The sequence below is a fragment of the Lactuca virosa genome, chromosome 1 (genome assembly GCF_052849685.1).
Source record: "Lactuca virosa cultivar CGN04683 chromosome 1, Lactuca_virosa_CGN04683_v6, whole genome shotgun sequence".
Classification (NCBI taxonomy): domain Eukaryota; kingdom Viridiplantae; phylum Streptophyta; class Magnoliopsida; order Asterales; family Asteraceae; genus Lactuca; species Lactuca virosa.
The window spans coordinates 176,578,856-176,650,944 of NC_136426.1; the positions used below are offsets into that span (position 1 = coordinate 176,578,856).

Here is a 72,089-nt window from a genome sequence, read left to right on the forward strand (position 1 = left end):
AGTGGTGTGGTTTGTGCTATGGTGTGCCACCTTACCCTGGTAAACACCGTCTGCGATATGAGGTGCCGATAAGCCAAGCTAGGTATCACCGAGCCAAACACACACACACATACACACACACACACACACACTCTCTCTCTCTCTCTCTCTCTCTCTCTTTCTCTCTCTCTCTCTCTCTCTCTCTCTCTCTCTCTCTTTTTCTTTCCCCCTATTTTCTCTCTATTGGAGAATATCGAATAAAGTTGATATCATATAAGGTTAGGGCGTATTTCGCAAAACTAGCTGGTAGAGGGTAGCGGTTAGCAGGTAGCTGGTAGTTGGTAGCGTTTTGTTAAACGGTATGTGAGATAGCTTTTAGATTTGGAACATTTTGTTTAAACTAAACGCTAAAAGCTTGTTGTACCAAACAAGGTTTTTTGTTCAAAATGGAGCGTTTAGTCAAACGTTGGAAGCTAGAAGCTCTCAAACGCTCCATGTTGGTAATTTTAGTATTGTCAACATATTTTAGTGTAATTGTTATTATTGTTGAGACAGGCCAAGTTTAGTTCTCTATCTGAGATCGGAGGCAATACCAAACAATGTTTTTTGTTTAAAACAGAGTGTTTTGTCAAACGCTAGAAGCTAGAAGCTCACAAACGCTGTGTGTTGGTAATTTTAGTATTATCAACATATTTTGGTGTAATTGTTATTATTGTCGAGACACGCCGAGTTTAGTTCACTATCCGAGACTGGAGGTGCGGGGTGTACACTCGGAATGTTAAAGTTGACTCGGAGATACGGGGGTCCGGGGGTAAAACCCCTAGGTACAGGGTTCCAAGGGGTATAGCCCTAGCGAGGTCCAATGGGTATAGCCCCTGGTGGTGGTTCCCGCCAAAAATCTACTTATGACATCATGGTGATGTAGGCTTCGGTTATGTCCTAAAACTACCCCTTTTTTGGCGCCAATTTGGTGTAACCAACACTTAACCACTTTTCCCTCCTTTTATAAATGCAAGGTAATTATTGCAGGAAAAAGGTTGATCATTCACATATACGAAATTGATCATTATCAATTTGTCTGTCTCTCAAGAACACATAACATCACAAGGTATTATGTGTTTAAGATTTGGGTTATGCATGTAATCCAAATCAGATTTCTTGGATTATCCCACTTTTGAATTCGTGTAAGGGACGAATTACAAATTTTGGAAAGTGAAGTAATCACGATCCAAGCAATATGCAAGTATTATTGTTTATTCTGAAATCCTCATATGTAACACTCCGTACCAAACATGTCTTTAGTGGAAGAAATCTCATTAATAATTTATAATAAAATAATATGCATAAAATAAGAGAAAATGGGACATACCTCAAATACAGTAAATAAAATACTTATATATATAAGTTATATATAACTTCTACATTCGAAGAAAGTACTTATATGTAGAACTGACAATGGAACGAGTTTGGAGCGGATCGACCTTGATCGAAGTCCATTAAGAAATAATAAAATGCTGATCCAAACCTGATCCGTAACCCACAAGGTTTTGACTAATTAAACGCATACCTTTATTCACCGGATCAACGGATTTTCAATCCTTTTACCCGACCCATTTACAATATTAAGATTGGACTATAATTATGCATTACAAGTCAACACATATAATTTTAGAATTTTAGAAAATAACATGATTAAGGAATGTTGATTGCAGAAAACCCTTCTACAAAACGAGATATATTGAGGCATTATGTTCTTGTTCTTGGTTATCGATTGTGACTGTAATACTAATTTCACATATTTATATGTATTGGGAGATAAATGTGATTTAATTGTAAATAATAAATGTATAACTTATAAATAATAAATTTATATTTTAAAATTTTAAAATGGACGGGTCATAAACGGATCGGATCGATAGTGATCCATACCCAACCCTTTTAATAAGAAGGTTAAAAGGTACATGTCGTTAACCGTAAATGAATCATACAATATGATCCAAACTCATTAACTTAGAGTTTGGAGCAAATAAAAATCAAAACCCGTTCCCTTAATTACGTTGTGCAAGCAGAACGAAAAGTAAAATGAGACTTTTCACAAGGCCACAACCGGTAATATGTATATATAAAATGAACTAGGTTATAATCCGTGGAAACCACGGTCAGTATATTTAAAATTTTAATATAAATAAAAAAATAATAAATGTAAAAAAAAATAATAATAAATGTCAAAAAAAAATCAAGATATTGTCGATTGTAAGTAATTACGACTTAATTTGTTAAACAAAATAAACATAACAATGTTATTAGGATATGATTTTGTATTTTTAAAATTTGAATTGAATTTGATTTGTTAAAAAAATAATAATAAAAATAATAGAAAAATGACGGTAGTAGATTTAAACAAGAAAAAATAGAACAAAAATCAGGGAACAGATTACAGACCTGCGTCTCTTCAGAGGGAAAAGGTAGAATAATATCGAATTACCAGAAAATTAAAGGAAAAATGGGTGAAGAAGGCAAGCCAACGTCATCACTCCCGGACACTCAGTTCTTCGGGCTCCTCTCTAATCTCCTCCAACAGGTTAAAGCATCCCAGATTTATCTACCGATTTTGTTTTTCCTTTTCCTCGAACGATTCTGAAGTTCCCCATATTTCGTATGTTAAAATTAATGATCTTTTGTTAATTTATTCCATTCTAATGAATTCAATTAAATGGGAATTTTGTAGGCATTCAGTTTTCTTTAATTTTGCCACTTTTGTAGAATATACGAATTCGAACCATCAAATTATTGGATTTTGATCAACTCTATGATGAGGGTATTTGATGTAGCTGTGAAAAGATGGAGGGATTAATGGGATTTTGGTCGTATGAGTCTGGATTTGATCTAATATGCTTGTTGTAGATTAGGTTGTGTTTGGGATCATGTAGTCTAGATTTACCGATTTTTTGTTAGGGTTTCGATCGACTCACACAATTTGAAACTCATACTAAGTTTAACATAATTTGCATTCCAATTTCTTTGATGGATTTACAAAACAAACAATGTGCACATATTTTTAATCGAATTAACAAGTGCCCTTGTGAAAATTGTATAGGTGGAATCATTGACTAACCAAGAAGAAGTTGAATTGCGTGCCAAAATTGAAGCCCTTGGATTAGAAGTTACCAAAGTTCCTTCAAACTCTACAAAAATTCTTGACGAGGTAGATTCATTTTTCATATTCAAATTCATTTCTTAACGAAATTGAAATGATGTTCTTGATGAATTATCAGCTAGAACTTGCTTCAGAGTTGGATAAATTATCTGCAAAGTTAGACAATGTTGATGAGATGATATCATCAGCCATGGCTGCTGATCCACAAGTGATGTCATTGTTGAGTGATACTGCTGATGTATGGATGCCTGTTATCACTGCGACTTCTGATGAAAGGCAGATTTTTGCAGCATCTGTTGAAGATATTGATAAAGTGGAGGAAAAGGGTTCTAATTAATTGGTTTTGTTTTTTCTTTTGGATTTGGAATGATAATTTGTTTGGGATATAATTATATTTATTGAACTGAAATAGGGGAAAATAAGTGGAGATGTTATGGGTTTTGGTTACATTTTTAAACTCACACTTGCTTTTTGTTTCTAAGTAAAACTGTTTGTTTTTACCTGACAGATACTTATGTGTTTCTATATATACGTTTTGAATGAGTAGAAATTAAGAAAATGGTTAAATGTACATTTATGTAATAACCAAAGACTATATTTTTATTTTATAAATAGAAAAAAAAATGGCTTTTTTATGCCAATTATGCAACGAAATTTCATTTTATGGCCACAAAATGCAATATTTTGCTGAGGTTGCATAACTCATGTAAATTGCAGAAATACTTATATAACTAAAAGTTGTCACATAAATTTGTAAAAGAATGAAAAAATTGTATAAATACATAAATAACAGGGCGTTTGGGATTGCTTATAACTCCAAAAGTGTTTATTGATTTATAGCAATATGAAAATAAGTTTTTAGAAAAATGTTTGGATTAGTTTTTGTGGTTGTAAAAGCCTATACGTCGATAAGTTGTTTTATAAAAAATAATTGGATTAGCTTATACATGTAAAATGACAAAAAAAGACATGCTTACGTATTTATAACCATTTACTACTTTACATATAATATTTAAGATTTTACAGTTTTTTTGGACAAAAATTATAATTTTTTATAAAAATATATAATATAAATTTCTTTTGCAAAATTTATAATTTTTTTATTAAATCATGATAATATTAAAATTTCGTTCATATAAAAATAAAATAATAGAAGCTATGAAAACAAGGGGGTAGAGTGTATACTTTTGGGGTATATTGGTTATCTTAATTTTAATAAGCCAAAAGCTCTTACAACATCAACTCATCCTTATTTATCAAAAAGTGTTTAGTTGTTCCGAAAGTCATTTTAAAAAGTCCTTATTTGATACCAAAATATTTTTTAGACTTATTAGATTTTTTGAAAAACCAATAAGTCAATAAATTATTTCAAAAAACAACCTCAAACACCGTCTAAAAACCGTCACATAAATTAGTAAAAGAAGAAAACTGTCACAAAATTTGACAAAATGAAAAAAAAAAAAAAGTTGTTTCATAAATAACAAATAAAAAGTAGCACATTTATGTATTCGGTTGTAAAAAAAATAAAACATTGTTGCATAAATAGTATGTTCAACGTAGAGAAATTCATCAAAATAGACACTTTCATAAATACATATAACTTTTTTGAGTTTTGAGTTTCAAAATTAATGGTCCTCACTAAAGGCTAATATCAGAATTTTCATTGATTTTTTAAACCTAGCTGGGAACTCTCTCAATCACAAACTTCGATTTTGAAAGTTTACAAAATTTTCTACTTTTATGATTTTAGTTAGGGTTTAGGTCATTTTTTGTCACTTAACTTTTGATTTTGTGCTCATTTGGTCACTTAACTCTTTTTAAGTTTTAAAAAGTCATCAAACTTTTGACTTTGTGCTCATTTAGTCACTTAACTTTTGGTTTGGTCACATTTAGTCACTTAACTTTTAGATTTGTGCTCATTTAGTCACCTAACTTTTAAAATTGTGCTCATTTAGTCACTAAACTTTTGAAAAAATTTAAAAGTTTAGTGACTAAATTAACACAATTTTAAAAGTTAGGTGACTAAATGTGACCAAACCAAAAGTTAAGTGACTAAATGAGTACAAAACCAAAAGTTTGAAGACCTTTTAAAACTTAAAAAGAGTTAAGCGATCAAATGAGTACAAAATCAAAAGTTAAGTGACCAAAAATGACCTAAACCCTTTTAGTTATTCAGATTACAAAGTTCAAAACTCATGAACATATTTGAAATTGTAGGGGATAGTCCGAAACGACTTATGTCAAAAAAAAAAAAAATAGTTTCAAAATCCGCAGTGTATTTTGTAACCTGACAAGTTTCAAACTTGGTGCTCATTCTGCCAATCTACAAAAAAGAAGGTCAAATTGTTTTGTATTTAAGAAAAGTGATCATTTTGGTTTCATTTATAACGAGTTCCAATTACGATATTGCATTTTTTGGTTCTAGTTTGAAACCAAAATCGTATTTCAACAAAAAATCATTTTATTGTATAAATTTTTTTTAAACAAAATTATTACATAAATAGTTAATCTTGAACCAGAAGTTTCTTTCACATCATTTGTTAATCAGATTTACAAGAAAACCACAAAAATTATAACCAAAACCTCTTTATATTTTTGCAATATTTGCTTGCATCATCACATCTTTCATAAAATCCATAACGATTTAATCTTATACTTCCACTTCCTTGTGTACACACAAGGCAAAACTGGAAATACATGTGGATAAAATTGTAAATTTACTACATCAAAGTAAGTGTGCCACGTAACCATACAATAGTACTCAAATACACAAACTATCCGCATGCTTTGTAAAGTGTATCTCCAAATAACCAGACTAGTATCAAATCTTTTCGTATATCGTATCTACAACAATTCTTATTATTTGGATTTATTTATTAAAAAAAAAATGAAATGAAAACTTTTTTTGGTTTAAAATCTCGAAAGATTTTTTTTCACTTCTTGCACTTGTTTTCAAGCCATTCCATTGTAACACTCTTTGGCCTCTCCAATGGCAACCCAAGAGCTCTATCCCATATCAACTATAAAAAAAATTAAAAGAAAATCATAAGTCTATTTTCAGTAACAAGTACATGAAGGGCATTCCCGTCTTTTTACCCCCTTTTTGGTGGATCAAAAGTTTCAATTTTTGTCCGTTTGACATATGGACAAGCTTTCTAGGGGTGTATTTGATAATGAGAATGAGGAGGGCATTTACGTCTTTTGTTCTAAACTGGGACTAAATGAAGTATAATTTAAGGTAGTGAGGTAACCTGAGAACAGATTCCAATTGCCCTTGAGACACCAAAAAGAACAGTGTAGTATCTGAAAATGTTTAATAACCAAAAAGTATATAAACATGTAATTAATTTCATATAATTGTAGGTTGCTATTTCTTGCATTTAGTATAAAAAAGAAAAGTAGAAGAAGTTGAATAATATTCTTCACCTTGCTTCTGTTAAACCATAGTAGTTAAGCAACACCCCACTATGAGCATCAACATTGGGCCATGGGTTCTTCACCTGTATATAAATGAATAATTCTAAATCAAATTTCATTATTAAAGTTTTTTTTTTACTTTTTTTCTTTAAAAAAAAAAAGTAACTCACCTTGCCAAGTTCAGTTAGAATTGGTGGAACCACATCAAAAAGTTTGGAAACCTGTAAAAGTTTAATTTAAAAAAAAAAAAAGTCAGATAGATCATGATCCAGTTGATATGATATGATATAAAAAATAATTATTATAATAAATAGATTATAAGTTTATTATTAAATGCTGACCAATTGAAATAAAGGATCATTAGGCAAATGTTTCAATGCAAATTCACGTTGACACATGTATCTGGGATCTGTTTTTCGAAGAACACCATGTCCAAATCCAGGAACAACCTACATTTTAATTTTAAGTATAAATTAAATTTAAATAACCAAAAGGAGAATAAATTAAACAATGTAAATTAAATTAAATAAAGAAATTGTATTACCTTGCCACTGTTGAGGGTTTTCCAGATGTAGTCTTTCAATTGGTCAGTGGTTACATTCTCTCCACATTCAGCCACCACAGACTTTATCCATAGCAAAACTTCCTACACAAAATAAATAAATAAATAAATAAATATCTTATTACTCTTCACAATAAATAAATAAATAAAAGATACCTGATTGGCCAAACCATGAAGGGGTCCAGCTAGACCATTCAATGCTGCAGCAAATGAAAGATAAGGATCCGAGAGAGCACTTGAAACCTAAATAATAATCAAAACTAATTATTGTTAAACAACAATTTTATAAAAATAATAAAAAAACAAATGTACATATGGAATTTAAAAATCAAAATCCATGAAAGCATATATTTGTTGAATGCTTACAAGATGACCAGTATGAGCACTGACATTTCCACCTTCATGATCACTACAATAATTTATATATATATTTCATTAAAGGAAAGATTTAAACAATATTATTAAATAAAAATAAATTGAATTTTGACACAATCTCTCACCTATGAATAGTAACATAAAGCCTCATAAGTTCTTGCATTTCAGGTCCATCAAATCCAAGCATATGTGCAAAATTTCCACCATAATCCAAAGTGTCATCTACAGGTATCCTTTCTCCACCTTTGTAAATCCTTTAAAAAAAAAGTCAAAGAGTCAAACTTAAAAGCTACATAAGAAAATTTCAATACATAAAATAAAACCATCAGTCCAGCTGTTAAGATTAAGTGCTTAACCTATTAGAGTAAATTACACGAATGGTCCCTATGGTTAGGGGTAATTTGCACGCTTGGTCTCTAACTTATTTTTTTAACTCGGAAGGTCCCTGCTGTTTGTTTTTGTTACACGCTTGGTCCCTGTCTTACCTAAAAAGACTATTAAATAGGGAAAAATGGTGGGGTAGGTAAGGTAAGGTGAGGGGTGGGGTGGGGTTGGGGGTGTGTTTATTTAAATAAATTAAAAAATCAAGGGCAAAATAGTCTTTTTAGGTAAGACAGAGACCAAGTGTGTAACAAAAACAACCAGTAGGGACCTTCCGAGTTAAAAAAATAAGTTAGGGACCAAACGCGCAAATTACCCTAAACTATAGGGACCATTCGTATAATTTACTCAACCTATTATACCAATTAATTAAAAAATGAAGAAAAAAAAAACTTATTTAACTATATATTATAATATGGATATACCTGCGATAGACATATGCAGCTACAGCTGGAACTTGAGCAATTAATGAAAGAGAGTCTTCAAATGTAGGCTCCCAGTATCTATAATAAAAGCAGGATAATATTTATTTACATTAAATAATTAATAAGTTATTTCAATTTTCAACTAGATAAATACTCCAAATAAACTCACTTGGATTTATGGATACCCTTTTCATATGCTTTTGAAAATTCACTTTGTACCTAAGACAATAATTAGTAGTTAGTTACATTTTGAGGTATAACTGAAATGTAACTTGAGGTTTATATATAACACTAGAATTATTATTATTATTATTATTATTATTATTATATAAATAATTGAACCATAATTTTCCAATCTCCAAAAAGTATAATTTTATAAAAACCTGAAGAGCCATAACACCAGTTGTAAACTGAGTCATTGGATGAGCTGTTACAGGTAGGGCATCGATTGTTTTATACACATGATCTGCAACATTAAATGGATTTTAGCAATAGTTAGAAAAAATTTAATATACTTAATAGAAAAGATAAATTATGTAGAAATCAGAAATTAAACTACATATAATAGAAATACACTATCTTAAAGAAAATAATGAAAAACAAAAAGTATATGAACTGAAAAAACAGAAAACCTGGAATAGTTGCACGACTTCGAAGTTCCTTGGATAAAGCATCCACTTGTTCTTTAGTTGGAACCTTAAAAGTAACAAAAAAATAAATAAATAAATAACACAATTATTATAAAATTATTTGTTTATTATTATACTTTCATTTCTTCCTATTACAGCATATTGTAATTTGAAAAATATATCAAGTTATAGCAATATCATTCAATTAAAAAGCAATCTTATTCTTCATTGCTATAATTAAGAAGATTTTTTTGAAGTACATTACTTATTTGTTTATTCTCTTCTAAATAATTTTGTTCTTCAGGTAAAATTATGGAAAAGCTAATTTTCAATGTGGGTGTCAATATTTTGTAAAGATTTATGAAGTAAATAGGTTGAGAATAGCAATGTGGAAGAAGGGTAATATTTTAATGTTATAAGTTAATTATTTTCTTAATAACAAAAAAAACCAATATAAAGATAATGTTTTTATTTTTTTTTAATATAGTAAATATGATCAAACTAAGTATTTGGATATATTTTATAAGGATATATATGTAATTTGAAAGTTTTACAATGATAAAAAAAATTGGAAGTATAATGTTGTAGGAGAATAAAAGGAAAGTATGATGCTATAGAAAACAAATAAGAAAAAGTACATTACTATTTCTTGCATTTAGCCATATATAAATGAATAAAAAAAACATAATAAACAATTAAAAAATTAAAAAATGGAAAAAGGTTGTCTACCTTTCCTGTCAAAAGAAGCCATAGAAGACCCTCAGGCAATGGTTCTCCACCAGGCTTTGCTGCTGGCAATACTTTCTGACATTCAGGTATAGAGAGACCCCTGAATCGAATTCCCTGATTTATCAAAAGAAAAAAATAATTTTCTTTAAATTAAAAAAAAACAAATATTTTCTCATGATAAAATTGAAGTGAATAATACCTCATCTGGATCAAGTAAGGATGTTTCCCATAGTAAACCTGTCATTCCTCTCATCCCACCAAGTACCTTTATAATTTTATCACATGAGAAAGTAGATATTCACAAAAAGAACTTATCAAGAAAATGAAAAATAAAACGAAGTTAGAAGAAAAGAAAAGAAAAGAAAGATGAAATTTTGTACCATATCAACAGTGATGTTACCAAGTTGAACTTTTCCATATTCTGATTTAATCTTTTTTAGGCGCTCCTGTTACAAGATTAAAACAATACAAGTTAAAAAGATAATGAAAGAAAAAGATTCTTTATAAAGAACATGACAATGTAACCATAAATGTAGAAAATTATACCTGTTGTTCTGGAATCAATTCCTTAAGTTGAGCATGAAGGTCCTACATGGATATAAAAATTACTATATTCAGGTTTCGAATCCAAATTCTCAATCAAGAATTAATAAATCATGTACTATGTATCTCCTGTGCTTATTAAACAAGCTTGTTCTCTTTGTTCTTGATGAAATAGCATTAGTTTGACTTTTGTGGTCAATTTAAGTTCATATTAGTTTATAATTTGAAGAATAGTATGATAATCAACACTTACAAGGTCAGATGAGGTCTGGATTTGTAGCCACCTTACTGAATTGGTCAGACTAGGCTGTTGAACCTGTTAAGAAAAAAACACAATCGGATCATGATCCATGTTGACCATAAAAATGATGCTTAATGGAGTGCATAGAGACAATGATTCACTAAATTAATGTTAATACTCTTCTAAAAAGAAAGGGTACATGTTGACCTTGAAAAAGCAGAGAGGTCGTTCATGGTGGATTCTATATTGTTTGGATATTAACTAAATTGGACATCATATTAAGTACTAGTTACTAGTTGAAATTCGTTGATCGTAACAACAGTATAAATTTTTTGATTGTTAAGCTTGCGTAAAATGTAGGTCATTTTTTAACACTTTAGGTAAGTATAGGCATCCATTATCTTATAAAAATTACCTACTAATCAAGAACACCTACAGGAACGAAGAAAAAAAAAAGTCAAAAAACAACTTACAACACGATTTCTCAGCTTAGAAAGAAGCGAAACACTTCTGTAGAACACCATCGTTGAACAACAAGCTCCACTGCAGAATCAGCAAAAATAGTCTTTCAATCGGAAGAAAAGGCAGATCTAACAGCTCAAAAGCATACAAAATCAATCAATTCTTATGCGGTTTTGTCGGACGATTGTGAAATACAATAACGAAATTCGATTTGGACTTCTGGTGATGATTGATTAAAACGACTTATTGTGTAAGAGAGAAAAGTTGAGTTCCTACCTTTAGATTCGAAAAGGAAATGATGAAAGGGTGCAAACAATGGTGGTGATGAAAAGAGGATACTGGAAAAAGTTTTGGGGAGAGATGGATCGGCGGTGCGTTGTTGAATAAGTAACAAACAAAAAAAGGTTTAAAATACGAAAAACATAAGCCGTCACGGTAGACTTGTCAATTCCATTATGCCACATTTCCACCAATATTTTTGGAGTTCAAGAATGGAAATATTATGGAAGATGATTTGCTAATAAGTTTTTTTTTATGGTAAAAAAAAACATTATTAATTTCTTTTTGATTAATATATCATAAAACTTATTAATGGTAAAAAAACACTATTAGAATAGGATTCATAACTTGTTGATTTGATATTTTTTAGATGGTAAATATATGGTATATAATGTCTTAAATCTTCTATTATAATAAAATATTATAATAAAAGAGTAATTTTTTTGTCCTAGTGACATCTTCTTAGCTTATAAATTTACAAAGTAAACTTCTGAATTTACCCTTCTAGATTTTAAAATAAGTGTTTACGATCGGTTTATTTGAATTCAAGAACTAATTTCTGTCTTTCTCTCCAAGCTTCTTGAACTCTCTAAAGTAAAACCTATCGTCTCCCATCATCGTCGGAACCATCCTCGCTACCACCATCGTCGACCTCCCTCGCATGCACCACCACATCATCCTTCGTCACCACCATTGCACACATACTTTAAGAAACCCTAGATCTGGACTTATTCACCGCTCCACCTTTTATTGCAGATTCGTCTAATCTTTGACAAACCCGTTTTGATTTTGCATCTTCAAATGAAGAAGAATCGGTAAATTGGTAAGCATGTTTCTGTCATTTTTTTATTTTTCTTTTGATTTATCAAATATTCTTTTCTGAATTTCTCAAGTTCGAGCTTTTGTATATTGATTACCTAGAAACCATCACCCGCTCTCTATTTATGTATATGTGTTTGTGCTTATAGGTCCTGAAATCGGATTGTACAAAAGCCATCCCCCATCATCAAGGAATTTTGGAGGTTTATCCCACCGATGCGGATGAGGGTTAAACCTTGGTACGCCTCTATGGTAGATAGTAATATATTTTCACTTCAAATTTTATAAACAGACGTTTGTATTAAATTCTATTGTAAAGTGAAAATGAGGTGTTACAAAATGGAGGATAAACAAGTATGTATTATGAGAGGCAAAACATGTCTTTAACAACATCTTTGAAGTACAAGATTCTATAAGGAGTTATGTTGTAGATATTGAAGATATTTTGGGTTATTTTCTATTTCCGCTCATAGTGAACCAGTAGATCTTTTGTAACATCCCAAAATCAGTGATAAAATTTTCATTTTTGAAATAATCAAAAACATACATCAAGTGTCTCAAAATCATTATAATATAAATGTATCAAAACATCATAGTAAAATAATCATTAATGCGGAAATCATATGGGGATGATGTGCGATCACGTCGGGTCCTTCCCTTTCGAACTGGAAGTACCTGAAAATGTTAAACCACAAAACCATAAGCAAAAGCTTAGTGAGTTCCCCAAAATACCACATATCATACAAATCAGTGGGCCCAACCCTAGGTATGTTTCAACCCAATACACATCTATGGTCCCAACCCTAGGTATGTTTCAACCCAATACACATATATGGGCCCAGCCATGGGGTATATCTCAACCCATCATACAATAGTGGGCCCAGCCCTGGGGTATATTCCAACCCATCATACAATAATTGTAACATCCAAAAATATGGTCCCAAAATTTTTTGATTTAATATTAGATAAAATAGTCATTCTCCATATCATCCAAACATTGAAATAAACCAATCTATCAGTTGTCATAAATCAGAGTAAAACATAATAACAAAATCTCAATTGTGTGTGCGATGCAGTCACCCCGAGCCCTTCCCTCTGGAACTAGAAGTACCTGAAACATAAACTGAAAACTGTAAGCACAAAGCTTAGTGAGTTCCCCCAAAATACCACATACCAATCATACAATAAACAAATAGTGGGCCCCGCCCGGCTTCAGACCCCGTCCGACATTGGGCCCCGCCCGGCATCGAGTTGGGCTCGGTAAAACGGGCCCCGCCCAACATACAATAACATATATCAAATAAACACATACACATGCAATAATTACAAAGATACATAGAATACAAATATCAATCGGGCCCCACCCGGCATCGGGCCGTGACCCGGAAAAACATATAAACACAGCACATGCAAGAGTCACGGAGACAACTAGCATACTAACAACATAATGTAAACATGGGCCAGCCTTGGTGCCTTCGACCCACTAAACCCGGTAAGGAAACTCACCTCGAATGCTGAAAGATAACTGGATAAATCCTCAGCCCCGGAAACAGCTCTACTCAACCCCTAAAAAAAAGCAATCCCTTAGATACCGATCAATATTTCAAAACTCCTAAGAGGTCAAACTTTTTCAAATTCAACACTCCGAGTTGACTCAACTCGTCGAGTTATCCTTCAACTCGCCGAGTTTCCATGAATCACAAAATCACGATATTTCAAATCAACTTGTCGAGTTTCCTTATAACTCGTCGAGTTCCTCCTTTTTCAACAAAATCGGTACAATCCCAAACCAACTCGCCGAGTTCCCTTATGAACTCATCGAGTTCATCAGTCTGCCAACCCACTTAATGCATAAAGCCACTATTCTTCAAACCGAAGCCCTATATTCCAGATCTAGACTGATATTACGTCTAGAAGGGTAAAGTTTCCAAATTTACCCATGAAGAACCACTCCAAAGGCATTAAGCTTAAACCCTAATCCAAAAATGCTTAAGACTTAATCCAAATACCATCATATCTTCAAGATAGAGCTCATGAACATAGATTTGGACCTTAAAGGCTAAAAGGTCACGTAAAGTCTTCAACTTTACTCACATGCATGGCCAAATGAAGTTTAAAAGGCCAAAACAAGGGCTTAAAAGATGCATGGAGCTCTTAGGGCCATAAAGTTGGCACCTTTATGATGGGTTTCGAGCAATACATCATTCCTATGGTGTACATGCAAACCCTAATAGCTATTGGATCTAGTTTGTCTAATGAACATGCAATTGAATATCCAAAGCTATAAACCCTAGATCTAATAAACTATAACTAGAATTAGGGTTTAGTAATTACCTTTGATTGTTATATAGTAATAACAATCAATTCCTTGCTTTGATTGGCTTCAGAAAGCTTAGTGCCTCAAGTGTTGCACCTCTAATGGAGTCACAAACACCACTAAGCAATTGGATGAAGGAGAGAAGAAAGGGGAGGCACCAAAAATGGCTGGAAACCCTAATCCAAGTGTTAGCCACGTTTTTGGTGCCCAAGGGTTCCTTATATACTTAGGCCGTTAGGGTTATCCAACAAGGAAACCCTAATTTGACTGCTTAAGCCCTAAGCAGCCCATGGGCCCCTTCTGGAACATGCCTTAGACGATTTCTAATGGGCTTCCCCATAGAATTCGTCCAACCTATTATTCCAAGGTGATCCATAGCCCAATTGCAATTATCCTATAATTACAATTCCAGTCCCCTAAGTTTAATTAATCTCTTTTAGCCACAGAATTAATTCTTTATTAATTCTTGACTAATATTAATTAAACAATATGATTTCTCCTTTAATATATTATTCTTATAATGTATTAATAAATCATAATTAAACCTTTCTCTCCTTAATTCATCCTACATATTGCTATGGTGAAGGCAACCCAAAAGGACCATGCTCATAATCGGGTCAAGTACATACCAAAATAGTTATGGACTTAGACACTAATCCAACAGTCTCCCACTTGGATAAGTCTAATAACTATTATGCATTACTTCAGAACCTGCTCAGCAATCGTAGCTTTCAAAAGCCGCTGTCAACTCTGATCTTATTAGATACGCGTGTCCTTTAGATAAGGGATTATATATTCCTCCATTCTCAAGATATCGTATAGACACAAGACATGAATTTGATCATTCTCTCTATACTGTTTCCACACTTCCGATTTATGACGATTGACAACAGACTACAATTGAACACATCAACTTAGTCCCGGCTTGGCCAAGCGCTTAGGGTGTCATCACTAAATCATCGAGAGGCCCACATATATCGCTTTTATCCCACTTTGGGTAAAAGGAATGGATAAACTTCGACTCAAATGCTCGCTTGCATTTACTGATCGAATCACACACAAAAATAAGTTTTATAACACCAAGTTACTGGTGTGTTTTCTTATTATCAAAGTGCAACCGACCAACAAATAACAACTCACACGTCTCGGTTTCAAGAATATACAATGTTATCGTCTCACAATTACTCATGACAAAAACCATGAAGTGATTCAAGTGAGCGTGGGTTTGATCCAATACTCTAATCTTATTAAAGCACTCATGAACTCTGCAGCAAACTTGTGCTATGTCTAAACACTTAGACAATCTACAGATAGATTCATGACAGTCTTCCTTCATACCTACTTCCAACGTATGACCGACTGTGGAGGTTCGAATAACTCAGTTATCCTGGAAGTCAAAACATGCAAAATGAAACACAACGATAATACTTAATCCTATATGGCCCCAAAACTTTTGAGCGTAAATAAAACACTTTTATTTAAACACCATATTGATTACTCATTATTCATTGCTTACTGTTTCAGAAAATCAACTTATTACCCGAATTATAACCACAATTGTCCCATGCTCCAAGCATGCACACTTTGGTTTCCTATGATCCTTACTTTGTGAAATAGATCAATTGAAAAACATTTCCAATGAAACTCATTTCACAATTCCCAATCCTTATCATTAGCGTAAGAATACAAAATTCTTGCCACTTTTAGAATATGTCAGATTCTAACATTTTATGCAACGATCCTTTCGTGAAGTCACAACACAAAAGTCACAAAGACTCGGCCAATGAAATCACAAGGTACTCTATCAGAAATTGTTACAAAACAATTATATAGATGTGATGTCTCTCACTCAAAGTACATTCCTTTGAACATCCTTCTCGCATAAAAGTTTCTAATCTAGACATATTTCTTAATATCCAACTCCCATTAATGGAAACATTTCCATATTTGCCATATGAAAACTCATTCTTAATAGAATCTTATCTATTCATAATAATGTCAATATAGTCCATCCAGTACTATACTTCCAACTACTCACAAGAAACAATTCATTGGCGAATCTTAGATTGTCCTTTGATAGTTGTTTAATTATTTTAGTCAAATCCAGTTCTAGTCCCTTTTCCCTCTTAATGCCCTAGGCATTTGGAAAATTTAAGAATGGTCAAATATTATAGCATTTGCAATCGATCCTATACCCTAAGCGTATGGGACACGATGCATAATGTCTTACATAAAGATATGATACTTTATCAATCTTTTGCCATAATATTTTTATGTGTCACGTTCTCACAATTCGAACTATGAAGAGGGATGTCGTAATCATAATCGAAATTTGAGAACACACTATGTAGCCTTTGACTAAATTTATTAAAATTTCTCAATCTAAGCTTTAGATATTGAAATGAAGTATAATATTCTCTCCCTTAATTATAGCAAAACAACTTTTCAACCCCTACAGCTTTGCAAAGTTAATCATTGTTTTCTATAATTAATATTGCTAACTCGCAATACTTGAAATAATAATCATGCTCCCACTAACACGATGATTATTACAATACAAGCATAACACTTATGCTCCCACTAGCTTTGACATATATCTAGAAAACATCTGAACTTCCAGAAAACAATGCTTATTGAATTCCTTAAGTTCATATTTCTAAATACTTGATGCTTTGATAAGCCTTTATCCAAGCTTCTTAAACTCATACACCTTTGCCTTAGAAAGCTCATATGTGTGTCTAGACAAATTCAGAACTAAGTCCCAATTGTTCAGACTAATTGTCAAATCTCACAATTCGAACTATGAAGAGGGATGTCGTAATCATAATCGAATTTGAGAATACAATTTTCACAATTGCTATCTTATTATTATCTCTCTTAGTGAAAGCATTTTCTCACAATCATTTTCATGAAGGAGGGAAACCTTATGTCACTTAGATTTTATGGTGTATGTGTTCCTATCCATGTGGATTTGCCAAAACGAAGGTTTGTGACAAATTCAAAAACATATGGACTGAACTTTTTCAATCTTGATTTATTGCCTCATGGTAACACGAATGCCCACCATGTCTTCCAAGTAGTTTAGCAACTCACCCTTACATATCAATGTACCTTCTTGCCTTTATGCATATAAATGAAAACTCATAGAACTCAGAAGCATAACTAACTCAACTGGAATGGCGCAGAAAACAAAATTGTCATCCACGATAGGTTACAAACCTCAAGTCGTGCGCTAGTTATGATCAATTAGGTTTATTCTTGATTTATTCTTGAACCTTTTCAAGACCATTAAGACTCTCACTGACTCCTTGACATATAAGGTTCTCTTGTCAAGAAACATTTCTTGACAAACAAATATTCAAGAGTTAGTGTAGCTTCTTATCAAGCTTAACACTTCACACAATTGGTCTCAGTTGGTCTTTGACTTATCCAAGACATCACAACTTACCAATTTCAAATGTGCAAGAATATGAAAACTTTTCCAAACTCCACATTTGATGAGTGTCATAAACCTTCTTAAGACTTGTCACTCAAGTCACAATCTTAGACTCTAAGACTTGATATTGGAACGAAGTATGATTGACTTCTTGATTTAACCATTTCTACAATTCTCGATTCCTCTTCTTAGACATGCAATTGCACTAAGACTCACTTAGAGGATCAATCGAGACATGGTTCTTAATCATTAAGACCTATCATAAAACACAATAAAAGTTACTCTCCCTTCTTCTTAGAATAGAGAAACTTTTATCTTTCTGCCTACTAGATTCTTCTTATTCGTTCTGCTATTGATTGAAACTCTTTCAATCAACTCAAAATTATACTCAATCTTATAAGTATAACCATATTTACTAAACTTTAGTAAATCATGACGAATATCTTTATTACTCTTGTGATGGACTTGATCGACGCACAACCTCGTGTACTCGATCTCTTAGTCCTTCACTTGACACTTTGTCAAGGAATTAGTCTAATTTTTTTCAAATATGAAGTTTCTCATTCATCACACAATGCAGGTTGCATGATTCCAAGTTTCTGTCCAATTGAAACTTGGGTGATGAGAAACTCTCCCTATTTGGTAAATTCTCGATATTTCCACAAATAACACAATTAAGAATCAAATCCATTATTTCTAATAGAAGAAACATTCAAACATCAATTTTTCATACATGTCATTGCAAGGATAAATAAATAAGACAAAAACAAATTTTATTTTATTGCGGAAAAATTTGTCCTTACAGTGTAATTCAACTGAAAAACTATGCTATTACATATTTCTTATCAATCTATCCTAACTCTAGAGTAGCAGCTCAAAAAATCTGATCTTCAAATCCATGCGATCGAAATCCACTTCTTTATGATCAGATTCAACACGCTTCTTCCTTAAGCTTCCTCTATTTTCTTTGATCCTGCAAAACATCAAAATGTAATCTTATCACATCATGTATTAAGAATCAAAAATAGGAACTTACAGAGTTAGATAATGGATTTTACCTGAAGTAGAGCCATACGTCTTGACTCTCCCATCTCTTAGATCTCTCAGGTAAATAGGGCAGCTTCGTCTCCAATGCCCCTTCTCTTGGCAGTAAAAGCAAATGGACTCCTTTGGTACATAACAAGGGACAATCTCAGCCTTTTCTGGACTTCCAATGTAGCTAGTGTCCAATGAAGCATGGGAGTTTGATTGACCAATCAAGTTTGCTTGACCAGTTCGCCAAATCATCACTGATTCAGCAACAATAAGCAAATAGGTCAAATCAATGAGGGTCACGTCGTGAACCATCGCATAGTACTCTCTTATGAACTCACTATACGAATCAGGAAGTGACTGAAGAACCCAATCAACAGCCAACATCTCTGAGATATCGACACCCAACATCCTTAACCTATCAACGCGTTACTTCATCTCTAAGACGTGTGCACACACAGGTTTCCCATCTTCGTGCTTACTTGCCAATAGGGATTGAGTGAGCTTGAACTTTTCAAGCCTTTGAACTTGTGGGTCAGGGAGAACAATTGGAGGAGGTGGAGGAAGTGAAGCATGACTCTCATTTCCTTGATCGTATCTTGGAACATCATCTTCATTTGGAAAACTTGTTCCAATGGATTTGGGAAGACCATTGTAAGATTTAGACATCTACAAAACGGGAGAAAATTCAAGTTAGTTGATAAGGATCCTTGATGCAACACCCAAATGAAACATCAAGGCTAGGATCCAACACCTTATTTCTTTCTCAGTGCTTTCTTTAGGCTCCTGGCTGCTCATGACTGGTATATGGATCTCTCTATGTAGTGGTCGGCCTTCTAGAAGCTTCGCCAGAAGCGACTAGTCGCTTCCCGAATCTACAACCTAGAAGAGGGATGTCGTAATCTAGTTGCAGAATATTTGAAGGTAGGTAAATGACGATTTACCAATTTCCACCATGAAAAACGAAAAAGAAGTTTAAGTTTTAAATGAATTGAAACTCCTAGATCTTTTGAGATTCATTGAACTTTTCAATGGCGTGTTTAATCTCGAGTATGCCCTTCAAATTTGCGACTGGGATGCCGAGGATCACAAACAAGGTGTGAATAACCATACGAATCTACGTGGTGCACTCAATGATACTATCACCTAATCAATGTACTGGTTAGCCACACACGCTCCATTGACCTATGATAAACATCGAGCCACCCTTCGCCACCAATGTCAATCCCAAATTAGTGTGCCGGTTAAGCACACATGCTCCACTAACGTTTGACAAGGGTACGAAGTGTAATTCCATGGATTAGCATACAATTTCACATTTTGCCTAAAGTAACTAGAGTTTGGGAATTTGTAAAAGCAAGTAGTTACTTTGTACTTCATTATACTTATAATGGAAGGTTTCGTCCTATCCTACCCGTTCGGCTAACGACCCTCCATTAGTCAAGAGTGCGGTGGGTAAGAGTGGATACCCATTCAATCGCCATTTTATAGGCAACTTCCTTAAACACCCCTTATAGACCAGCTTCGTGAATGAGACCTACTAACGGTAAGACTGACTGTTTACTTATACATATATAATATTAGACTTTTAATGTCATATATACATAGTGTAGGGTGTATTTTAAACTTTTTTTTTTAAAATACTAGGTGGTCTAATTTAATTAATTATACTTTTAATTTAATTAAATGTAAACCAAAACTTTATGGATTTATTAACTCTCTTTTAATTATACACTTTAATTAATTAACAAACCATAAGGGTGTAATTTGAACTTTTCAAAATGCGAGGGTTTTAGAATTTAACATTTCAAAATCAAACTTTTAATCAACTTTTAAATTCCAAAACTTGAGGGCAAGTTTTGAAACTTTTCAAAACATTTGGGATTAGAATTTAAATATTTCAAAATTAACTTTTAATCAAAAAATTTAAATTCCAAAACTTGAGGGTAAGTTTTGAAACTTTTCAAAACATTAGGGTTTAACTATTTAAATTTCAAAAACAAAACATTTAAGTTTAAATTTAAACTATAAAACCTAAAGGGGAAAATTGAAACTTTTTCACAAGATAATTCAAATCTAAATTACAAATAATCAATCTTTATCTAATAAAACAATAGATTATCTAAATTTTGACAATTATCTTCTATTTTGGCAAGGATAATCACCCAATATCAATAAAAATCAGATCTTATGAATTAAAAACGTTTATGGTAAGTATCCCAAGCCAAAACAGCAAGAAAATCGCCAAAAAAACGCTGCCAGATCCATGGACTCGCCGAGTCAGGGACTGGACTCGCCGAGTCGGCCTGACTCGCCGAGTCGAGCAATACATCATTCCTATGGTGTACATGCAAACCCTAATAGCTATTGGATCTAGTTTGCCTAATGAACATGCAATTGAATATCCAAAGCTATAAACCCTAGATCTAATAAACTATAACTGGAATTAGGGTTTAGTAATTACCTTTGATTGGCTTCAGAAAGCTTAGTGCCTCAAGTGTTGCACCTCTAATGGAGTCACAAACACCACTAAGCAATTGGATGAAGGAGAGAAGAGAGGGGAGGCACCAAAAACGGCTGGAAACCCTAATCCAAGTGTTAGCCACGTTTTTGGTGCCCAAGGGTTCCTTATATACTTAGGCTGTTAGGGTTATCCAACAAGGAAACCCTAATTTGACTGCTTAAGCCCTAAGCAGCCCATGGGCCCCTTCTGAAACATGCCTTGGACGATTTCTAATGGGCTTCCCCATAGAATTCGTCCAACCTATTATTCCAAGGTGGTCCATAGCCCAATTGCAATTATCCTATAATTACAATTCCAGTCCCCTAAGTATAATTAATCTCTTTTAGCCACAAAATTAATTCTTTATTAATTCTTGACTAATATTAATTAAACAATATGATTTCCCCTTTAATATATTATTCTTATAATATATTAATAAATCATAATTAAACCTTTCTCTCTTTAATTCATCCTACATATTGTTATGGTGAAGGCAACCCAAAAGGACCATGCTCATAATCGGGTCAAGTACATACCAAAATAGTTATGGACTTAGACACTAATCCAACACTTTATGCCATGAAAGCTCCTTGAGACCCTGGATCTAAAAGGGTTTGTCTATATGGGACGTCAAACTCCCAAAGACCACTTCACTTGGGCAAAACATGCCAAAAAACACTAAGATGAAGATCTAAGCAACCACAAAGCAAGGTTGAGACTTCTTACCAGAAAGATGTCGAAAATGAAGCAAGGATTCTGGATCTAGCAGCTCCTTCTTGTATCTCGAAGCTCTCCTTTCTTCCAATGGCTTCAAACACACACAACACACTCAACAATGGCTCACAATCACTCAAAGATGCTTTAGGGTTTAGGAAAATGGAGGCTGGGAATGGGGCCAACTTATAGAGCTTAAGTTGTTTAAATAAGGTGCAAAACCCCGAAATTAGGGTTTCATTTCTTCCAGACAACTCGTCGAGTTGAGGCCTCCCAACTCGCCGAGTTGGCCACTGAAAACACACGGTCCAGACATTTCTACACGACGAGTTGGGGCTACCAAATCGTCAAGTAGCTCTATAAAATTGAACAATTAAGGAGTTAAAATACATACCAGGAACCAAGCGTTACAATTCTCCTCCACTTGCCTCAGACTTCGTCCTCGAAGTCCACCTCCTCAAACAATCCTGGATAATGCTCCCTTATTTCCTCCTCAGGCTCCCAAGTCCACTCCGACCCCTTGCGGTGCTGCCACTGCACCTTCACAAGCTCCACCACCTTGTTCCTCAAGGTTTTCATCTTCCGATCTAATATTGTCACCGACCTCTCGACATAGTTCAGGCGGTCATTAAGGAGTTAAAATACATACCAGGAACCAGGCGTTACAATTCTCCCCCACTTGTCTCAGACTTCGTCCTCGAAGTCCACCTCCTCAAACAATCCTGGATAATGCTCCCTCATTTCCTCCTCGGGCTCCCAAGTCCACTCCGACCCATTGCGGTGCGACCACTGCACCTTCACAAGCTCCACCACCTTGGTCCTCAAGGTTTTCATCTTCCAATCTAATATTGTCACCGACCTCTCGACATAGTTCAGGCGGTCATCCACCTAAATATCCTCCAAGGGTACAACTGCATAATTACCCACCAAACACTTCTGCAACTGAGAGACATGGAAAGTGCTATGAATCTGGCTGAGCTCGGCTGGAAGATCCAAACGATACGCGACTCAGCCCACACGACCCAAAACCTTGAACGGACCGATGTACCTGGGGTCCAGCTTGCCCCGCTTCCTAAACCGGATGACACCTTTCTAAGGCGACACCTTCAGGAGAACCATATCTCCCACCCGGAACTCCAAATCTGCCCGGCGCTTGTCGGCATAGCTCTTCTGCCAACTCTGAGTTGTCTGGAGTCTGCTCCGGACTTGCTGAATCATCTCAGTAGTCTTTAGTACCACCCCGGTACTCCCCATGACTCGCTGACCGACCTCGCCCCAACAAATTGGGGTCCTACACTTCCTCCCGTAGATCATCTCAAAAGGAGGTCGATCAATGTTGGCGTGGTAGCTGTTGTTATACAAAAATTCCGCTAACAGAAGATACGTATCCCAACTCCCACCAAAATCTAATACGCACGCACGCAACATATCCTCAAGAGTCTGAATCGTCCGTTCACTCTACCCATCGGTCTGCAGATGAAAATTTGTACTGAAGTGGAGACGAGTACCCATCTCGTCATGAAACCGTTTCCAAAATTTGGAAGTAAATCGAACATCTCGGTCCGAAACCACTGATATCGGCACCCCATGACGTGCCACCACCTCCGGACATAAATCTCGACTAACTTCTTTGCAGAAATACTCTCCTGGATCGGAATAAAATGTGCGCTCTTGGTTAATCGATCCACGATGACCCAAATAGAATTCACTCCGCGCGCTGTCCTAGGGAGCTTCGTGATAAAATCTATCGTGATGTCTTCCCATTTCCATACGGGAATCTCCAACGGCTGCATCTTGTCGTGAGGTCGCTGATGCTCGGCCTTGACTTTCCTACAAGTCAAGCACCGCTCCACAAACCCGCTATATCCCGCTTCATGCAGGGCCACCAATATTCAGGGCGAAGATCCCTATACATCTCCGTCGCCCTGGAGGAAATGAGGAGGCGAAGATCCCTATAGCTCTGATACCAACTTGTAACATCCAAAAATATGGTCCCAAAATTTTTTGATTTAATATTTGTAACATCCCAAATTCAAGGCCAAAAATTTCATTTTTAAATAAGTTATTATAAAACCATAAGTATAAAAACATTTGTAATAACATCTCATGTCAAAACCAAAGTATCAGTAATCGAAACATGTTATCATGAAATAATATCAGAGTGTAATCCCAAAGATCTCATGTGCGGAAAACATGGTGTGATGTGCTGCGATCGAGCCGGCTCCTTTCCTTTGAAAACGAAGTACCTGAAATCAAAACTAAAACCGTAAGCACGAAGCTTAGTGAGTTCCCCCATCATACCACATACCATACAATCACATATTATCAGGCATATCTGGGTGCCCGACCTACCCCTTCGGTATCTTTCAACCGGTAACCGGGAGCTTGCCTCCCCTTCGGTATCCTTCAACCGGTAACCGGGGACTATTTCACCCCTAGCACTACCACATAAAAGCATAGCATAAACACATAAATCACATACTGCCTAGCATATCTGGGTGCTGGCCTACCCCTTCGGTCCTGTCGACCGGTAACTGGGACTATTTCACCCCTACTGCTACCACATAATATCATATCGCATATATCATAATCTGTCTAGCATAGTTGGGTACTAATCTACCCCTTCGGTCCTATCGACCGGTAACCGGGGACTATTTCACCCCCTACTATCACTATCACATAACATCATATCATACTAGCACATAAACATAACATGTAGTAGCAAACATAGACAATTATCACAAAGACAATCATCTAACAACTCCTACTGGTGGGTCGGCATTGTGGCCGTAGACCCACCCCTACTGGAAGGTAACTCACCTCACACTGTTGAAGCCCAGTAGACACAATCCCAGCTGCTGGTTGACAGATTATCGAACTGTCAATATCAAACATCACCCAATTAATAATTGGGTCCCAACACAAAAATCATAAGTCCATGCTTGGGGTAAAAGACTACTTTACCCCCATATTAGCTTGATTCAAGCTCAAGGCCCAATCCAAAGGCCCAAAGGTCAATCTGTGAATCAAGGCCCAATATATGGCCTAATTTTCCAAATTGGGCACAAACATTTACATGGTCTCACTCTAAGGCCCAACCATTTATTACAGTCCAACCTTTGACATTCTACTAGCCCAATATCATATAATCATTAAGGCCCAAACTATGGCCCATCTATGGCCCAATTTTCCAAATTGGGCCTAACTCCTCATATGGGCCTTACCTCCAAGCCCATTAATTACTCTAGTCTATTTGCTTGATCTTGGATGGCCCCTTAATAACTCAATCATCAAGGCCCAATAGAAAGGCCCAATACTAAACCCAAGTGAAATTAGGGTTTCACATAAAATGACGATTAGGGTTAAGTGTTTCTCACTTAACCCATTAAGGACTTAATCCATTAAGTCCATCACTCTTCTAAATAACTCATATGATGTGAATGGGCTTAATACACACTTCCATTCCAATGGCCCAAATGTGGGTCCCAATAAGTCCAAGCCCATAAATCCAATATTAGGGTTTTATAAACCCTAATTAGGGTTTCCAACCCCATCTTAGCCCAATAGGCCCAATAGCTAGGTCTTTTGATCAATTAAGGTTCATTAGGCCCATTAGTGACATGTTTGGGCTTTTAGGTCCATTAGGGTTTCATTGGGCCCACTAGGGTTTATTAGGCCTATTAGGCTTCATTGGGCCCATTAGGGTTTTAGCCCTTTTGTCCAAACATCCAAACGAGTCACAATCCAAACAAGGCACACCACCACCCGACACGGCGGCCGGTGGCGGCAGCCACCACCTCACGGTGGTGGTTTTGACTTTCTTTCCATTATTCCATTTTTGTTACAATTTACAATGTCAAATTCCAAAATAAACACACACACACATAACCACCTTGTGATGGCCGGCGGTGGTAGATGGTGGCAGTGACTTTCTTGGCAAAAAAAAAAAAAAAACGCCGCATTCATGAACTAACACTCACACCACAAGAACTAGAAGCTGCAACACCCTTGAACCCACGTGAAACACGAACTCGAGTTGAACACAAAACGCACCCACCAACAGTACACCCACAGCCACCCACACACGGTGGCAGTGGCCTGAGACGCAGCAAACGAAGACGGAAGAAGGGGCAGCGACACGAGCTGTAGCGGCAACAGTGGACAGAAGCGGCGGTTAACGATGGTTGAGGCCGACGGCGGATGACGCGACAAATGGATAGGGTGGCAGTCGATCGGAAAGAAGCAGTTGGAGTTGACGTCGGAACCGCAGCAGCAAGCATCGGAACGAACAACCACCGTTCACCGACGATGGCGATAGGACAGTAGCAGCGGCGGCGAGACATTCGCGATCCTCGCCGGCGATTGGAGCGGCGACGGTGTTGGACGGTTGACAGGTCTCATCGGTGGCAATGCCTTCGACCACGGACGACATCCACTTTCGCAACCACGGCTGACCGGCAGAACGGACAGGGTGGCGACCGGTGACGAAGAAGGAGGGTAGCGGCCGGTTGGGGGAAAGGATGGCGGTTGTGATGTTTTGTTAGGGTTAGGGTATGATAACTGGTGGGGTTAGGGTTATATACACCGATCCTTAAGATTTATCCCATAATCACATAATTGGTCCCTCCTTCTAATACTCTTTCCAATTAAAGTCCAACATTTACCATTTGTACCCTGCCTCCTGAAACCTTTACAAATTAAGTCCAAATTTAACAAAACAACCCCTCCCTCAACAAATCCTTTTTATATTTGGTCCAGAATTTACTCTTTAGCCCTCAACATTCCAAATTCTTTTCAATTTAAGTTCAATGATCAAACTTCAGCCATGTTAACTACCCCATAATCCCTGCCTTCATAAATATTCACGAAACCAATCCGAAACTTACACTTTTAACCCCCGACTTCTAAAATTGTGACAATTAGCTCTTCGAGACCATCCTTTGATATATAATTATTTATTTTAGGGCTACTATTCGTTCATTAATTTATTTATTTATCTAATAAATAAACGGAGTGTTACAATATTAGATAAAATAGTAATTCTCCATATCATCTAAACATTGAAATAAACCAATGTATTAGTTGTCATAAATCAGAGTAAAACATAATAACAAAATCCCAATAGTGTGTGCGATGTAGTCACCCCGAGCCCTTCCCTCTGGAACCAGAAGTACCTGAAACATAAACTGAAAACTATAAGCACAAAGCTTAGTGAGTTCCCCCAAAATACCACATACCAATCATACAATAAACAAATAGTGGGCCCCGCCCGGCATCGGGCTGGGCTCGGTAAAACGGGTCCCACCCAACATACAATAAAATATATCAAATAAACACATACACATGCAATAATCACAAAGATACATAGCATACAAATATCCATCCCCCTCGGCATCGGGCTATGACCCGGAAAAACATATAAACACAACACATGCAAGAGTCACAGAGACAACTAGCATACTAACAACATAATGTAAACATGGGTTGGCCTTGGTGCCTTCGACCCACTAAACCCAGTAAGGAAACTCACCTCGAATGCTGAAAGATAACTCGATAAATCCCCAGCCCCGGAAACAGCTCTACTCAACCCCTAAAAAGAAGCAATCCCTTAGATATCGATAAATATTTCAAAACTCCTAAAAGGTCAAACTTGGTCAAAGTTAACGCTCCGAGTTGACTCAACTCGTCGAGTTATCCTTCAACTCGCCGAGTTTCCATGAATCACAAAATCGCGATATTTTGAATTAACTCGTCGAGTTTACCTATAACTTGTCGAGTTCCTCCTTTTTCAATAGAATCGGGACAATCCCAAACCAACTCTCCGAGTTCCCTTATGAACTTGTCGAGTTCATCAATCTGCCAACCCACTTAATGCATTAAGTCACTATTCTTCAAACCGAATCCCTATATTCCAAATCTAGACTGATATTACGTCTAGAAGGGTAAAGTTTCCAAATTTACCCATGAAGAACCACTCCAAAGGCATTAAGCTTAAACCCTGATCCAAAAAGGCTTAAGACTTAATCCAAAGACCATCATATCTTCAAGATAGAGCTCATGAACATAGATTTGGACCTTAAAGGCTAAAAGGTCACGTAAAGTCTTCAACTTTACTCACATGCATGGCCAAATGAAGTTTAAAAGGCCAAAACAAGGGCTTGGAAGATGCATGGAGTTCTTAGGGCCATAAAGTTGGCACCTTTATGCCATGAAAGCTCCTTGAGACCCTGGATCTGAAAGGGTTTGTCTATATGGGACGTCCAACTCCCAAAGACCACTTCACTTGGGCAAAAACAAGCCAAAAACACTAAGATGAAGATCTAAGCAACCACAAAGCAAGGTTGAGACTTCTTACAAGAAAGATGTCGAAAATAAAGCAAGGATTCTGGATCTAGCAGCTCCTTCGTGTATCTCCAAGCTCCCCTTTCTTCCAATGGCTTCAAACACACACAACACACTCAAGAATGGCTCATAATCACTCAAAGATGCTTTAGGGTTTAGGACAATTGAGGCTGGGAATGAGGCCAACTTATGGAGCTTAAGTTGTTTAAATAGGGTGCAAAACCCCAAAATTAGGGTTTCATTTCTTCCAGGCAACTCTTCGAGTTGATGCCTCCCAACTCGCCGAGTTGGCCACTTAAAACACGTGGTCCAGACATTTCTACACGACGGGTTGGGGCTACCAACTCGTCGAGTAGCTCTATAAAATTGAACAATTAAGGAGTTAAAATACATACTAGGAACCATGCGTTACAATAATGGGACCAACCATGGGGTGTGTTTCAACCCAAACATACATACAAGTGTCACAAAGACAGCTAGCATTCTACATAACACAATCTAGTGGTGTAACATCCACATTTCTCGCTAAACATTAATAAGATGATGTAATAGTTAGGGTCAACAATTGTAAGCTATTTGATGTAGTTAAGGAATAAATATTTGACTATTATTTGGTGTAGTTAGGGTCAACAATTGTAACCCAGTTAAAACACGCTATCATAAATCAAATTACCACATCGTGGTGGTGCTAAAACCATGTTGTAGCCAACCAAATTTTCATACATAATTTAAAATTTCATACCTTGGGATCCGAATGTTACATCTTGAACACTAACATAAAAACATACACTTTTAGACAATGATATGGTTCAATAAAGGATAGTTAAACATAAGATATTTCCGCGAATACATATGGCATTTTCTTACTATTTTCTTGCATTATATTTCCGCATGTAGCAAACCAACTAATTTATTCTCTGTCTTGGATGATTTAGAGCCGAAATGAGAACTCCTTGAATGTGATCGCACCCAAAAACAATGATCTTGCACCAAAACAACAATATCTTGTTTTGTAACTTTGCCAAAATCGAACTCTAACAAGAGGGTATGTGAGGCTGGTAGTATAAGAGTCGAGTGGGAGGGGAGAAGAAGGTCAATTTGTCATATCAAAAGCCAAAAAATTATCCTTATTAATTGGTACACAAATCTCTTAAATAAAGGGATAAATATAATCGATTTGAATTAAGAGTAATTACACTTAATACTCTCAATTCTTCTATAGTTTCTAATTAACCCATCATAAGGTGACATGTTAATAAGCTAGTCCCTCTACAATTTCTTTTGTCATGTTATGCTCAAATCATGTCTTGTGTGTAACCTCAAAGGACACTGCTAAATATGGAAAATGACAAATTGTTATGAAAATAGGCGTATTTCCAACAGTCTACCACTTGCACATGTTATAACAACGATATAATCCAACATTCCTTAACCTAGTAAGGTGTACATCATCAAAGCTTACAATTATACTCATATCATAGAGGTATGAGCAATCCTTAGTAAGTGATTAAATATTCCTTTGTTTAGTGATTAGTGATATCCATATGAACATGAGATGGAGGTATGAAGATGACAGTGGTTTGGTGAGAGTTTTTTTAGTAAGAGGAAGTGTATTACATAGGGTCTAACAAAGGAGGTTGAAACACTCCATTCTTCTCTTCCTCTTTGGTCGACCACCCATCTCTCTCTCTTTCTCTCTCTCTCTCTCTCTCTCTCTCTCTCTCTCTCTCTCTCTCTCTCCCCCCCCCCCCCTTTTGTGTTGCATACACCCAAGCACCAAGGGGGGTATTAGGGTTTTTCTTTTATAGGGGAGCAAGTGCATAGGGGCCGATCCTAGGTTCCCATTAGACCCTAAAAATGCAGCCTATTAAGACCCAGAAGACTTATATACAACTTTTCTCATATACACAATACACTCCCATACGTTCTCTATAGTGACTCAAATCTCATAATTGATAAATCACTGTCATTTTTGGTAAAAGAATCTTGGATTTAATTACTTGTATCCCCTTTGGTCGTCCTATGACATTTTTGCCAACTAAATAACATTCCTTCTTTTTATTTATTTATTATATATATATTTTTTAAATATTAAAACCAGAAACGCGGCGTTATAGTATTTCTAATAATGTTATTGTGTTTATCAATACATACAAAAAAAATTAAAACTGATATATAGAATTTAACAATTTCCTGTTCAAATGACAATTCATAATAAATATATCGATTTAGTAGTCAAAATGTTTGAATTAATAATCAAAGCGTCTAAATTCGCAGTCAAATGAAGTTATAACACTTCTTTGTTGAAATGACAGTATATGATAATACGTCAAAAATGACATTTCCTTGAAGCTCATATGAAGTTATTGATTATTAAAAAATCACAGCTTCACCAAAACCACTATTTTGTAAGCTTCTCCTCCAAATCAAACAATTGTACATGGTTAATCTGAACTTAAATATTAAAACTTACTGCAGATAGACCAAAAACAACTATAAAGATAGTTTTTTTGTTAATGAGAATGAAAGCAATGTAGTAAGTATATAATGGACTAACTATCCACTTTTGCCCCAAAACATTTAGGGGTTGTTTGTTTTGCACTTACTCAGTCCGGTCAGAGCTGACTGCTGATCGAGTCAGCAGTCAAAGTGTTTGATGGGGTTTAAAGTTGGCTGACTCAGTTAGCTATTGCTGACCAACATCTTGAATCGGTCCTCAAAAAATTAGCTGCCGACCAAGAAAGTGAACTTCCTTTCCCCGGTTACCCTTGTTCTTCTCCTTGAATGAACTTCACACTGTCCTCTCCATCGAGTCTTTAATGCTCTTCAGCCTTGTCGAGCACCTTCTCCACCACCGTCCTCTCTAGCACCGACCACCTCCTTTACCACCGAACTCCCAATCCCTTCTCTCATGATCGATTGTAGCTGTCGTATCTCTCTATTGCTCTCCCTCCCATGACACCAAGAAGAAAACGAGATTTCACCTCTTTTTCTGTTAATCAAGTTGCATGTATTACCCTTTTTCTAAAATATATACATGTTTTTAGGTTTCTGTACTCTCACCCTAACCCCGTTCTGAATGATCGCAATCTTCACACACGTCTTGAATCTGATTGCAGGTCAAAATCGAATAACAGGGGATGGAGATGTCGGTTAATTTTATGTGAATTACATGTTGTAGTCGATCAATTACCTGTTTCCCGTTGATACCCACTTGCTAAAACGATTTAAATCACTCGTAATTAACCCTTTTTTGTTCTTAATCTCAAAGTTGGCTCGTTTTATTTTTCTTGAAGTTGCAGATTCTAACCAAATACATGGGCTTTGTTTGCGTTTATTTTTTTAAGCTTTTGAGAGTGGGTATCTACTAAGAATTTGAGGTATCATATTGGAAAATGAAATTGTCTACTTCCTGTTGGTTAATCTTACCAATTGACTGTCCTTTCTTATAGACATACAGTGGGTGTTATCGAGCAATGTTGATATGAAGAAAATTATGTGACTTTGTAATCCATTTTTTTTTTTGCTTCACAGGTCCAACTTTATTAGTGATGAAACGATGATGAGATCAAAGAATCGATCATTGACAAATTTGCCAAAAGGATGTATCATAGACACTTAAAAAGGTTTATATTGGTGGTGGTGTTGTATATTCTCCATTTGGTGTTAGATCAATGTCTTCCGTTGGATCAAGAGAACATGTAGGCGTGTTTTCTGGTTTTGCTTTTTCTTTTCTTTTTGTTAGTTCTATTCATAATTCCCTTGTAGTGAAACCAAGTGTTGTAGATTCATCATTATTGATACCAAAAGAAAAAAAAATACAAACATACAATTCTTGTCAATGGTGTTTTTAATATCATCTTCTATGTAAGTTCTTGAATACAGTGAAACAAAATCATTTTGTAATTTCATCTTTTGTTTTGTTTTGTGGAATGATTTTGAAACGATTTTGCCAAGAGATCTATTAGAATTTTATAATTATTTTGTAATCTCTGTGGTTGGAGCTAATAAGCCTTTGCAGTTGGTTGACTTATGAGTTTCTATTAAGAACAATGAAGCAATTGTAATTTTATAAATATTTTATTGAGAACAAGAGACAACATAAGGGTAATATGATCATTTTTCATTATTCAGTATAGTCAGTCAGAGAAATAATCAATCAGCATAAACTCAGTCAGATGTAGACTCAGTCAGAATTTCTAACCCAGTCAGCTTCTAACTCAGTCAGCTCTAACCCAGTCAACAACTATCAAACAGCCCCTTAGTGTTATATAAGCTACTCTCTCATTTGTAAATATGTAATGAATTATCCATTATGTACAACAATACAAGAAGCTTTGATATTGCCTTAATCAATTCCACGTAACAACCCGCTACAAATTGCGGACTACGATACTAGTTATTAATCCTTAAATATTTAACAAAGGTACGTTTGTATTACTATCAGTGTGTATATCCTTTCGCTCTAACTCATGATCATGAAAAATTATAATTTTTTCCAACTCAAATAAACCAATAAAATAATAACGCGTTCTCCTTAATTTCCTTCCAAAACAAACTCACATAACATGATTTAAAGGGTTAGCGGACTTTTTTGAGTCTCAATTATCAATTATGGATGGTATCATATATGCAAATGCATCAAGATCCCACAAAAGTAGAAAAAGAGGCACAATATTTCCAATTTTATAATAAAAATGAGAAAAAAAAGGACAAAAAGAAAGAGAGAAAGAAAGAGTTGATCTATTAAGGGCCCTTTAATCTTTTATTACAGAATCCAAAGGCAAAAATGTTTACTATAAAGTAACATTAAAGAAAGGCATCCATCCACAGCAAATCTACACTTGGTTAAATTTTCATGCTGTTGAAGTGCCTTGGACCCCTGTATAAGAACCACTATACATCATCTGCAATGAAGGGTTTACTTGTTAAATTGGGGAAAAAAAATAATTATGAAGGCCAACAAAGGTGAGAATAGGAAGGGCAAATATGTAAAAGTGTCTATTTCTTTCACTTAACATATTAAGACATGGTGTATGTAGCCATAAATAGCCCTCAAACACTCCCCAAAACAACACCATAAAAGGGTAAAAGATACGAAGCATTTACAAGAAAGCAACAAGACATATAACCTTGAATACATGAACTAATAATCTTTTTAGGATTCAATTGAAATGTAGGCAATCTTGTAATAGATATGCAGAAACAAAAGGCCAAAGAAGCAAAGAAATCAATGAATCTTGCAAGTGGAATTAAGCAAAACATACCTTCAAATTTACTCACACGAAGCTTCTATATGCAATGTTCAAGACATCATCACATCAGCATCATCATCGAGTCTGGCAGTATTCACTGTAATTTCATCCCCATCAACAGCTCCGCCATCAACAGCCCAGTTTGGCCAACTGGACACAGTCTCTAAGCTATTGGTCCGCCCTGAATCAGCCGGCGCATCCACCTCCACCTCCTCCGCAATTTGAGTCGAAGAAAAGAAATCCTCGGGCTGCACCTCCTCCATCTGCGGTTGCCGGAAATGATGGTGTCTCACTGGAAATACCAGCCGGTGCCTACGAGCAAGGTGCCTCAATCCAAACCCTAACAGTTCTTCGTCGTCGTCATCGTCGATTAAATCCCCCAACCTCAAAACCCTAGACCTCGACCTCCTCCTCACTTTCGAATCTCCATCAACCGCATCCGTAGGCAGCTGGAACCGACAAACAGGACATGAATTATGCTGTGAAAGCCATGGAAGTATGCAGTGCGGATGGTACATATGCTTACAAGGCAGCTCTTTCGTCTCGTCATAAACTACGAACTGATCCTTACAAACGGCACAGATAACAACCGGATCGATTTCAAGGAATGCAGCTGTGATCTTAACCGAAGGAATAGCTTCAACGGCGGATTTCGACGCAGGGGAGTGATGGCGGGAGGTGGTAGCGGTGGTGGAAGGATTGGAGTCCTCGGAGTTAAACAGGTGATTAATGACACGGTGAAAGTAAGGGCTGTCGAGGAGAAAATTATCGTCGGAAGGGGCAACAGACGAGAACTGGAAAGAATTAGCGTACTCCGCCGCCGGAGAGGACGGATCAAGAAACGAAGGGAATAACAATTGATTGGAATCGTCATGGTTATCGGAGTTGGGATTAGTGGCGTTATTGAAAGTAATAGGGGAGTCCAGCTCTTCAAGAAAGTCGGAGTTGCAGTGAGGGCAGAGGAGGTTGGCGGTGGTGCTGGTGGAGGAGGGGATGAGAGAGATGCTCATGTCACATTCATGACACCAGTAGGTACGGCGGTCCATGGTGGCGGCGACGGTGGTGGTGGTGGTGGTTGAAGACATTCTTTATAGGAGGCGTCGCTTTGCGAGGTATCGATAGAGAGGGGTCGGATATTTTTGTATGGAGGAGAGTGAAAGGTGGGGTCAGCGTTAGTTGGTTAGGTCAGTGTCTTTAGGTTTTATAATTTAATTATATAATAATATTTAACTTAAATATACAAAAGTCGCTTTGGCCGAGTGGTTAAGGCGTGTGCCTGCTAAGTACATGGGGTTTCCCCGCGAGAGTTCGAATCTCTCAGGCGACGTTTATTTTTATATTTTTAAAATGTGTTTTTCACGATTTAATCTGTGAAATTTTGTTAAGTGTCATTTTTCAAAATATTTAATAAACAATTAAATAGTTTTATCAGGTCACTTATTATAGTTAATAGACTAATATCCACGATCTATATATCTTAAATTCATTTGACAACCACCTAAATGGACCAACCCATTACGTGTTAGTTTTGACTTCAAGATTTGCATCCACATTATCACATAAATATACCTAATTCATTCCGTTATAAGTTTGTGTGTCAATCCCTATCTAAAATGAATTTCATTTCCACACGTCTTCGATATATTTTGCTACGACCTGTGAGACTCAATGTTCCTTCGATGTGGTTACATTGTCCTTAACCGGTTTATAGACACATAATGATGGGCTTTCCTATACTCTCCCAACGTAGCCATGATGCCCTAAAACTAGGATACTGGATGCTCAATGTTGCTTTCAGGATGCCACTGGCTAGGAGTGGTTACTAACATCGGGTTATGTGGCACCTCAAAATTTTACCCCTTCCAAGAAGGTATTTTTTTATAAAAAATTTTAATGTTATATTCTATACATCACAGTAGCTAATCCCAATTCAACAATAATACAAATTTTTACCAACCGATTGTTATTAAATGCATGCATTGTTAGAATGTATGTATATTTGCTAGCTCATTTATGGAGCCCATAGCTTAGACTTGTATAGTCGGCCCTATGGCCTTGTATTGGTGTATATATTGCCTTCTTGTATTGTATTTTGGGTAATGAGAATACATTGATTCTAATCAATATCATGGTATCGCTGTCTTCTTAAAATCACTCCACTTTTTCTTTCTTTCCCTGTCACAATCGACCACTGTCTTTCATCTCCATTCAAACCTTAATTTTTGTTTCTTCTTTTCTCTCTCATATTCACCATGCCAGAAGTTATCCCACCCCCACACAAATTTTTTGTGTTGCCAACATTAAGAGTCACGTTCCCCTTCTCTTTCCCCTTCTCCCTGACATCGAAAGGCTGAACTATGATTCTTAGCGGGAGCTATTTACCACTCATTGTGAGACATACAATGCTATCAACCATATTGATGCAACGTACGATGATCCAACCACTCAACCGAGATGTAGTGGTGAAAAGATGGATTTATTCCACTTTTTCTCAAAACGTGTTGAACATGACCCTAAAGAGAGATACAAACGCTCGTCAAGTATAACTCAACATCGAGAGGCTTTTTCGTGACAACGAGGATACAATAGTAACTTTGTAACGTCCCAAAAATACCAAGTAAAAATTTCATTTTTAATCAATCAAACCATTCATTCATTTGTTCCAAAAGAAAATCAAAGTAATAATATTCTCAAAAAATCAACGTAAAAATCACAAATAGCCAATGCAAAATAAACTCTAGGTTATGCAGTGCGATCATGCGGGGTCCTTCCCTTTGGAACTGAAAGTACCTGAAAAATGCTAAACCACAAACCGTAAGCACAAAGTTTAGCGAGTTCCCCAAATACCAAATACCATACATATCAATGGGCCCAACTCGCACATTGGGCCCAACCCATCATAACAAGACCAGCTCCACATATCAATGGGCCCAACCCAGAATACAAATGGGCCCAACCCAACATACAAATGGGTCTCGCCCAACATGCATACTAATGGGACCAACCCAATAAGCATGCCAATTGGCCCAACCCAACACAAAATGCAAGCATTATAAAGAGAGCTAGCATCCTACACAGTATAGTGAGAAGACTCAACTCAACTGTGGACAAACGAATCTTGCTCTCGAGCTGCCTAAACTGGAACTCCCCAAACTGAACACTACACCACAAGACCATAATTATAAATCAAAGAAATTAATTCACACGCAAGGGTCTTAGCTCATATTCCCTCTCTTATTCGGGGTAAAAGGCCATTTTTGATGGGTTTTGAGCATAACAAACAATCTTATGTGGGCATGCAACCCCTAATAAGATCTATGTATTCTTTAATTGAACATACAATATGAACAACATCATGTAAACCCTAGATCTATGATAAATAATCGAAATTCACATAATAAAGAGTTATGATACATACCTTTGATTATTATGTAGTAATAACAATCCAATAATCTTGAAGATCATGAAGCTTGAGAGCAAGTGTCACCAGTGTAACACCTCTAATGAATCACAAACACACTTAGCAAGAGGATGAGATATGAGAGGGTGAATGAAGCTTCAAATTTCGGCTATAACTCTCTAGACTTTCTAGTGGCCGAAAATTAACAAGGGTATGGGTCTTTATATAGTGAGGTGACTTAGAGCCAAAGCTAGGGTTACAAGTAGGAAACCCTAATTGCTTTGCTTAAGGACCAAGCAAACTCTAAACCTTCCATCCATAAGCCCTTGGACGAAAATTCTGGGGCTTTACTAGACGATTTCGTCCAAGCATCTTTAGGTGGGTTCTAGAGCTTCTTTCCTCAAGTATCAATAAATTGCCAAACAACCCCTACATTTTTAATTAATTCAATTAATCCCAAAATTAATTCTAGTTAATTTCTGATTAACTATTAATTAAATAATATGATTTCTAATTAATATATTATTTCTATAATGCATTTAATAAATCATTCATTTCAATTTATTAATCAAATAATAAATTCTTCCTCTTCCTCAATAGGTCACTCTGTCTAGTTACTAGTATGAAGGCAACCCAAAAGGATTGTGCTACTATCAATTCAAATATATATCAATTATATTTATGCGCTTAGACACCTAATCCAACAGTCTCCCACTTGGATAAGTCTAATAACTATAGTTGCTAGTATAACTTCAAAAATTGATTAGCAAATTGTAGCTCTCAAAGCCGCTGTCGAACTCTGACCTAGTCAGATATGAGTCCTAAGATAAGTGATCAAATATTCCTCTGTTCTACAAGATATCGTATGGACATGAGGCATGGATCATAATCAATCTCTTTGTCCAAGATTTGTTTCCCTATTTCTGATTCATGACGACTGAAATCAGACTACTAAGTGAACACATCAATTCAGTCCAGGCTTGGATAAGCGCTTTAGATGTCGACATCAAATCATCGAGGGGCCCACAAATATCGCTTTTCCCGTTAGGGCAAAAGGAACGGATAAACTTCGACTTATATGCTTGTACTATTTACTCATCAAATCACACACAACAATACGTTTTATAACATCAAGTTACTGATGTGTTTACATATTATCAATGCACAACCAACTCGTAAACAACAACTCATATATCTCCGTTTCAAGAATATAAGATATTATCGTCTCAAAATTACCCGTGATAAAATGCATGAAGTAATTCTCTGAGCGTGGGTTTATCCAATACTCATAATTCCCATTTCCAAGTACTCATGAACATTGCAGCAAAAACATTGTTATGTCTAATCTCCATAGACAATCTACAATTCAATTCATGACAGTCTTAATTCGCTACTTACTTCCAAAAGTACGAGCGACTGTGGATGTTTGAATAATCCAATTATTCGAGAAGCAAAACATGCAAAGTGAAACACACTAATAACCTAATTAACCATGGTCTCAAAACTATTGAATATAAATAAAACTCTTATTATTTAATCACCATATTAATTAGACTTTATTCATTGTATAATGTTTTGAGTAATCAACTAAACACTTGAATTAAACATTAGTAATGCCATGTATAAACATGCATACTATGTCTCTCTATGGTCCTTCCTTTGTGAATAAATCGATTGGACACTATTCCAATGATACTCATTTCACAATTTCAAATACTTGTTACTAATAGAATGTGTTAGAGTTCAACCTTACATGCAATATACTTTTTGTTATGTCAAGGCTTCAAAGTCATAGAGACTTTGCCAACGATATTACAAAATGTTCCATTGAAACTTCGTTACTTAAAACAATTATATGGAAATGAAGTCTCAAATTCAAGATACACTCCTTGAACATCTTCCTTGTATTAAGTTTCTAACTCACATGTAGATTATAATAATCAACTCCTACTTATGGAAACATTTCCATATTCCCATATGGCCATATATTCTGGATAAGAAACACCTCCACCCAGAATTATGTCAATATGGCCCGTCTAATATAATATTGTACTTCCAACTATCCACAATAAACCAATCCCTTGGTATAACCTCAGAATATTCTTGACAGTTGTTCAACAAGGTTCTAGTCCCCTTTCCCTCTCAATGCCCAAAGCATTTGGAAAATCAGAACAAGTGAATATTATAGCATATGTAATCAGTATTATATCCGAAACATATGGGACTTGATTCATAATGTATTACACAAAGCCCTAATATCTGTTCAGTCTCTTGCTACAAAATTTCCATATATCGAATTTCCTCTGTTGAATCATTTCAACATGATATTCATATATGTCCAAGACTAAGTTCTATTAAAAAAAACCTTCAATCTAAACTTTTAGATATGAAACGAAGTATGAATGCCCTTTCCCTTGAGCCTTTACTATAGTGAAACAGTTTCCAAACTTTGCAACTTGCAAATTTGTAGACTTTGTTTCCTACAAATAGTATTGCCAACTTGCAACACTTAACATAACAATTATGCTCCCACTAGTTTTGACATGTACCCATAAATCAACTGGACCTCTAGAAATCAATACTTTTTAACTTCCTTACTAAAGTGCAGATTTCTAATACGTGATACTTCGATAAGTCGTCATCTAGACTTCTCAAGCTTATACACCTTCATTAGATAGTATATGTGTGTGTGTTTAAACCCTTTCAGAACTTATAGCTATAAATCCTGAACGTTCGAACAATTCCTTGCCATTTCTCACAATTTGAACTATGAAAAGGGATGTCGTAATCATATTGCGAATTTTGAGAACGCAATTAACACAACCATTAACCAAAATGATATTTATCAATCTTTAAAATCCCTATAAGCTGGAATCTCGGGCAACACAAGACCTGAACCATTTTCATTCTACAATTTCTTCTTGTATTCCCCCATCGTCATGGTCATGATATCCGCCATCTCTTCAAATTCAATCTTTATATCTTCCTATGATTCACTTTCAGTTCCTGGATCGTATCCCACTTCTTTCTTATTTGGAGTCCTTTCAAAGCTTCTAAAATTTTCGAATTCAAATGTGCTAGTTGATTCATCGATTTTTTTCTCCTTCTTCTTATGGAAAGTTGATTTAGGATCTTCAAGTGGAGGAACTATTGGAGTTCTGGATCCTCGGGTCATAAATTACTGAAACAAAAACAAAAGAAAAACAAAACGTGTAAAATGAATAAAAAAAACTAAGAATTTACTGTTCGTGACCACTACGTGATCAAGATGTCCACAACGTGGTGGATGCTCAAATGGAAAAATAAATGTAGAAAAATAACTTTTTTGCAGTTTTTACCCCTAAAAAAGGATCGAATAACTAAAAGCAATTCAATAAAAAATCAACTAAACCGTTCCCCGGCAACGACACCAAAAACTTGATGTGCACAAAAGTACCTACTTGTTTTAAATTTATAACCTAACTAACTTGACTACTTACCAAAGGGCTTCTATCCCAGCGGTATCCGATGTTGCCCTCCCTCCTTGAGGTTGAGGGTTCAAGTAACGTCGTGGACATAGGTGGATTTAAGGTGTAGTTTAGGAGTAGGTTAGATTTTCCGTTTCAAAAAAAAAAAAAAAAAACTAACTTGACTACTTAATGCACCTATAGGCAGTTTACCTAGTCGGATTATAGAATAGCTTGGGTAAGTCAAGTATCGAACACAGGTAATGGAGTTTAATTAATTAATATAACTACTCCTAATTAAACTAAGATACCAAACTTTAAATGGGATTTTTACTGATTTTGCAAGATCAGAATAACTTAAATCAAACTATTACCAAATTAACAACTAAACAAGCAAATAAAATGAATTTACTTCAAGATTTAAAGAGTACTTTTGTTCAGTTCCGATTTTCCCTTCTCCTATTATTGATTTCTAGTGAATAGAATATATTGATTACCAAATTGTTAACTAGCTATTTTGATAAAATATTTAGACATACCAATTTATAAATTACCATGGTATGATCAAGCACAAGTTAAACACCAAATCGATAATGGGCACAAATTGGACTATGAATGATAGTAGTTACTTTCCTATGATCAAGTTAAGCAACTAATCACAAATTAAGATTAATTATGGTCTCTAACACAGTTAAAGTTACTAGCTTTAGTTACGTTTTCTAAGATGGGATTGATTCTAGCTCTAATTATTTAATGATCATAAACAATTAGGTGACAAATTCATGCAATTAGAATGATCAACTATCACACAGAACTTGATTAATAAGCAATAAACACTAGAACTAAAACACGCTAGGATTTTAATTATCAAGCACAAGTAAAATCAACATATATCATCCATCAATCAAAATCAACACATAAGGATCAGGTTCATCTTCACCAAACATAAGTAAAAGGTTTTTAGACTCTCATGATAGCAGAAAAACACACAAAATCCATGCAAATAAGACTAGACATAAGTAATTTTTAGCAAACCGAATAGATCTATGCAGAATTCTTGTATATCTCTTCAATTCTTGCTCTTCAATAAGATTCATGATCTTCTCTAAGGTTTATAAAGGGTTTTAGTCGCAATTTCTCTCAGAAAATCGGCCAGAAGTCTCTCCCATTCTACTTGATGATCGGATATATATATATATATATATATATATATATATATATATATATATATATATATATATATATATATATTGTCACCACGACGTGGTTAAGAGCCACCACGTCGTGGTCTTCATAGATATCCTGTATTCTCCAAGTGTAACATCCCAAAAATCAGGTCCAAAAATTTCATTTTAAAACAATAATAAAAACCATAGTTGTCAAACCATTCATAAAAAAACATATTTAATCAGAGTATCATGTCTAAAAATATCATATCAGAGTAAAACATCCCAGGCTAAAACATCATGGTGTGTGCGATGTAGTCATCCCGAGCTCTTCCCTCCGCTACTGGAAGTACCTGAAACCAAAACTGAAAACCGTAAGCACGAAGCTTAGTGAGTTCCCCATACTACCACATACCATACATATAACCACATACTGGTCCCCCGCCCGCTGCATCGGGACTTGCCCGACATCAGACTCGCTCCGGCATCGGGCCCCGCCCGGCTTCAGGCCTCGCCTGGCATCGAGCCCCGCTCGGTATATAGATCTGTCTCTCTTAGGCCCCGCCTGTCTGTGGGCCTCGCTCGCCATACTCGTACAATCATATAAACATGCTAACACATAAGCATACATACTCTACTGTATTCTTGTCCTAAAGCCTCGCCTAACTTGGGCCTCGCCCCTGTCCTTCTATTGATGAGTCATGGAACCCCGTCCACACTCCGACTGATGGTGAGATACGGGCCCCCGCCACACTCACTTCTATCCTATATCGGGCCCCGCCCCTGCTCTGCTAATAATGAGATACGAAACCCCGTCCATACTCGGCTTGTGATGAGATATGGGACCTCGCCCACACTCACCTCCCTACCAGGCACATACAAGTATCACCAAGACAACAAGTATAATCTAACAAGCAACATGTAAACCTTCCTCGGGCTTGCCCTGTCACACCCCGATCCTTGTCGGAATCGATCGAGGCGTGATATATTGTTCAAAGTCTCATGACAACTATGTTATAATATGATTAGATTCAATTAAGTGCTAAGTATGCAAACAAGAGCCGCAACATACAAATACAAATCCAAATATGAACAACATTTATTACATCAAATTTAAATAGTCTTGTGGATTTCTAAGGCACAACCTATTTTTCATCAACTTCATTCTTCAAATCTGCATCATGGGTAAAAACAGGTCAACTACGAGAGTTGGTGAGTAATCTAATTTTAGTAGAGAAAATTGTGAAGTTGAAACCTTTATAATTGGAAATTTGTTTTCTTTTGAAGTCGGCAAACAATTGTATTTGAGATAACGGTTTATAAATCAAAAATTGATTAACAAATGATAACAACAACAATAAGTCCTCACCCTATATATACATATGTATATATATATATATAAATATATATATAGGATGGAGCATCTAATCATCATACACACTCAACCACGTGCGATCAATCACCTTAGCGTCCCAAGGCGGGGTGGTCAACCCAATAGCGCTATTATTGTCCATAACGTACCTCAAGAATACGGGCATAGTTATGGAGATTAGACTAAAAATGATAATGCACTACAAGTACATGTAGCGTAAACAAACAATAGTTATACAATTAATGACTCACGTATAAATGTCCCAACAATGTCTCAATTGTGATAAAAAAAATAAAATGAAGTTGGAACATATTAGAACCACATGATACACCCCAAAAGTATTGAAAATTATAAAATATGGGGTAGATTACTCACTTTAGTCCCAAAACGAAATGCGTGTGTCGTACGATAGACGATTCGGGTCAAAATGGCGTAGAACCTAATATAATTAATAGTTTTGGTTTAGGAACTGCTAAACAAGAATGAAGTATTAATACAAATAATTAGACACGTATTCTTATATTAGATGAATTAACAATAATTCATTTTGATTATAATATTAAGGTATTTATTTGTTAAATGAATTTTAAATTGAATTACTTACTTTGCATAATTAATTTATATTTTCAATTTAGGTCATATTTTAATAATTTCTTATTAAAATAACAACTTGCCCAATTATAATTATTTACAGATTTTAACAATTATTTATATGAAATAATCATTAAAATGCATTTTTACATGCTTAAATACTTAGGAAAATAGTTTTAAATAGTAAACAGTATTGAAAAATTATGAAATTTTTAGGAAATCATTATTTCATACAATATGAATTACTGTAAAATTTGTATATTTTTCTGAACTGTTTTAGTATTTATTTAATATTTTAATGATTAAACAACACAAAATTCGGGAAAAATAGTAAATGATTCTCAAAAAATCTGTAAAATTAACCATAGTTTTATAACATGATATAGAGCTCAGTGTATAAGTTTAAGATATTTGTGACTATGGGAAGTATTTTTTATATATTTCATTATTAATTAATCAATAAAATCATAAATAATAGTAAACAGTAATATAAATGCATGAAACTTCATATATCATGTTTAATCAGTATACATGTCATCCCAGAATTTTCTCAGAATTTATTGAATGCAACAAGTATTTTATGTGAATTATTGCCCTACTTTATTGAAATAATTATGATAATTCAATAAAAATAAGTTATTTTCTGAAAATTTCCAGAACTTCTTATTTTATTGATGGTATTCTGAGAAAAATCAGGTTTATGAAAAAAATGAGTTTTAGATATTTTGGTGGATTTAATTTGTTTCTTGTATGAATTTGAAACTTTTAACAACATACCTTGATGAATGCTTCAAGAGGGATGAAGATTTGAGTATAATAGATTGTTCTTGGATGGAATATGAGTATTCTTGGAGGAAATTTCGAGATTGAGAGTGAGAGAAAGAATAGAGAAGGTTTAAGTGGTGAAGAGAATAATGTGTTGGGAGAAAAATGAAAGGAAAGTGGATGGGAGGTGTGAGTGGGAGACCATGGGAATAATCTTTTTGCTTTTGGTGGTCTTCATAATTTCCCACTAACACAAGCATCTTTTACATAATTAATATAAGAGTTTTATAAAATTTAAAGTAAAGTTTATAAAAATAGAGTTTTATAAAATTTAATGTAAAGTTTATAAAAATGAAGTTTTATAAAAGATAGGTTATGATTTGATTATAACAATCTACTTTGATTTGAAGTTTAATTATAGCATTCAAGTTTGATTCTTTTAATTTAATTAGAGCATTATACTTTGATTTGATTTTAATATGGTATCATAATTTAATTTGATTATAGTTATAACGTTGTACTATACTATGTTGCTATTAACGTCAATTTATATCGTAGTGTATGGGTTTTGATCCTATTAGCATCAAGTAATCTTGAGTGGGGTTTGAATGAGATTGAGAGAGGTTTCGTTTGTGATCTTTTTGAGTGTTCGGCTTCGCAACGCAAGGTCCATAGACCCCGTTAAGCCATGATTTAGTGTCCTACACAATCCCGATGATTGTGCAATAGTGTTTTATCGCTTTGGTTCATTGTTTAGCACTGTTAAGGCAAAGGAAAATCAAACACATGAACTTTCCAAATGATGTTTTCTCATTAAAATAGCGAATTGTACAGTGATTACATAACGTAAACCCTATCATACAAGGGTTAATGGAGTTGACCGGTTTGACTAGTTGACTTTGTTTGACTTTGACTTGACCGAAATTTGATGGTTGTCACATCATCCCCCCGTTAGAGGGAATTTCGTCCCGAAATTTGCATTTTGATTGGGACTTCAAGAGTTTGGAAAAAGATGTGGAAAACTTTTCGTAGTACAAGAAATTGATTATGGTGAGGAACAACCCTCCTGATGTCACATGATGACCTTGGAAATTTCTTATTGTAACTTGAACTGAGTCAATTTAAAAGGAGTTTATTGTTTTGGGATGATAGAGTATTCTATGTGTGCTTTTATACTCCCTGTTTTATCCTTGGTATTACCACTATGAATATTTTATAACGTAGTTAGCGAGTTCCATCATTACGAATGTTTCAACAAATTTTGACGAAATTTGCATTATAAGTCCTACAAGTTCTTTTATAGTCGATTGACGTAAACTAGTCGTATATCATTAAGATTGCAAGGGCATTTTGGATGGGTGACCCTGCCTTAAGCCCACAACTAAACAAGGAACAGGGAATGAGGCGGAATCACACATTCTAAGTCCATAGAATCTTAATGATATATGACCATAATGTTTACACTAGCCCTCATAGATTCTAGGGGAGTAGTTTTATTGGGCTAGAAGTAGGAATTGTAGTTTAAAATAAAATAGTTATAAGCCTGCTATCTTCAAACTTGGGCTTTGGCCCCTCCCGATTCCTAATCAGAATGGTCCAATACTCCCAATTCTCCAAGCGACCAAGCGGTATCAAGAAATCAAAATCGATTCATCCCCATTTTCCCAATTCGCTGCCTATCTCGCCTGCTTTTTGTTTATCTCTGTCTCGCCAAGTCAGTCGCTTGGTCTCACTCTCGCCAATCACCATCGCCAAGTGCCTAAGTCCCCATTCACACTTCACAGAAATCAGGTATGTAATCCCGAGACCCAAATCCTGTTCAGATGTTCTTTCTTTTCTGATTGTAAGATTGTTGATTGTTGGTGTTGGCGTATTGCACTGCTGCTGCTGTTTTCTGTCAATTTGTTGCCTATTTATGCGTTACTACTGTCTTACTGAGTTTCCTTTTAATTTGGCTGTCATTTGCGATTTGGCGATTTGCCAATTTGATTTATAAGTTATGAACTTATAGATTTGGTTATGCTTAACAGCTTGTCAGCTTCAAACAAAACTGAAAAGTGACAACAAAGATTGATTTGGTTATTGTTAAATGAGTTATTGGTTATTGTTCTAATTTTGATTTTGATTTTTTTTTGTTAATTTCAGTTTATAATATTTTCGGCCCCCCTCCCCCAAGTTAATTGTTCAAGCTCCGCTACTGATAGATTCACTGGTAAAAAACCCTGAGTTTTTACATAGATGATAAGACTTATTTGGGTTTTGCCGTGTTCCCAAGATTCATGGTTTATAGACTTGAATAGATGCTAGTTTTAGTAATAAAAAGAAATTTAGAATTTAAATGTCGATGTTAGATGCTTGTACTGATATTTAAGGGGTTAAAAAAAATAAAGTTTTATTAGTCAAGAATATGTAGCTTCAAAGTCAAGAATATGCAGTAGGCATGTGATGCATTAAATGCATGAGGCACAAAAGTCCTAATTTGCAGCAATATATACGTATATGTGTGTGAATTGAAGAAGAAGGTTACGGCTCAAAGACCATTCATTTCCTCTTTATTTTTTTATTTATTACTCCTCCCACTTACCTTATATAAATCATCACAGAAGAAGGTAACGGCTCAAAGACCATTCATTTCCTCTTTATTTGTTATTTATTACTTCTCCCACTTCCCTTATATAATTCAGCACATTCTTACCGCGACTCTTTAACTTCTCCCTCACAAATGGATCCGCCTGCAGATCATCAAAACCCCATAGATGACCTCGATCGGTTTCAGTACTTTGATCATCAGGATCTGTTCAGGTATATATAAATGTCACTCATTACACCATCTTTCGCACATAAAAGTGATTTTGTTTATATTGATCAAAACATGGTTTGATTTTTTTTTTTTTTGCAGTGGTGACCTGCTCAACCATCAGGATTTCGAGTTGTCGGAAAAATCGCAAGAAGTGCTCGATCAGAATGTTTCCACGGTACTTAACAAAGATCAAAACATCATTTCTAGAAATGAGTTTCATGATCTTGATCCCCTTGAAGACCCCCTTGAAGATATCAGCTTATGGGATTGTTGGGAGGATGGTAATTTACCATTGGTTAGTTTCAGTGAAGATTGTAAATCCGGTGGTGAGGCTATAGGTAGTTCTAGTGCTGCCACCACTGATCACGGTGACCGGAAGGTGGCAAATAGATTGAGACCATTGGAGTTTGAAGAGATAGCGAAGTACTTTGAGATGCCGATAATCATGGCAGCAAAGGAACTAGGGATAGGGTCAATATTGTTGAAGAAAAGATGCAGAGAGCTAAACATAAACAGATGGCCTCATAGAAAACTTAAGAGCCTTCAATCCCTCATTCAAAATGCCAAGGTAAACTACGATAATAACCTTATATACATTACTCATGCATGTATGCATGCACTTGGTAACCAAAGTAGTTTTGGTATTTTCTAAAATTTTAATTATTAGTTTCTTTATAACATAAACATAGGCCCTAGGCATATGCCACATCGAATCAATTGTTTTACTATGATTTCTGATTTATATTTACATAAACTTAACTCATTGTAAATTTTATGAACTCACACGAAAAATATATTGCATCTACCTAAAAAAAATAGGAGTTGGGATTAAAGGAGGAGGTAGAGACGTTAGCAGGGCACAAGAAGATGATGGAGAAATTGCCAGGTATGGAATTGACAGAAAGAACAAAGAAGCTTAGGCAAGCTTGCTTCAAAGCTATTTATAAGAAGAGAGGACTTAACAATCCTTAGTCCTTACCTTTTCTTTTAGCCATTTTGTTATAATTAGTGGATTTTAATCTACATTGTATGTGTTTTTCTCTTGATAGATTGATACCTTTTTTAGTTTCATTGTGTTTGTCTATTGATTTTTTTTATGCAGAAAATTTTGTATAATTTGGGTATTATAGTTTGTATTATGTATTTAGCTATATTCTAGATTGCCGACACGACTACGCTGACGACTCTATACCAGAGGTCTATATAAATAGACTTATGAATTTAGTAGGAATAACTTGATTATAATCTTGTGATTTGTTCCATGTCTGATCCACTCCTAAGATTCACTCGACATGCCCCCAGTTATGTGTAATTAAAATTTTATTAGACTGTTGATCCTAATGAGTCTACCCTAAGTCCACAACCAAACAAGGAACATGTCAACTATGAGAAACACACATATGGACTTGTGAGTTATTTGTAAATTGATTAGGGAAATAAAGTTTTTTTTTTTTTTAGACATTGTTGGGTAAAATAATTGTAAAACACTTGTTGGGCCATGGTTAGGAGTGTTGGGCACCTTTTGGGCTTTCCATGGTTACTAAATGTGAAACATGTAGCACTTGTGTGGGCCCCCACAAAACTAAGTTTTCACATTTCTTTCCCACTTCTAGGCCCATTAGGGAACTTAATAGTCCAATGAGTTGGCCATTTTGGAGTGTATCCTTTCGGATACGTTTGATAAGGTCGGGTATTTTGATGGCTCAAAAGTAATGTGAATGACGCGTTTTGGCCTATAGGTTTGGGAACTCTCGCCTTTGGTCCCCAGATAAGCAAACTGGTCCCTCGGTTGATTGGGATGTATACGAATGCTTACCTAGTCAGGACTTTCGGGCTACCGGCACCTCCCCCTTCCAGTTACTACGCGTCCATTACTATGATCCTACCCAACTAGAGTGGATGACTTTGAATTTCTATGAGCTATAAGGAATACATATATGTATATACATTTTGTTAAACAACTTGAGTATGTGTGTGATTTTCAGAGAAAGTGGAGAATATTCACAAGTGTATGCACACATATAAGTGTCAGGAGTAATACGTATGCACATAAGGGAGCAATTAACACACAAAGGTATTCCTAGGATTTTCTAAGTGCGAATTGCATGCAGTTGTGTGTGCATTTTATAAACTAGCATACGAGAGGACCCTAGAGGCTATAGACTAGGTCAAGGCAATTAACCTAATTCCCTATAGTCAAGGGCTCTGATACCAATCTGTCACACCCCGATCCTTGTCGGAATCGATCGAGGCGTGATATATTGTTCAAAGTCTCATGACAACTATGTTATAATATGATTAGATTCAATTAAGTGCTAAGTATGCAAACAAGAGCCGCAACATACAAATACAAATCCAAATATGAACAACATTTATTACATCAAATTTAAATAGTCTTGTGGATTTCTAAGGCACAACCTATTTTTCATCAACTTCATTCTTCAAATCTGCATCATGGGTAAAAACAGGTCAACTACGAGAGTTGGTGAGTAATCTAATTTTAGTAGAGAAAATTGTGAAGTTGAAACCTTTATAATTGGAAATTTGTTTTCTTTTGAAGTCGGCAAACAATTGTATTTGAGATAACGGTTTATAAATCAAAAATTGATTAACAAATGATAACAACAACAATAAGTCCTCACCCTATATATACATATGTATATATATATATATATAAATATATATATAGGATGGAGCATCTAATCATCATACACACTCAACCACGTGCGATCAATCACCTTAGCGTCCCAAGGCGGGGTGGTCAACCCAATAGCGCTATTATTGTCCATAACGTACCTCAAGAATACGGGCATAGTTATGGAGATTAGACTAAAAATGATAATGCACTACAAGTACATGTAGCGTAAACAAACAATAGTTATACAATTAATGACTCACGTATAAATGTCCCAACAATGTCTCAATTGTGATAAAAAAAATAAAATGAAGTTGGAACATATTAGAACCACATGATACACCCCAAAAGTATTGAAAATTATAAAATATGGGGTAGATTACTCACTTTAGTCCCAAAACGAAATGCGTGTGTCGTACGATAGACGATTCGGGTCAAAATGGCGTAGAACCTAATATAATTAATAGTTTTGGTTTAGGAACTGCTAAACAAGAATGAAGTATTAATACAAATAATTAGACACGTATTCTTATATTAGATGAATTAACAATAATTCATTTTGATTATAATATTAAGGTATTTATTTGTTAAATGAATTTTAAATTGAATTACTTACTTTGCATAATTAATTTATATTTTCAATTTAGGTCATATTTTAATAATTTCTTATTAAAATAACAACTTGCCCAATTATAATTATTTACAGATTTTAACAATTATTTATATGAAATAATCATTAAAATGCATTTTTACATGCTTAAATACTTAGGAAAATAGTTTTAAATAGTAAACAGTATTGAAAAATTATGAAATTTTTAGGAAATCATTATTTCATACAATATGAATTACTGTAAAATTTGTATATTTTTCTGAACTGTTTTAGTATTTATTTAATATTTTAATGATTAAACAACACAAAATTCGGGAAAAATAGTAAATGATTCTCAAAAAATCTGTAAAATTAACCATAGTTTTATAACATGATATAGAGCTCAGTGTATAAGTTTAAGATATTTGTGACTATGGGAAGTATTTTTTATATATTTCATTATTAATTAATCAATAAAATCATAAATAATAGTAAACAGTAATATAAATGCATGAAACTTCATATATCATGTTTAATCAGTATACATGTCATCCCAGAATTTTCTCAGAATTTATTGAATGCAACAAGTATTTTATGTGAATTATTGCCCTACTTTATTGAAATAATTATGATAATTCAATAAAAATAAGTTATTTTCTGAAAATTTCCAGAACTTCTTATTTTATTGATGGTATTCTGAGAAAAATCAGGTTTATGAAAAAAATGAGTTTTAGATATTTTGATGGATTTAATTTGTTTCTTGTATGAATTTGAAACTTTTAACAACATACCTTGATGAATGCTTCAAGAGGGATGAAGATTTGAGTATAATAGATTGTTCTTGGATGGAATATGAGTATTCTTGGAGGAAATTTCGAGATTGAGAGTGAGAGAAAGAATAGAGAAGGTTTAAGTGGTGAAGAGAATAATGTGTTGGGAGAAAAATGAAAGGAAAGTGGATGGGAGGTGTGAGTGGGAGACCATGGGAATAATCTTTTTGCTTTTGGTGGTCTTCATAATTTCCCACTAACACAAACATCTTTTACATAATTAATATAAGAGTTTTATAAAATTTAAAGTAAAGTTTATAAAAATAGAGTTTTATAAAATTTAATGTAAAGTTTATAAAAATGGAGTTTTATAAAAGATAGGTTATGATTTGATTATAACAATCTACTTTGATTTGAAGTTTAATTATAGCATTCAAGTTTGATTCTTTTAATTTAATTAGAGCATTATACTTTGATTTGATTTTAATATGGTATCATAATTTAATTTGATTATAGTTATAACGTTGTACTATACTATGTTGCTATTAACGTCAATTTATATCGTAGTGTATGGGTTTTGATCCTATTAGCATCAAGTAATCTTGAGTGGGGTTTGAATGAGATTGAGAGAGGTTTCGTTTGTGATCTTTTTGAGTGTTCGGCTTCGCAACGCAAGGTCCATAGACCCCGTTAAGCCATGATTTAGTGTCCTACACAATCCCGATGATTGTGCAATAGTGTTTTATCGCTTTGGTTCATTGTTTAGCACTGTTAAGGCTAAGGAAAATCAAACACATGAACTTTCCAAATGATGTTTTCTCATTAAAATAGCGAATTGTACAGTGATTACATAACGTAAACCCTATCATACAAGGGTTAATGGAGTTGACCGGTTTGACTAGTTGACTTTGTTTGACTTTGACTTGACCGAAATTTGATGGTTGTCACATGCCCCGACATCGGACCTTGGTCTGGAACCATACTATTGTAAACATTCCTCGGGCTTGTTCCGACATCGGACCTTGGTCCGGAACCTATAAACACTGACACATGCAAGAATCACAACGACCTCTAGCATACTAACATTCCTCGGGCCTCGCCCGACATCGGATCATAATCCGGAACACATATCATAAAATGCCTATGGCTAACCCCTAGGTCTTCCTACTATACACAAACATAATGGGCCGGCATTGTGGCCGTAGACCCATGCACACAGTGAGGAGACTCACCTCGCACTGCTGAAACCCTGCTGATACTCCTCCGGCTGCTATTTGGCAATTCCCCGAACTGCTACCCCTTCGGATCTCCGAGCTATCAATACCAAAATATCACTTAGTCCAAAACAATAATCCTTTTTAGGGTAAAATGACCATTTTACCCCTAGTACAACTTGGTCCATATCTAAGGCCCAAACCATGTTCTAAAAATGGCCCAACACTAGGTAGGCTTCCCAAGCCCACTAGTGGCCCACTAATGGCCCAATTTGCCAAATTGGGCCCAAACCCTCTAATGGGCCTTACCCTAAGCCCAAACATCTTCTTAGCCCACATTATCTGACTTCTGATGGCCCACTAAGGCCCAAAGAACCAAAATCCCTTGCATGGACCAAAACAAGCCAAAAAGCCAAATCTGATGAGTACGCTGGGCGTACTCCTATGTACGCTAAGTGTACTAGCCAAATGGTGTGTACGTTGGGCGTACCTGCATGTACGCTCAACGTACTCCCCCTGTTAAGTCACTTTCCCATTAAGTGCTTAATACTCTACTCCAAAAGCTACAAACACAGATCCAAGTCCTTATCAACGTATTAATCCATAAATTCACTGACTTGGTGACTTTGCATGCCCCAATCAAGTCCAAACTCCAAAAATTATATTTCATTCACATAGAAATTCTCTTAACTCATGCATGAACCCAATAAGACATTCAAGATGCCAACTTTCTGCCTTAGGGACTCATATACAACAGAGAGTAGCAACTCCAAGTCCTAGAAATCGGATTGAACCACAAAGCTTCAACCTTTGGACCAAAATGGTCCAAAAACTCAATCTAAGATATCTAAGAAGATAATCACCAAGTTTAGATATTTATACCTTGAAATGGCTAGAAATGAAGCAACAATCCCAGATCTGCAACCTCTCCTTTGAACCACCACCTTTCCTTGTTCCTTTCTTGTTTGGAAAATGGATCCACAACACCAAGATGCTTCTCTAGTGACGTTTAAGCTATAAGAACACTCAAATATGGATTAGGGTTTTGTAGTAGCTCCTTTAGTGTGGAAATGGAGGTTGGCCTTCGAGACATAAGGTTCTTTATATAGGTCTCAACCCTAAAATTAGGGTTTGGGAACTCTGAGTGTACGCCCCTCCACACTCGCGATCATTTTTCCTTTATACGATGGGCGTACCCCAGCCTATGTTGGGCGTACTCTTACGCTGGCCACCTCGCATGCATGGTCCTTTCTTGCCATCTTTCTCCATTAAGGACCAATATTTTCAATAACTTCAAAGTGCTATAACTCCTTCGTTCTAAGTCCGTTTCCGACGAACTTTATACCCATGAAAAGGTGGAGAGAAGCCCTAAGCTCCTGACTACATACCCAAGCCTTAAAACCTTTCGAATAAAACCCGAAAACCATAAAAGACCGAATCGCTTATACCCTGGGCCTCCGAACCCGCAATCGAAGTACTTTTCAAAACGGGGTGTTACACCAAGTCGGCATATCGGTCGTGAATCTTCCATTCGCCACGTCATGGTGGATGATCACCACTTTTAGTCTTCTGTCTTCAAGCGCTTTCGTTTTCTTCTTTTTAACTTAGCTCGTCCATTCCTGCTTCCAGCCCTCGTTTGCTTCCTTTTTATCCCAAGCATGTTTTTGCTACTATAAAACAACTTTTAACCATAATAAGTACCTTATGTCCTAAAATAATCATAATTGTAGCTAAAAATATTAAGATAATGTATATAATATATAGTTAATTATGCACATATCACCTGCTTTGTATGAGGTGTACGCGAGTTTGATCTTGTGATGCATGTGCAGTAATAATGAATGTAGGACTCTTGGTATGCTAGTAATTCTTATATGAATTAAATGGAATTAATTTGTGAGTTTAGGTTCATTCTAGTGGGGTGTGTGTATATATTGGTATGAAAATGATATTGGTATGCTACTTGCTCTTTTGTCACATTTGAATGAAACTAAGTATTGCATGATAGAAATTTGATTGCTAAAAGGTGTAATTCTCTATTTTGATGATATATGCTGAATGTGGGAAAATGCCTTGATTGTTGTGATGAGTTGTAGTTGTAATATGCCTTATATAATACACTTTAATCTACATGCATAATTACAAGATAATGGCGAGGTGTATGTTACCCATGTGAGTGAAATAATTAATTATTAATTAATTAATAATAATGGAAACATAAGTGCGCATGATAAAAGGGTAGAAACCTAAGTTTAGGTAAGTGCCTTTTTGGGATATCGCGACGAAAGGATATCGAGGAGAAAAAGGTTAAGCCCAAATGACGTTGAGTGGTTTTCTAGACAACCATTTTGTGGTTTGGTTCGAGTAGACTAAGGTGCACGGGATTGGAGTGGTGTCGGTGATCTCGAATGACATGTACAAACATCACGTTTGGGTGTAGACATGCTCGTAGAGGTGTTGATACCACCCTCGAACAACAACACATTGGTTACGTCCGTGCAAAGTCGGAGAAGTGAAGACGGAGAATTAGAGACATTGTTACGGGTGGGAGTCGCGCCCCATTTGGTGCACTAGGTCGCCAAGTCACGTTAGTAGCGAACGGGGTCTTACATTGGGGGGAAGTTAGCGATGATTAGACCCATTTAGCGAGGGACATTAATAGTAATTATATCGATAAAAATAAATAAATAATTACGGCAATGAAAGAATGTCCAGGTTAATATATACATTATATATTAATATTTATAAGCGATCGAAGTTGAGGGACATTAAAAAGTAATTACACTGATGAACACAAACAAATAGTTAATGCGATGAAAGAATGTCCAGATTAATATATAATTAATATATTAATAATTCTATCAATATTTGATGTTTGTATGGCATGGATTGTTTATGTGATTGAACATGTTGTATGATGTATGTTGCTTTCTTATCCATGTGCTTCAGGCGACTCCTTGTGTTGATGCTAACACATGTTCTTGGTTGCTTTTATGACTGCATTGATATAGTTTGCGTGGTATTCGATGGCTTGGTGAGGATGAGAACTTTTGGTGTAGTTATTATTAGATGTTTTTAGATGATACCATTTTGAGACTCATGTGATGTTTTCATTTTACACTTGGTTTGGAGTGTTATGGTTTGAAACTACAATACTTGCCTTTGAATGACATGTTTTGAAAATAAATGTAACATCGGTGATGTTTTCTTTAAACTTTAAATAAGACTTTTGCTAATGTTTTCTGATATAAAAATGGTTAAATAAAAAGAAAATTTTGGGTGAAAAATCACGATGTTAGACTTAAATTTCTAATAGATGCAATATTTTACAACACTCCTTTGAAGAAAATTTGAAGAAACTGGAATAATTTAAAATAAGATTATTCGAGATATGTAAAGGTGGCTTTAAATGAAATTGATAGTAAACTAAATGGTATATTTGTATTTGTACACAATGTAAAGACTAAACATGCTTAATGATGCATTTATTGTATGAAATAAATTGTTTTATTATATATATGTATTTTATTTTGTACTACGAGACATTAATTTTCATTTAATTTTATAATTTGAGAATCTATAAATTAATAAAAAAACATTTAAAATTATGATACGGAAAAATGTATCATCTTATTTTATGACAGGGGATTTAATGACACACAATGCATGTCGTAAGTGCGTGTCGTAAGCTTATGACACACAAATTTGTGTCGTCTTCCTTTATGATAGCGGTTTTAATGACACACATTTGCGTGTCATTAAAGGGCTATTTTGTAGTAGTGTTTTAAACCAAGACCACTATTAGTCTCTAGATGTTGCGTCTAAGCCATATCTAGGATTTAAAAAGTTTTGACGAACTTTTTTTTTTGAATTGTGCATGTATGCATATCTAAATGTTCATATATATATATATATATATATATATATATATATATATATATATATATGATGAGTTTTGAGCACTACATCAATCATATGGTGCACATGCAACCATAATGCTTTGGATCTAGGTTTTTCTCAAGTTATACATGCAAATAATTTATCCAAAGCAAAACCCTAATCTAACATGCTATAATCAAAAATCATAACACAATAAATACTTAAAAGAATACCTTTTCCTTGTAGCTTGTTGTTCTTGACTTTCAAGAGCTTAGTGCCTCAACTGTTGCACCTCTAATGAGTCACAAACACCAAATAGCAATGGAGAATATGAGAGAGAGGTTAGAGGCTCCTAAATTCGGCTAGGGTTTTTTCTTAGAATGTATAGGCCGAAATTAGGAGTCCAGGGGGTTCCTTTTATAGTTGAGGCTCCTAGGGTTTTCAACATGGAAACCCTAATTCCCTTGCTTAGGCCCTAAGCAATATATGGATTACCATAAGGCAAGCCTTGGACGAAATCTCTATTGACTTCCATAGAGTTTTTCGTCCACCCCTTTACCAATAGAGTCCATGAGCCCAAACTACAACTATTACTAATTTACACAATCGGTCCCTGTTAATTTAATCCAGGAGTTTGAGTAAAGCCCTTCGCAACCAATCGTGCCTTATAAGTGTGTACTTTACCATCCATGTCGGTCTTCTTCTTGAAGATCCATTTGCACCCGACCTTCTTACGACATGGTACATTGCCAACCAAGTTCCAAACTTAGTTGTCATACATGGACTGAATCTCGCTGTCTATTGCCTCTTTCCACTTTGCAGACTTCGGGCCCGCCATGACTTCCTTGTAGTTGTTAGGTTCATCGAAATTTATTAGTGTACTATCACTGATAAACGTATCACCTTCAAATGTTATATGGAAACCATACAACACGGGTGGAATAGTAACTCTACTAGAACGTCTTAGAGGTAAGGACTTGTCAATTGGTTCAACAGGAGTCTCATCCTGAGGTTGAGCGCTAGTGTTAGAGGTTCCTTCATTGTTTGACTCTTGAAGCTCTTCAAGGTCAATTTGCCTCCCACTATCCTCTTGGCATATAAGTTCTCTTTCACGAAAGACACCCCTTCGTGCTACGAAGACCACGTTCTCACTAGGTCTATAGAACAAATATCCAAAGGATTTCTGTGGGTAGCCGATGAAAAATACAACGCTCACTACGAGGTTCAAGCTTGTCGTGAGTCTCCCGTCTTACGAAATCCTCGCAAACCCAAACCTTTATATGTGCCAACGAGGGAACCTTCCCTGTCCACATCTCGTGAGGTGTTTTGGCAACCTTCTTAGTTGGGACTAGATTAAGGATATGAGCGGCAGTCTCTAAGGCATACCCCCAGAATGAGATAGGTAACGAAGCTCGACTCATCATGGAACGAACCATGACCAACAAGGTTCGATTGCGCCTCTCAGCCACACCATTAAGTTGTGGTGTCCTAGGTGGCGTCAATTGTGAAACAATTACACGTTCCTTAAGATACTCGTGGAACTCGATACTAAGATACTCACCACCTCTATCAGATATGAGCATCTTTAAATTCCTGCCCAATTGATTCTCTACTTCTTGCTTAAACTATTTGAACTTTTCACAAGTTTCCGACTTATGCTTGATTAGGTAGATATACCCATATCTGCTATAATCATCAGTAAAAGTCACGTAGAAGTGATTCACATCCCTCGTGGTAGATCTGAAGGGCCCACATACATCTGTATGTATGAGATCCAACAATCCTTCACCTCTTTCACAAGAACCAGTGAAAGGTGATTAATCATCTTTCCAAGCAAACAAGACTCGCACGTGTCATCTAACCTAAGGTCAAATGACTCTAACACTCCATCCTTTTGGAGTTAGGCTATGCGCTTCTTGTTGACATGTCTAAGACGATAATGCCACACGTATGCTTTGTCTAAACTATTAGACGAATTAACATGCAATACATTATTTCCTAAGTTATCTACAACCATCACAGTTTCATATACTCCATTACAAGGCAACCCTTCAAAATAAATAGTACCATTATAGAAAGCATTAATAGAACCAATTTCATTATTAAACGAAAATCTAAAACCTTGTCTGTACAAACCATGAAAGGAAATAATATTCCTCGTTATCTCTGACGAGTAGCAACAATTATTCAAATCTAACCCTAACCTATTACTAAGCACCAAAGAGTAAACCTCGATCTTGGTCACAAGTGACGATCTCCTATTTCCCATTATCAGGCTCATCTTCCCATGCTCCACATCCCTACTTCTTCTTAGACCCTTCAAATCAGAACAAATGTGAAAACCACATCCTGTATCAAGGACCCAAGAACTAGCATGTGATGAGTTATTAGATAGAATTGTGTAAATACCTGGGAAGGTGGGCTTTATCTTCCCATCCTTGATATCCTGCAAGTATTTAGGGCAGCTTCGTTTCCAATGTCGTTTGTCATGACAGTAAAAGCACTCTGCTTCCTTTGGATTGGATGAAGGAGCAGCTGAACCACCTTTGGACCCACTAGAAGAGGATCCATCATGAGACTTTCCTTTGTGATTCTTAGAGGGAGCTTTCCTCTTTTTCCCCTTCCCATGTCTAATTGCCAGGACTAGGGCAGCAGCAGTAGGAGTGGGTACAACAACCTTGTCTTTTAAACCACTTTCAGCAGTTCTCAGTAGACCTTCATGTTTGTTTAGAGTGACTTCCTCCTTGTTCATATGATAAGTCATCTTGAACTGATCATAACATGGATGCAAAGAGTGTAAGATAATATCAATAGCTAACTCTCCGTCGAAGTTGACATTCAACTTAAGCAATCGGTCCACATACCTATGCATCCTTTGCAAGTGGGCCGTGATGGACTCTCCATCCTTCATCTTGGTTGTTATCATGGAAGCAACAATCTCGTACCTTTCTTGACGAGCACTTTGATGGTACCTTTCCATCAAATCTTGGTGTATCTCGAAAGGCCAGAAGTCCTCGTAGGACCTCTGAAGCTCAGGAGTCATAGTGGCAATCATGATGCACGACACCTTTGTCGCGTCCTTCTCATGAGCTTTGTACTCAGCCAGTTGCTCAGGAGTAGCAGTTTCTTCATTTATTTCCTTTATCTCTTTGTCGACGACACATTCTTTGTCCTCATATCGAAGGGCCATGCGAATGTTACGAATCCAATCGTTGAAGTTTGACCCATCGAAGATAACCCTCCCACATAAGTTCATGAGGGGAAACGAGCCAGAGGAGTTTGAGTTAGACATCTGAAAAAGAAGAACAAGTTTTATAAGATAGAAATTCCTTAATATAACACCCCAAATGAAATATTAAGGCTAGGACCCAACACAATAATTCACAATTCAGAAAAGGGATGTCGTAATCTAATTGTAAACTATTTGAAGGGAGGTAGATGACGATTTACCAATTTCACCACCCAATTTTTTTTTTGAAAGAATTAAGTTTTATGAAATTCCTAGTTCTTCGAGATTCATTGAACTTTTCAATGACATGTTTAATCTCGATTATGCCCTTTAAGTTTGTGACTGGGATACCGAGGATCACAAACAAGGTGTGAATAACCATGCAAATGTGTGTGGTACTCTCGATGTCATTTACCACCTAATCAACATGCCGCTTAGCCATACACGCTCCATTGGTCTATGTAATTCTCGAGCTACCCTTTGCCACCCTTGTTAGTCCAAATTAGTGTGCCAGTTAGCCACACACGCTCCACTAACGGCTTGGCAAGGTGCAAAGTGCAATTTCATGGAATAACACCATTTTCACATTTTTCCTAAAGTAACTAAGGTTGAGAATTTATGAAAAACATTTAGTTACTTTTATAATTATCATTATACTTATTAATGAGAATTAATATCCTATCCTACCCATTCGGCTAACGGCCCTCCACTAGTCAAGAGTGCGGTGGGTAAGAGAGGATACCCAATGGCGGTCATATTATAAGTCGCTTACTTAAACACCCCTTATAGACTAACTTCGTGAATGAGGCCTACTAACGGTAAGACTGACTTATCTTATACATATATATAAATTAAGCTTTTAATATTATAATAGTACAAGGGTTAAATTTTAAAGTTTTAAAACTCTAGGGTTTAGAATCTAAATATTTCAAAATTAAAAACTTTTTAATCAGAATTTAAATTCCAAAGCTTGAGGACAAATTTTGAAACTTTTCAAAAACCTTTTAGATCAAATTTGAAAAACAATTAAATTAATCATATAATTTATCTTTATCACATAATTTGAGCTAATCCATTTATTTGGTAAGATAATTCAAATCAAATAATCCAAATAATTAATTTATCATATAATGTAGTAATTATCTTAAAATTTGACAATTATCTTTTAATTAGATGAGGATAATCATTACCATAACAGAAAATTCGAATGTTAACAGTTAAAAAAACTTATGGTCACTATCCTTATCTAATTTAGGCATGAAATCCGAAAAATCTGCCTACAGACGCGTAAACTCGTCAATTCAGGCTTGGACTCGTCGAGTTCACTGTGAACTCGTCGAGTTCACTATGGAATCGTCGAGTTCATCTGGCAGAGTCCAGATTTCGACTTCTTTCAGCTTTGAACAATTAACCATGGCATCAAATATAACAGAAAACACCCTAAGCTCTGATACCACTGATGGCTTTTGAGCACTGCATCAATCCTATGGTGCAGATGCAACCCTAATGCTTTGGATCTAGGTTTTTCTCAAGTTATACATGCAAATAATTTATCCAAAGCAAAACCCTAATCTAACATGCTATAATCGAAAATCATAACATAATAAAGACTTAGAAGAATACCTTTTTCCTTGTAGCTTGTTGTTCTTGACCTTCAATAGCTTAGTGCCTCAATTGTTGTACCTCTAATGAGTCACAAACACCATGTAATGACCCAAAAATCAGGGGTAAAAATTTCATTTTTGTGATAGCTAAAACATTGATACCATTTATTTCAAACATGTCAAATCCTCATTAAGTAAAACATTTATCAGGGTTCATCCCAAAATCATTCATTGCGGAAATCATATGTGTGTGCACTACGATCAATCCGAGCCCTTCTTTTCCAAATCGTTGATACCTGAAACCAAAACTGTAAACCGTAAGCACAAATCTTAGTGAGTTCCCCAGAGCATACCCCACACGCAATCCACATAACACATATCATATTAGCTATAAAAGCTATCTCTACCACATACCTCATATCATATTAGCTATGCAAACTATCTCTACCACATGCCACATATCATATTAACTGTAAAAGCTATCTCTACCACTTAACACATATCACATTAGCTGTACAAGCTATCTCTACTGCATACCACATATCATATTAACTATAAAGCTATCTGTATCATATAACATGAGTTATAAAAGCTATCTCTACCACATATCCCTGCATAAGGATGCCATGGGCTCCCCCACATGGTCTTACACCTAAGTGTCATGGGCTCCCCCATGGTCTTTCCCTGCTGGACAGCCATGGGCTCCCCCACATGGTCTTACATCCATGTGCCATTGTAACGCCCGTGTTTCTGGGCTAGGCATTAATGTTGATGTAATAGTCTAGGTTAACCTTTGTAACCCGTTTTGAAATAATAGAAATGTATTATTTGAGTATTATGTGTTTTATGCTTAATTGTTGTGATTTAAATGAATTAAGGATAAAAATAAGCGTAAAAATAAAATGTTAGATAAACCCGATATCAATACATGAAGACGAAGTGGTCGTGACAAGGTTTCCGAATATATAAAGAATGCCGAAATCCGAGTTATAACGAAGAAGTTATGACATGTCGAAGTTTCGTGACAGAACCGGCACGACGCTGTATGACGTAAAATATGAGTTTAAGATAGAGCGATATCTAGCCTTGGTGATCTAAACGAAAGTCGTAGAATAAGTTAAACCGAGAGCGTGCATAAGAAGAACGTCTAAATCTGACTTCGTATGAGGAAGTTATGATTTTTCTAAGTTTCAGCTTAGCAGTATGCAGCCTGAAACTCGAATATGAGATCGAGTGACTTTTAGCCGAAATAATCTAAACGAGAATCGAAGATCTCGTCGTTAGTAGTCCATCGGTAAAAAGACAGACGAAAACGGACGTCGGATGAAAAAGTTATGATTTTATAACGAAGTTTTCCTGTCCCGGCCTACTAAAAATAATATAATAAAAATAAAATCAAAATTAGCCGACGGAGTCTAAATGAAAGTTGTAGAGCATAGTCTCACCTACGTGTGGATATAAAGAACGTCGAAAACGGAGCTCGTATGCGAAAGTTATGAATTTTTGAAGTTCGAGGCACGCATACCAAAGCTTATCCGAAGAGTACGCCCAACGTACTCTGAAGTTACGCCCAGCGTAATCGCAGGGATCAGCCCCTATAAATAGAACTCAAGGGCTGCCGAGTTTTGTTGTTCATTTCTCCTCTCTCACTTCTTATTGCCTCATTTTGCGTGCAACTTATACCCCGAAGCCCCGGTATTATTCCTGAGACCCGAAGCAAGTCCCGAAGCCCTGAGGATCCCGAGAAGTAAAGTTTCCAAGCCGAAACTCTGCCCGCGAGAGGCCCGGTTTTCAAGAAAAGCATCCCGGTTTTATCGGAAACGATTTTTTTAAGAGACGAGGTGCTGTCCGATCATCGTGTTATCAAGTGAGTGTATATTCGTTTTCTTCTAACACATAGATATGAAGTATTCTTTATAAAATACGTGTTATGTGTTTATATATTATTTGTTTATTTGAACTAGTTGTTGAATGGATGTTTTGTACAGGTTTTAAGCTGTATATAAATGTATATATTTTATCTACTAATGTGTTGGGTAGAACATGGGTAGATAGTTGGTGTATGATGAAATAAAATGATGAGAGGCCTCGATGTTGTTGTTGATATAGTCATCTAGCGGAGTATGGATGATGACCACGGACTCTTTCTAGACAGTCCAGTGGAACGCTAGCAGGCTCGTAACCTGTAGGTGTTGTAAACGATGTGTTCACCGGTGTACTCTATCCCCCTCATGGTTGCCTTTAGGACATTTATTGTGGAGGAAGCCCCTTCGCAGTAATGTCCATCCTGATGAAAAATCCTAGATCAGGTCCCTGGTAATAGAAGTTGTTGTAGGGACGTAAAGTGAGGATAACGGGAATGGGTAATCGGGTTATTGTTGGTTGATGAACTAAATATAATTATTTATTGTGGGTTGAAAACCCTATATGCTCATCAGGCTCCCAAGCCTGACCCACTCAGTTTTTCTTTGTATTACAGGTAGTGGCACGAGAGCATAAGTTGGATGACATTGTCAATATATTTTTGGAATGCTTTGATAAATTCTTATCATGTTTTGTTTTGGGAACAAATTCCGCAACTCTTTTAATCAAATGATTACTCTGATTTTATTTAAAAGCATAAATGAAACCGGTCTTTTCTGGCCGTGATTTTGGGGATGTCACAGTTGGTATCAGAGCATTAGTTTGAGCGAACTAGGAATTTTTAGGATTTCTAGACTTAAACTTAGAATGCTAAGTGAAGATTGTGAGATGAGTGTCTGTTATATTTAAGACACGAGCACTAGTTTATTTTAGGAAAGTTGCCTAAAATGCTTTTATGTGCTAAATGTTATATGTTTGCCATATATGATATTATTTGTTCGGATCTATGGTTTGTTGCCAACCGGATCTGGAAGCCTTATGTGTTTAGGATTCTAAGCGTATGCCGACGGTATTAGAACTAGCATGTAAACGTTTCGGAGTGATAAGGATGATTTGATTATCTATCGTGATTGAGGATCTAAATTCACCTTGTTCGGTGTATAGCTCAACGATGGCAAGAACAAGAAGTGGCGTTGGAAACGCGAACGAAAACAGGAATCAACCACCGGTAATCGAGCAAGCACCTGTTGTAGTAGCAGCACCTGAGCTGATGACAATGGCTGGTGTACAATTGATGATTCAAACGATGTTGGATCGTCAGATGGAAGAAACTAGACGCCTGCTTCAACAAAATCGTGAAGAACTTTCAATTCAAGTTGAAGAGCCCAAAGTGAATGGAGGGCCGTCGGAAGGAGGTAACTTCAGTGGGATTGTTGGTCAAGCCAACCCACCGATTGTCAGACAAAACAATCGTGATGGAGGACATGATGGAAGAGGATGTAAATACAAGGATTTTATGGCATCTAAGCCACCGTCTCTATCCGGAAGCCCGACGCCGGTGCAAGTTATGGATTGGATCTCTGAAATGGAGACAATGTTTGAAAGTTGTGAATGCAGCAACAGGCAGAAGACCGCTTTTGCGATCCCTTTGTTAAAATCTGGCGTGTTGAGTTGGTGGAAGCTGTTTCAGAATTTTGGGGATGTCACAGCCATGGGCTCCCCCATGGTCTTTCATGCAAATATCACATAAACAAATAGCATAACACATAACATATAACCAACTAGCATACCACATATCACTACATTAACTAGTGTACCACATATCATAAAATGGGTCGGCCTTGGTGCCTTAGACCCATTGGTATGGTGAGGAGACTCACCTGGCACTGTTGAAGTCCCGCAGATACAACTCCAGCTGCTGGTTGACAGATTCCCAAATTTTCAACATCAAACAACACCCAATTAATATTTGGGTTCCAAGCCCAAGGTCCAACTCACACTACACATGCCCAATAGTCAAGTAATGGTCCAAAGTCCAACATATGACCCAAATTTCCAAATTGGGCCCAACCCTTCACATGGGCCTTACCTGTAGGCCCAACCACCTATCCTGGTCCAAACACTTGGCATTCTAATGGCCCAATCTCTTATATTCATAAAGGCCCAATTATGGCCCATTTATGGCCCAATTTTCCAATTTGGGCCCAAGTTCCTCATATGGCCTTACCCTAAAGCCCATCTAATTATTTTAGACCATTTACTTGCTCTTGGATAGTCCATCAGTAGCCCAATCACCAAATCCCAGTAATAAGGCCCAATTCAAGGCCCAAGTGAAATTAGGGTTTTCCACATGAAATGACGATTAGGGTTAAGTTTTCCTACTTAACCCATTAAAGACTTAATCCATTAAGTCCAATATTATCTTAGGTTAATTTGTAATGATTATTAATTATTATTTTTAGTTTAATACATAATTCTCGTGCGGTCCCAATAAATCCCAAAATTAGGGTTTCATGGCATTAGGGTTTTCCAAACCCTAATACAAGCCCATTAGGGTTTCGCTAGTTGGGCACCACCCACTACCACCTCGGGTAGTGGTGGACAACGACGGCTCACGGCGGCGGCCACCACCTAACGGTGGCGGTGACAGATTTTCTTTACTATTCCGATTGATTACAATATTACAACACGATATTCAAATAAGCACACACTCACGAGAACACATACACACACCCGACCAACCTTGTGGTGGCAGGCGGTGGTTGGATGGTGGCAGCCACCATGGCTGGCGGCCATTGTGGTCCCTTTACATTTCCGGCCAACAACCACCCACACACTACACTCTTCTACCCGTAATGAGTCAAGCCACCCACCTAGTGGCGTGTGGCAGCGGTGTAGAGGGTGATAGCAGCAGCGGCGGCTAACGGCAACGTCGTCGACGACAGCCACCATAGACGGCTGCCATGGTGATTTGTCTTCGAGTTTTTCTATCCCTCGAGCATCCCTATCGCAATCTGTAACCCAAGTCACCCACGAGCTTGCGAGGCACGACAGAAACACACACATCCATGCTTAGCAGTGGTGGAAATCCATCGCCGGAACATCGACTACATCAGCAGCAGAAGAAGAAGAACGAGGATACGACGGTTCACCGCTTGATGGCAACGGAGCAGCAACGACACAAGGCAGTGGCAGCAGCGGCGCTATCGGCCGGCTATAGAAGAGCTGGACTCGGATGGTGGTTCCCGAGTGGTTGTTACGTTCCTGGCGGCGGATGAGGTCTTCCATGGCGGCGACGAAGACTGAAAGGCAACCTAATCGAGTGGCGGCGTCGATCACACACACAACTTCGTCATTCCGGCGTCAGGGGGAGCACGAGGGGGTTACTCTGATGGTTTGGGGTCCCAACCAGGGTGGTGGCCGCCGGAAGTTGGGAGGGTGGCGGCTGCACAACTAAATTTAGGGTTAGGGTTTGGATGTGGGTTAGGATGAATATATATGGAGTTACAAGAGGGCGACGGGTTTAACCCGTCTTCAACTTTCAAATCTATGCACATTTTACACTTCCAGTCCCTCCCTTCTTATTCTTCTCAAATTAAATCCAAATATTACCATTCAGCCCTCAACATTCAATATCATTTCCATTTAAGTCCCAATCTTACCAAACAACCCCCAACTCCTGAAAATCTTCACAAAATAAATCCCAGAAATACAAAATAAAAATAAAATTACCTATCGGGGTCCGGGTTTATTATTTAATCGTTCTAGTTTAAACGGGATGTTACACACCAAATAGCAATGGAGAATATGAGAGAGAGGTTAGAGCCTCCTAAATTCGGCTAGGGTTTTTTCTTAGAATGCATAGGCCAAAATTAGGAGTCCAGGGAGTTCCTTTTATAGTTGAGGCTCCTAGGGTTTTCAACATGGAAACCCTAATTCCCTTGTTTAGGCCCTAAGCAACATATGGATTACCATAAGGCAAGCCTTGGACGAAATCTCTATGGACTTCCATAGAGTTTTTTGTCCACCCCTTTACCAATAGGGTCCATGAGCCCAAACTACAACTATTACTAATTTACACAATCAATCCCCGTTAATTTAATCAGTCGCTTTTGATCACTAAATTAATTCCAAATTAATTCTTAATCAATACTAATTAAATAATATGATTTCTCAATTAATATATTATTGTTATAATATATTAATAAATCAAAATTAACATTTTCTTCATAATTCATCCTATCAAATTACTATGATGAAGACAACCCAAAAACGACCATGCTACTATCGGGTCAAGTACATCCCAATTATAGTTATGGGCTTAGACACCTAATCCAACAATATATATATATATATATATATATATATATATATATATATATATATATATATAGACACACACACATTTGGTATTTTCTTTTTCAAAATATTTCTAATTCAACACAACCATGGGTACTATGCCATGGAAAGCATTGTTGTTGTGATTGTCCTCATGACTCATTTACTTCGCGAGTTTCATGTCTTGCCATCGAATCAACCAACCCATTTATTTTCTAATCGAAGTGCTATCTTTGTTGGTCAAAACCTTGTTTTACATAAGCAAGGTAAACACATCGACCTTGATTATCATTTTGTTTGGGAACTTGTTTCCTCTGGAAAGCTACACACTAATTTTGTTCCTACCAAGCTGAAATTAGCAAATTTATTTACTAAGAATCTCCCCAAACCTTTATTTCGAACACTTCCACTCAAAGTGTAACATTCATAAAATTCTTGAAAATTTTAAACTTTTTCAAGCATCCAAAAACCACCATTTATTACAAATTGTTTTCAAAATAGTTTATCATCAGAGAATGCCATAAATCATAACATAAAATGCGAGGAGGTGCACGATCAAGCCTTCACCTTCCCACGATCATCCAAAGTACCTGAAACAAAATCCACAAATGTAAGCTTGAAGCTTAGTGAGTTCCCCCAAAGTACAACACTCACAAATAACACATATCACAAACAGCATACTATGGGCCCAATCAACCATCGGGTTGGAATACCCCAGGCCCCTCAACCATTGGGTTGGAATGCCAACATACTATGGGTCCGATCAACCATCGGGTTGGAATACCCCAGACCCCTCAACCATCGGGTTGGAAAGCCAACATACTATGGGTCCAATCAACCATCGAGTTGGAATACCCCAGGCCCCTCAACCATCGGGTTGGAATGCCAACATATTATGAGTCCAATCAACCTCGGGATGGAATACTCTGGGCCCTCAACCATCGGGTTGGAATACCCCAGCCTGTTGGCTTACGCATAAAGCAGTGAAGCCTCAGCCACCAATCAGACATGTGCACATATAACATATAATCATATAACGGTCTACAGCCAGTCAAACAGATCTAACAGATCACTAAGCATAGCAACATCCTATCTACCAGGATACCGATCTAACAGATCATGACATCATAACAACATCCTATCTACCAGGATACCGATCTAACAAATCATAACAATACTCAATCATACGATGAATCAAGATAACAATCCAAAGGGTCGGCCTTGGTGCCTTAGACCCTTAAGTACAGTGAGGAAAACTCACCTCACAAGCCGAACAGAACTGATAAGGCCCGACTCTGAATCTCAGCTCTCAACTCAATGCCTACATTCACCAAGTGATCAATCCATTAAAATCCCGAAATACCCAAAACACCTTCAAGGTCAAACTTGGTCAACCATGGTCAAAGTCAAAGTCAATATTCAATGTCAACAGTCCATGTTGACCCAACTCGTCGAGTGCATCTATCGACTTGTCGAGTTCCTTCAGTACTTAGAAAAACGAGAAAAACCCAAACCAACTCGCCGAGTTGTTAGAACAACTCGTCGAGTTCCTACATTATCCAGAAAACGGGAAAACCCGACTCAACTCGCCGAGTTGGCTAGGCAACTTGTCGAGTTCTCCTAGTCTCAAAGCATTCAACTATTTCCCAAGCGAATCTAATGCCTCAAACCATAGATCTAGTCCCCTAGAGTTAAGAGACCACATAAAGTTGCTAACTTTACATCCATGCATGGCATCAAGGGGCTAAGACACTCAAACAAAGCTTACTAAGGGACTTAGAGCATGAAGGAGGGTCAAGACTTGATAAAGTTGGAAACTTTAAGTCCATGGAGGCCATGAGGTGTCCAAATCTGAAGTCATAGCTTCATAACATGATCAAATCCAATAATGGTCCCAAAATAAGCTAATAATAGCAATAAACTCTCAAATGGAGAGATCTAGCAAATGAATGATCAAGGTATTGACTTTAAACCTCAATGTGGTTGCAACAACAATGAAAATCGTGGATCTAAAGCCTTCCTCTCAATCAATCCTCTTCAAGCTTCAAGTTCCTTCCAAAAGAGCACCAAAAATCACACTTCAAGCTCACACACACTCAAAATGAGAGATGAGGCACAAATTAGGGTTTCACTGGATAGGGGAGTTGATAAGGGTGGCCAACAATGAGACTTAAGGTCTTTAAATAGGGTGCAAAACCCTAAAAATTAGGGTTTCATATTCAACCACCAACTCGTTGAGTTGGTGCCTTCCAACTCGTCGAGTAGGTCCAAAAAGATATGCGGCCCATAGACTTTCAACATGTCGCGTTGAGGCCATCAACTCGACAAGTTCCAATGAAAAACTGCCCTTTTTAGATAAAATTCTCATGCCTGAAGTTTGGGATGTTACACAAAGATTCATGTTAAACCTCCACCAAATCACTTGATGGGATATTAGGTAGCGTTTGGTGTGTTGGACTTAACAGAACAAAACAAAACAAAGTTTTTTGGAGTGACGTTTAGTGTACATGGGACTGGGACAAAGTGGGATATTGGCTTAGTCAAATGAGACCGATTTACTTAATTTCAGTCCCAACCAAAAGGGTGGAATTTTGGGTGGAACACACTGGAACAGAAAATAACATGACTAAAATACCATTTCACGTCTTATCTAACATTCTCCTCACCTCATTTCAGTTTCTTTTCATGTGAACTCCGATTACCCCCGCCCTTCACACCACACTGAAACGAGTTTTCTCACAACGATGAAATTGTCGCCAACATCTTGATGTATAATCAATTACAAACATAGGAAAAAGCAAAAAAAAAGGCCAGACGAAAATGATGCAGATAACTTTTTTTTCTTTTTCTTTAATCTTTGTCCAACATGAGTTGTCATCGACTTCACTGTCGGGGATCTCACTGGAAAAACTGAGACTGTCAGACGAGTTGCTATTCGTCGAAGATGTAGATCTACCCAAAAAGAGTTGTAAGTTGTTGTAAACTGTTGATGACCTCTGAGAAAACACCTTTACGACTTTACATCTGGAGATCTCGATGGCGATGAAGTGAGACTGATATGTGGGTTGCTTTCCCCGGAGATGGAAGTGTGGTCGGAGAAGCTTGTACAACTTGTTGGTCACAAGTAGGGATAATGACTTAAAAATGTAATATATTTTTCGATTTGTACACAATTGGCCACTGAGTTTTTTTTCGTCTACATTTACCCCTTCAACTTGTTAAACTGTACACATTCAGTCCTTATGACCGGTTAGTCCAGGTTAGCCGGGAAAAATGACTTAATAGGGTAATATATTTCTCATTTTGTACACATTTAGTCCTTAATATTTTTGTACACATTTAGTCCTTAATATTTTTTTACACATTTACTCCTTAGTATTTTTTTGTTTCAAAATAAGTCATTTTTGTTTTTGTACTCATTCAGTACTTATGAATGATTTCTTCAGTATTTTCTCACGACATCTTATACGGGGCAATCATTGATGAGGTATTTGGAGCTGTTGATGCTTATGTCTATCGTGATCTCGACTACTTGGTTGCGTAGGTCTTGTGGTTTGGCTTAGGTCTTGTGTTTTGAACGTCGTAACTTCTTCATATGATATCAGATTTTAACGATCTTCATATCCACGTGTTCGTTCTTTGAGTCTACTATAATTTTCGCTAAGATTACTCCCGTTAAAATGTAATTTATTTTTACTTACGTTTTTATAAAAAAACATCCATACATGCATTCATAAAAAACGTATAGATATAAAGATCGTAAGTAAAAATATATATTACTTTTTAACAGGAGTAATCTAAACAAAAGTTATAGTAGACTAAAATCTGAGATCATATGAAGAAGTTATGACGTTCAGAACACATGACCTAAGCAACCAAGTAGTCGATGTCGCGATGAACATAAGCATCGAAATACCCAAAATACCTCATTAATGATTGTCTCACGTAAGATGTCGTGAGGAAACCTAAAGAAATCATTCATAAGTACTGAATGAGTACAAAAACAAAAATCATTTATTTTGCAACAAAAAAATATTAAGGACAAAAAGTGTACAAAATATTAAGGACTAAATGTGTACAAAGTGAGAAATATATTACCATATTAAGTCATTTTTACCGGCTATCCTGAAGTAGCCGGCCGGTTATAAGGACTGAATGTGGACAATTTAACAAGTTGAATGGATAAATGTGGATGAAAAAAACTGAATGACCAAATGTTTACAAATTAAAAAATATATTACCCTTTTAAATCATTATCCCTCGCAGATAGTAGATAGTGAGTATCGATAAAAAAAATAAAAAATAAAAAAATTAAACCCACTATCTCATGGAGACTACAATAAATTATGGCTTTTAGAGATAGGGCCTACACTTGAAAACAAAAATTTTTGTGACTAAGTTTTAAAAGGACAATTTGGTAATTTTCATGTATTAATTGTTATGTTCCATGTGAAATTATCAAACGCCTTAAGGATTATATGATTCATGGTATGATTTAAATTAGGAATATATTATGGTGTGATTATAGTTTCCTTTATTTTATGTATTCTTTGTATTATATATATACTCAATGAAATCCTCCACATGAATTTCTCCACCTTACTTCATGATTACATTTTTACATGTATAAATAGTTTAGAAATTTCGGTCCTAGAACCTCTCGAGTTATTAAAACAACAACAAATTCACAACACACAACAAGCATATACATGCCCACATTACACGAATAATTGCGACTACTTCCCTCTGCCAATGAGCCCAATGGCGTACGACACATGGACACCGAGTGCCACAATCACCAGAACACCCACACCCACATTCACCAGTAACT

General features: G+C 36.1%; 4 protein-coding genes and 1 non-coding gene across 6 annotated transcripts in view; 2 read left to right on the forward strand and 3 right to left on the reverse strand.

The window, feature by feature from the left end:
* Positions 1 to 2,394: 2,394 nt before the first annotated feature.
* On the forward strand, positions 2,395 to 3,643 carry LOC145161660 (ecotropic viral integration site protein). Its single transcript, XM_079081245.1, has 3 exons — positions 2,395 to 2,560; positions 3,077 to 3,184; positions 3,255 to 3,643. The coding sequence occupies exons 1-3, from the start codon at positions 2,483 to 2,485 to the stop codon at positions 3,471 to 3,473; spliced, it is 405 nt and encodes a 134-aa protein (XP_078937371.1). The 5' UTR covers positions 2,395 to 2,482; the 3' UTR covers positions 3,474 to 3,643.
* Positions 3,644 to 5,759: 2,116 nt separating this feature from the next.
* Positions 5,760 to 11,319, reverse strand: LOC145161671 (citrate synthase, mitochondrial-like). Of its 2 annotated transcripts, none has more exons than XM_079081259.1 (20): positions 11,177 to 11,319; positions 10,912 to 11,028; positions 10,451 to 10,513; positions 10,201 to 10,242; positions 10,035 to 10,100; positions 9,854 to 9,919; positions 9,655 to 9,768; positions 8,929 to 8,992; positions 8,680 to 8,762; positions 8,466 to 8,515; positions 8,297 to 8,374; positions 7,616 to 7,744; positions 7,482 to 7,524; positions 7,272 to 7,358; positions 7,098 to 7,199; positions 6,895 to 7,002; positions 6,724 to 6,774; positions 6,563 to 6,636; positions 6,388 to 6,439; positions 5,760 to 6,156 (listed from the first exon to the last, which is right to left on the reverse strand). In XM_079081259.1, exons 2-20 carry the CDS (start codon positions 10,960 to 10,962, stop codon positions 6,070 to 6,072), a joined length of 1,410 nt encoding a protein of 469 aa, XP_078937385.1. In that variant the 5' UTR covers positions 10,963 to 11,028; positions 11,177 to 11,319; the 3' UTR covers positions 5,760 to 6,069. The 2 variants fall into 2 exon arrangements, with proteins under 2 accessions (XP_078937385.1, XP_078937380.1); XM_079081254.1 differs by having other exon boundaries at positions 10,912 to 10,981; positions 11,177 to 11,310.
* A 21,746-nt stretch (positions 11,320 to 33,065) lies between these two features.
* LOC145161687 (E3 ubiquitin-protein ligase RING1-like) lies at positions 33,066 to 34,724 on the reverse strand. Its single transcript, XM_079081271.1, has 2 exons — positions 33,610 to 34,724; positions 33,066 to 33,249 (listed from the first exon to the last, which is right to left on the reverse strand). Exon 1 carries the CDS (start codon positions 34,680 to 34,682, stop codon positions 33,648 to 33,650), a length of 1,035 nt encoding a protein of 344 aa, XP_078937397.1. The 5' UTR covers positions 34,683 to 34,724; the 3' UTR covers positions 33,066 to 33,249; positions 33,610 to 33,647.
* Positions 34,725 to 34,842: 118 nt separating this feature from the next.
* On the forward strand, positions 34,843 to 34,924 carry TRNAS-GCU (transfer RNA serine (anticodon GCU)). The gene has a single exon. It is a non-coding gene; the product is annotated as a tRNA-Ser (tRNA).
* A 36,901-nt stretch (positions 34,925 to 71,825) lies between these two features.
* The window catches only part of LOC145161692 (uncharacterized), a 1,450-nt gene continuing 1,186 nt past the window's right edge, over positions 71,826 to 72,089 (reverse strand). The window contains exon 2 of the mRNA XM_079081285.1: positions 71,826 to 72,089. This exon is cut by the window's right edge and continues 894 nt beyond it. Within this exon, the coding sequence (XP_078937411.1) occupies positions 71,995 to 72,089 (95 nt within the window). The 3' untranslated portion in view covers positions 71,826 to 71,994.

Bases quoted from the DNA above. Each gene is read 5' to 3' on its own strand.
- LOC145161671 (XM_079081259.1), bottom strand. From the start codon at position 10,962: ATGGTGTTCTACAGAAGTGTTTCGCTTCTTTCTAAGCTGAGAAATCGT. The intron at 8,763-8,928 runs GTTTTCTGTTTT...TTAATGTTGCAG, and splicing joins AAGTCGTGCAACTATTCCAG to ATCATGTGTATAAAACAATC. The intron at 8,375-8,465 runs GTGAGTTTATTT...CTTTTATTATAG, and splicing joins AAGGGTATCCATAAATCCAA to ATACTGGGAGCCTACATTTG.
- LOC145161660 (XM_079081245.1), top strand. From the start codon at position 2,483: ATGGGTGAAGAAGGCAAGCCAACGTCATCACTCCCGGACACTCAGTTC. The intron at 2,561-3,076 runs GTTAAAGCATCC...AAAATTGTATAG, and splicing joins TCTCTAATCTCCTCCAACAG to GTGGAATCATTGACTAACCA. The intron at 3,185-3,254 runs GTAGATTCATTT...ATGAATTATCAG, and splicing joins CTACAAAAATTCTTGACGAG to CTAGAACTTGCTTCAGAGTT.
- LOC145161687 (XM_079081271.1), bottom strand. From the start codon at position 34,682: ATGTCTTCAACCACCACCACCACCACCGTCGCCGCCACCATGGACCGC.